Raw genomic sequence first — 72,089 nt, 5'->3', positions numbered from 1 at the left:
CAAGTCGTTGAGAAAAAGATTTCAATTACTGATCAACCCGGTTTAAGGAGTGTTCACTTGATTTTGGTAAGAGTCTTAACTTTGTATTAGAAGAAACCAGACATCTGTTCCATTTGAGCAGAGGTGGAAGGTGGTGAGGCTTTGGCTGGAGCGGCAAAGTAGTTGGCCTACCTGCAGCCCAAATCATGGCCAGGCTTTCACAGACCTGAATGATGAGAGCTGTGTTTTCTTACAGCTTCACAGGCAAGGCCTAATTTTAAATTAACAGCCTGATGTGTTTTGAAAATATTTGTGTGACACAGAATTTTAAAATGTGTTCCCACAATATGGTGAGATTTTCTTTTACTGTGAATAGGGTTTTCTGCTACAAGAAATATTTTAAATGAAAAATATATCCAATGTGTTAAGAGATTGCATATTTACACTTAGTCTGTAAATGTAAACTGTACAGAAAACAAGTGCCATTCAAGGTGGACCAAACAGTGTTCACGATGCCCCATGAACACAGGATTCCCATGGACCCATGACGTGTGAGAATTCATTAAGACTCAGTGAGTACAAAGTAAGAGTGTCACACTGACAGCCCTGTTTTCCTTCTGAATCAGAACTTGATCCAAATGCAGAAAGAAAGTGGTGGTTTTCCTAGAAACACAATGACTATAGAGCCCTATATCCTTTATTATATGTGTTATTTTCTTGTATTAGCCAGCTACATATGCTGAAAGTGATTACATAAAAGAAAGGGAAAGATAGCCCATCCCATACTTGCTCTTTATTTCAGCCCTTCCTTACTCATTAGTAGGCTGAAGGTAGTATTAGTAGAAAGTGCACATATCAAGAAGTGAAATAAAAACAGTTGAGTTAATTTTGCTCACCATTCTCACTGTTCTAGTAAGAACAAAATACATATGCATATATGAGCTGCGAAATACAAAATGTCTAATTTCAGTGATTCTACATATTACTCTTATATTTACCTTTAAAACTGACATAGCACAATATAACAATGAATGGTAGAATTCTTGCCAATAACTTTTCACTTTAATTTTTCTTTACTTAGAATGGCATCAAATAGAAATAAAAGCAACTTGACAAGTCTAGAGAAAGACCATTAGAGAAAGAAAAAAAGCTTTATATTTTAATAATATTAACAAAGCTTTTTACTTGCTTTTTGAACAAGCGGCCCCACAAATTATTTAGCTGGCCCTGTAGGCAGCTATGAGACTGGAGATAGAGGATGAAAAGCCTAAGAAATGGAAATAGGAAAGAGATCACCAAAACTGAAGCATAGCCTGTGAGCGTTTGTTAGGCTAAAAATAAGCCTAAAGTTCAGACATAGGCCACATCTTAGAGGGTCTTAAATATACATCATACCAAGAGATTTCTGCTTGATCTCATAGGAATGTGAAATTTTGAGGAAAGTTAAGTGAGAGAATGTATTAGGAGAAGCGTAATAGTATATGGACTGTTCTAGAAATTAGATGGAGCTGGTTTCAAATCCTAGCTCTACAATCTGGCTTCTCTGTCACTCTGGTCACATAAGGAACAGTCCTATTGGGTCAGTTTTCTTAAGTCATGTGTAGATATTTGTAATACCCACCTCATGAAGAAATTAAGAGGATTATGTGAGGTAAAGTATTTTAAAAAATCTTACTTTAACAAGGACACATAATTAACCTTAAAAAGTAATAGCTATTATCATTTTGATCAGGTTTTTAAAAAAAAGTCAGACTGGGGTTTGAGAGCTGAATTAGAATATAATTTTTAAAATTAAGCCAAACTTTGTGAGAAAATGATCTAAACATAGAATATGGACTGTTGACAGAATAACCCAATTATAAAATGAACAAAATATCTGAATAAACATTTCTCCAAGGAAAACATACAAATAGCTAATAAACACATGAAAAGATGCTCAACATCATTAGCCATCAGGGAAATGAAAATCAAAATCACAGTGAGATACCACTTCATACACACTAAGATGGCTAGAAAAAAAAGTCAGATAATAACAAATGTTGGAGAAGATATGGAAAAAATCATATCTCTCACCTATACTACCGGTGGGAATATAAAAGGATTGCAACCACTTTGGAAAACAGTTGGGCAGTTCCTCAAATGATTAAACATGGAGGTACCTTATGATCCAGCAATTGTACTCCTAGGTATATATCTAAGGGAAACAGTCAATTTTAACAAAATTGTGCATGAACGTTTATAGTGTCACTATTCACAATTGCCAAAAGGTGCAAACAACCCAAATGCCCATCAAAAAACAAATGGTTAAACAAAATAAAGTATATCCATATAATGAAATATTTTTCAGTCATATAAAGAGATGAAGTACTGATAACTGCTACAATTTAGATGAACCTTGAAAATATTACACTGAGTAAAAGAAGCCGATCCCAAAAAAGCACATAGTATATGATCCTATTCATATGAAATGTGGAGAAATGAGAAGTCAGTAGAGACACAAAGTAAATTAGTTGTTACTTAGAGCTTTGAGGAAAGGGGTGAAGGGAGGAGGGATGGCTAAAGTATAAAGGGTTTCCCCTGGAGTTGATGAAAATACAATAAAATTGACTGTGGTAATTATTGCACATATCTGTGAATATACTAAAAACCATTGAATTGTATACTTTAAATGGGTGAATTGTATGTGTGGTGAATTATTTCTTAATAAAGTTGTTAAAACTCTTGAAATCAGGTTATTTAAAATATATTTTCATACCACCAGCAACAAAGGAAATTAAGATAAAATACTAAATATATATATATATAAACAATAACTCTCTACTTAACATCTTTTGATCTCACTCTGTTGGTCACTTCACAAGACAAAGTCCAGAAACCGTGGCATGACTACCACTTGCTGACCCCTCACCATCCATTTACCCACTAACAGATGTACTCTGGTTTGGCTTCAGGTAACCACCCCATTACGACTCAGCTCCTTTTCTTAGGAAGATGCAGGTCCCACATCCAATGGTGGGTCATGACCTTGCTAGGGCAGCCCAAGCCTAAGCCAATAGCTGCATAGTGTCCCATGGCTGCAGGGGTTGGTAAAGAAATAGATATCTAATTCAGTTTGTGTTGGTGAAACACAAGAGAATTTTAATGGGGAATTACAGGAAATAATTTTCCTTTTTCTTCAGAGAAAGTCACTTGGTAAGCCTTTAAACACTGTCCCAGGAACATAGTGATTTTAATAACACACTAAAGAAAGCAAAGTATAGAAAAGCACAGAGAATAAAACTGATTGGAATATACCTGGTTCAGGATTTTTTTTCTAGGTATTTCAGGAAATAAATTTCTTTAAGGATTCACAGCTGTGTGAGTTCACTTTACCTTTACATTCAGCTAAAAGCAAGAATTTAGTCCCAACTTATCTTTGAGGTCCTCTGTATATTCTCAGCCATTAACCTTTAATTCTACTCTTGTAATGATTTGCTGTTCTTAACAAATACTTATCCTTGCACTGTTTTAGGCGCTATTGAATCCTTTTTTTTTTTTTAAACATCCTTATTGGAGTATAATTGCTTTACAATGGTGTATTAGTTTCTGCTTTATAACAAAGTGAATCAGCTATACATATACATATATCCCAATATCTCCTCCCTCTTGCATCTCCCTCCCACCCTCCTAATCCCACCCCTCTAGGTGGTCACAAAGTACAGAGGTGATCTTCCTGTGCTATGTGGCTGCTTCCCATTAGCTAGCTATTTTACATTTGGTAGTGTATATATGTCCATGCTACTCTCTCACTTCATCCCAGCTTACCCCCCTTTCCCCTCCCTGTGTCCTCAAGTCCATTCTCTATGTCTGCGTCTTTATTCCTGTCCTGCTCCTAGGTTCTTCAGAACCATTTTTTTTTTTTTTTTTTTAGATTCCATGTGTATGTGTTATCAGGCACTACTGAATCTTATCCAGCTGGGACCTCCTCATTCCCCAGCTGAAAAGTCACTTACTCTAGAAAAGCTCCAAAAATACCCATAATGATCATCTCAGTGAAGTCTTCCCCTATCCTAGCACTCTGCATAAAAGTGTACTGTCACAAATTTTTCTTCATACTATATATGTGAATATTCATTCACCTCTACTTTGCTGGTAGAGTGGAAGTGGTAACTACAGTAAGAGCAAAGAGCTGTTTTTATGAATCGGCATGAAGTTCTTAGAATAGTACCTAGCTATTTGTAGGAACCAAGAGAACATTTGTTGAATGAATGAATCAGTAACTATAAGTGAAATGAACAGAACTGCAACTGAGGTTTTTATTTCAGGGTAATATTTCAAGAAAAAAGTATTTTAAATTAAGCAAAACAGATAATAATGATTTATTAGTAAAAAAAAAAAAAAGGGGAGGTTCATAAAATTTGTAATGTTTGTGATAGATAAATATAAATATATACTAGTAATTGATAGTTATATATCATATATTTAATTAGAAGATGGGTTGTTTAATATTCAACAGACCATAGAACCACAGTGTATGTTGAAAAACAGACTGATAACCTTTGACAATGAATTCATGCTGGCTTACAGTGTGCTTAATTAATGTTACATTACAATGAATGGACTGAAAAACTATCTAAAATAATCTATTGTGAAGTATCAAAGCTTGATATGGAAATCCTTGAAGACAGTGACCATTTATTTTGTTTTATCCTAGATACTCAATATGTGTTGTGATTAAAATATGCCAAAACACAGTCAGTGTTTCTACTGAAGAAAATTTAAGCCAGCAATGCTACTTAATTATGGAATAATAATGTCATATTGAGCACTAAACTTTTTAATAGGAAAATATGCTAGAAGCAGAAAATATTTAAGAGGCTTGAATTTTTCACTCATTTGTAACAAGGATTTAAAATGCATATGCCTACAAATGTATAGAAATACTTCCTGTTTACCTTACAGCTGTAGTTGGTAAACTGAGGCCTGCTGGCCAAATCTGACCTACCACTTATTTTTGTATAGCCCAGCGCCAATAAATTTTGCAGTTTTAACAGCTGAAAAATCACATATGAATAATAATTTGTGACATAAGAAAATTATATGAAGTTCACAATTTTATTGGGACACAGCCATGCTCATTTTCTTATGTATTGTCTATGGTTATCTCCGTATTTCTATGGCAAAATTGAGTAGTTCATCAGAGACCATGAAGACCACACAGACTAAAATAGTTACTAACCTTTCACAGAAAAAGTTTCCTGACCCCAACTTTAGAGAAACATAAATTACAAGCCATAATTTTCAAAGAACTTCTATAAAAATGTACATTATTTTGGGGTCAACTGTATTTTGACCCTAACATTATTCAAGACTGACAATTAGGACAATTAGAAATCTCATCTGGAAGTACGAATTTTGGAAGAAGTATTATTTTGCGTGGTATGCAAAAGACAGGGTTTTAGTATTAAGAATTTAGGAATTTTGTTGTTTGACTTCAGGGGAGAAAGGGAAAAGGTTGAGTGAGTGGTACAGGAGCTGTTGACAAATCAGGCTGCAAGACTGAGTAATGGACACAGAGCCTCTAACCTCCTTTCCATCTCAAGCTTCCTTCAAGAGTCCAGATTGAAAATCAGGACTATAATTAAATGAGGCAAAGTTGTTTTGTTTTGGGGCAAAGATAGGGTACCAGCAGTATTACACAGACTTGTCTTCTAACAACTATATTTTGAGCTACCTTAGAAAAATATATTTTGCTCTGTTCTCCAGAGCTAAATAAGAGGGTAAAAGTGACAGAGGGGATTAGGTGATAGGTAAACTATTTAAGAACTCTCTAATGATGTGCCTATTTAGATGATATCACCTTCCAGAGTGAATATGTGATTCTCTTATCCCTCATACGTGAAATTTCTGGCTTTAGCTGAGTTTTAAAGTAAGAAATTCCAAGTGCTATACCGTGGAATTTAAGGGGATTTTAAGGGACTGGAAAGATGCAAGAATCTGTTGTGACTAAAATACCTTTCTTTTATTCAAGTCAGGCACCAAATCTGTAAAAGTCAAGTTCAAGGAAGTCCATTTTCACCACCATTGATTTTCCCTGAAGGCAGACTGTTTTTACCTCATTGATTTTGATGTTGATTGAGTCATGTTCATCTGGTTGGTCAGTATTTGGGAGCTTGTTCATTTTTGATGGGTTAATTTGCCTAGGATCACTGATCAGTTACCTTCATCTAGAGCTACTCTTATTCAATGTTTTCTCATGCCACATATTAAGAAACTTAAAGAGCTATTTAATCAAATGGAATTCAGTTCTAAAGAATTTACCTAACTCCAAATAATTAATAGTTTACCATTAATTACAAAATTTGGATCACATATTATTCTTTAACCAGATGACATTGCAAGGCCATATAAAACATACATATATGTTATTCATGTCATAATTCATTTAAAAAACGGACACTTTACTGGGAAGAATGACTTCTACAGAAATATAATTTACACAAGTAACAAAACTGTAACTTACCATTAATGCTTGAAAATGGAAAGCAACTTCTGCAACCAAATAGGACTAACAACATTTAAATAAATCTCCAAATCTGAAACTCATGATTCTGTTATTGTTCAATTATCATCATTCATAAACTAGCTTCTCTGCCTACTGCACATACAACCCATCAAACAGAACCTTTCTGTCTAAACTAAATCTTCTATCTGTGAATATTAATATGCAATTCACAGGAGAGCATCTGGCTTATATCTGAGATAATAATTATCTTTTTGTGACACATTTATGCATTTTCCTTTCATTAATTTTTATCTTGAAAGTTTTCATTGTTCTGGTAATCTAGTTTTAGAACAAACACCTGCTTTTTACAACTCATAGCTGAATCCTTCATGATTTTATGCTTAAAACATCTGACAATTCTATATAAGATTTTTGAACCTTTGTTATTCCAGCTGAAACTATTCCATCTATCTTCCCTTTGTTTCCAACCTTTCATAAAAATATAAATTTGTAAGTGATTTGGAGTGAATGGTGAATCAAAATTTGCTTTTTTCTATATCAGCAATCTCCTCCAATCAGCTTGTTCCATAAAGTGCAAATGATTTAGATTCCTTATAGAAATATTTCTAAAATCTCTATTAGTTCATGACATTTTCCATTGAAATCTTCAACATTGCTGCTGTTTCTGCTATAAGCAAGCGACTCATAACACTGGAAAAACATTATTATTATTATCATCATCATCATCATTTTAGTTTACCATCTACTTTGTATGTCAAGTAGAATCTAAAATGTGAAACTAAATTTTCGTCATAAAAATTATATATTGACCAGTATACTCCTGAGAACCTAACTAGTCTGTTACCTATCATTAGATGTTCAGAGAGACATTTTCACATTTCCAGAACACTCAGAAGTTCAATTATTTCCATACCATCCTTACGTTAGCAAAATTTCTGTTATATTACTTCCTTTACTTACTGAAAAGATTTATGTAAACATCTTCTATGCATATATGTAGACTATTGAAAAGTCCTGGGAAAGGCAGCATCATTAATTTTAGGCAGCTTATAATTCTTTTATGTAGAAAAACACATGCAAATAGAAAAAAATAATGTATGATAATTATAACTAATATCAGATGGCTACATAAATTAATTACCAGATAAGAATTTTAGGCTATTAATATTACTGGTTAGGAGGTTAATTAATGTAGTGTGATGATACATACCATAATAAGAACTTCAGATTTCACTCTAACTGAATTGAGAAAACTATTGAAAGATTTTAAGCAGCTAGGTGCCATGGCTTGACTTGCTATTATAAAAAAAAAAAAAAATTGTTAATTGTTGATTGTTATTTCAATTAAGGCAACTGCATCATTCCAGATTCTCTGTTCAAAAATTCAGAACCATTTTAGACTTCTGTCAAACCCCACATCCAATCTTTCAGGAAATTCTGTTATTTCCTCTTAAAAAATATAGCAAGGACCAAACCACTCCTCATCATATCTTTTGTTACCATTCAGATTCTAACCACCAAAATCTCTTAACCTGAACTGTCTGAATACTCACCTAATTGGTCTCCCTACTTTTTGAAGATGTTATCCTTGAAATTGTATTTGATTGTTAGGTTCTGCTCTTCTAGTTCCCTTCAGAAGGATTGGTGATATTCACATACTATTTTACTACCACTGTCTTGGCCCAAAGAGAATGCATTCTTATATTTTCTTCATTCTCCTCTAATTAAGCTTTCATCTCCACTATTGGAATAGATCCTGGTCAAAGTAAACAGTTCTATTTTGCCAAATAAAATGCTCAACTCTTAGACCTTTTCCGATTTGGCCAACAGTGCATTTGACATGGCTGATCACCGCCTCCTTCCTAAAATACTTTTTAGGTCTATTTCCTTGCTTTATAGGCTGCCTCTTCTAAGACTCCTTTGCTTGTTCTTCTTTATTTTTCTGGGTTCTGAAAGTTTTTGAGCTCTGGAAATCAATTTGAGAGTTGGCATTTTCTTAGCCTACTACTTCCCAAGTAAACGCATCCAATCTTACGGCTTTAAATAGCTTTATTATTCTGACAACGCTAAATCTTCAGCTTTAGTTTTACCCCTTAACCTGACTATTTTATACTCAATTTACTTCCAAAAGGACCTCCTGATCTTCTGTCAACAAATCAGCTCCCACAGTCTACCACATCTCAATAAATATCATCTCCATTCTTGCACTTATTCATGCAGATTAAAGGTCATCCTTAACTACTTTATTTTTCTTCCCACTCAACATACATTCCATTAACATATTTTTCTCATTCTGTATCCTTATTATAGCCAAAATTTGATCATTTCTCACCACCTGCATGTCCAACCCAACCCCTGGGTAAAATTTAAGATACTTTTATACTCTAGAGTACCCCATCAGTGTAAATATAATGGTTCCTTTATAAGTTAAGCTATGTAATACCACTCTTCTGCTTAAAACACTCTGGTATTTTTTTAGTTTACTCAGTGAAAAACTCAAAGACTTAGCATGAATTATACATCCCTAGATGAACTGGTTCCCGCCTGCCTCCTTGACTTCATTTTCTACCACATGTTCCCTCGCTCATTATGTTTCAGCCATATTGGCCTCCTAGTGTCCTTAGATGTGGCAAATATGCTTCCATTTCTAGACCTCTGTACTTGTACTACCGTCACCTTTTAGAACATTCTTCCCCCCTAAAGTCTTCACAGCTTACTCTCCTACTTTCTTCAGGCTTCTACTAAAATGTTAACGTAAAGAGGTCTTCACTGGAAACTATAAAAATGAATACTACCCCTAATCTGGAACTCTTTAATATCCCTGACCCTGCCTTAATTTTTTTTTTTCAATCCTTAGCACCAGTTAAATGTCAGACATTGGTGTTTCTTTTCTTACTCCTCAATTAATGCGCATGATCTATTGAGACTGGTACTTTTCTGTTTTGCCTACTGCAATATTCCCATTGCCTAGAACATATCCTACTCAATGGTAGATGTTTAATAAACATTTGTTGATGAATATATCTCAACACTTATATAATATTTAATAAATTCTATCTTTTTCACAGATTTTATTCAGGTCTAGTTTTAGTAAAATATTAAGCCATCACTGACTTTTCTAACTCAAGTAGAGATAGGAAGGGAGAGGGGCACCACCTCTACCTTCTCCAAATTCACCTAAGAGGAGATAAAGAATTGAGATCAACTAACACAAGACAAATACTCTATCTATCTATCTATCTATCTATCTATCTATCTATCTAAAGGAGAAAGACCACTTCCATGTCATGGCAAAGGTTTCATAACATTATGCAACATTCATCTTCTGTTTCTACTCAGATAAAGCATCTGACAGTGTTGTATTTCAAATGCAACTTTATTTTGCAACAGCATAGATTTATTGGTGGGAAAATTCTATTCCTCAAAAATGATATAATACCTTAAAAGTATTTCCACAGGCCCTCTTTTGAAATGTTATTTCATTTTGTGTGTCTTCAAGTGGGAGTTTAGTGTTCCAGATAGAAACATAAAATCCAACATAAATAGACACCAATAGCCTTTATTTATTTTACTATAAAACTCATACAACTGGAGTTTGCACAATTATCATTACAAGCTGTCAGCTTTCACAACAGTGTATACTCTCATGGTTTTAGGGAAGCAATGGCTTTAAGTTGAATGGTTTCATAAACATTATATATATATATATATATATATATATATATATATATATATATATACACACACACACACACACACGTATGTGTAAACACTTACAAAATATATGTAGAAGAGCAATAAATCATACACTTGAAATTATAAGTATAATCTTGAGGGTCTTTCATATATTCATGATAATTGGGAATCTGAGTTTGGGTTTTGAATCTTTCTCATTGAAATATTAGTCATTTATTTTAATATAATAGATACTACACTTAGTATGATTTTTATGTATTCACATTATCTATGAAGTAGAGAGAATCGTTTGAATCCTTTAAATAACTAGTAACTATCCGGTGGTTTAAGCAGAGAATAATTATTTTGAATTGTAAACATCTAAGCTTCTATCAGTTTGTTTGTTTAATTGGTTGAGGATTTCAAGAAGGTCTGATTGAACCCAACTGGATTGCATGTATGGAGGAATTCTAACCTGAGGTCAGGAATACTTTGCCTGGATTCCTGTCTCACTGGGCAATAGGAGTAATAAGAAAATTTAGTGTTTATTTAATATTTGTTCATCGATACAGAATTTACGATTTTCAATGTGGGATTCCATTGGAATTAACTTTTATTGAAACTATGGTTTCTTAAATAATCTGCATAAAATCTGAACTAATTCTCAGAGAAACCTTGCAAGGCAGTTAAGTATTACTGTCTCATTTAAGATGAGAAGACACAGAACTTAAGAAATATGTTCAATATTGGTGAGTTCGTAAATGAGGAGCAATGATTTTTTTTTTTAAATCTATCTTGAAGTCCAGGGATCCTTAAGTTTAACACTGGAAATCATTACAGCATATCCGCTTGGATTTTGCATAGAGTCAGGTGGTAGGCAGAGAAACATCTTAAATGGTAACGTATATCAAATACTGTAACCATTAAAGCAGGAAAAGAAATAGCACTTAGCTCTTACTCTGCCATTTGTTATTCCATCCTAAAGAACTTGGCACTGCATCAGGTGTGCATGCTCTTTACTGAAAAGAATCCAGAGTGACCCTACATATACACAGTACACATTCTGTGTATCCACACATGGTGACCCTAGCAAACCTTGATGAATCAGTCTTATTTAGATTTCTTTATAATCAACATTTTTCAGCATCTTCCTATCAGTGACTAAGGTGTTTCCATTGTCAAAATGCACACCCACATGCAAAGCCCTAGGCAGACATTCAAAATATTTTCCTAGCAGTTTGGGGAAGGTGTTGTATCACTGCTGTGGACCCTCAGCCTCACTCTTGGTGGGACACTGACTCACTCATCTGTATTTCTAATATCTTGTTTAACTGAAAAAGCATTGACTTGATATATCATTTGGTAGAGAAGGATGTGCAATTAGTAAGTTTTATTTATACCTGAAAAATAACTTCCTTTCTTTCTGGAGGTTTTTACAAAGTTCAAATAAATGGTAATCAAATATAATATAATATAATATAGAGCATTTGTATTTATTTTTCTGTTTGGGTTTCTAATTAGCTTAAAACACCTAGAAGTGGGCATGCATATGGTGCCTGATCTCACCTTACTTAAAGAGACACTCATATTTCCCACTCCAGAAGCCAGGAGGAAAGTCTTTCCTCTGAATTTTTTCTTTTCTTTCCTTTCCCACTGGAAACCATTGCATCAATAACAGAAAGAGGAGAAAGGTCATTTTGACAGAGCTGTTAAGTTTACTTTTATAGTTCACATCCATGCCTTATTTTGTCTTTGTCATTAATTCAATCTGGATGACTTGGGTGCATTTGAAGGGAAACCATCTTCAATCTCTGGATTAAACAAAAGAATAAATGTCAGGTACTCCTCCACAGGGCCATTATTTTCCCCTTGCGACTATCACCTGAATATCTCTCTCCTTTAAAACAATTTAATTTAGAAGTTCTCATAGTCATTATATATCCTCCACCATGGACTCTGAGAGGCAGAAATGACTGTGGAAGGTCACTTGACTCCTTTTCATGTATTCATTCCATGTAAGAAAGTGGAGAATTTTCTCTACACCTTAGCCTTGTGCTACAATTGTGTGGTTGTTTTAACTTCAGTGCAATCAGATGCTGTACTCTAATGATACACACCTGCATTTATTAAATATGAAAACTGGTGATATACAAAATGATCTCTTGTTTTGCACAAGTAAGCAAGAATTACTATCAAAAGAAATGGATGTACTTAAAGAAGAAAAAAATGGTCAGGATGTTCGAATGAGCCTGAACATAAAACATTTTATGTGAATGTCTGTTTCTTTGTATTACTCTGTATTACTCTGGCAATTTTCCCTCAAGTCACAAAAAAGTAGCCAAGAACACAAAAGTGTTTGTTTTCTTTACCTAAAAAAATGGCACACATTCAGTGCTGTGTCATTTTTGTCATTATATGTACAAAATATTAGTCTTCAGGAAATTACAAGAAAATTTTGAAAGCCTCTAAAAATTGGCTATTATTTATGATAATATAACAAAAGTTTAAAAATTGTAGTCACTAGATTGCCATTTGCTACTAGGTAGTTTTAGTCTAACAACTCAAGCCCTCTTTTGGTAACACAAAAATTGTCTGATTAATACTAAATTAGACAATAAGTTCACCTGGGGCAGTAAGTAGACTACACATTCCTGAAAAGCAATATCTACGTTGTCAAGAACAATTCTGTCTGTACTAGTACACTTTGTGTTCAATCTCATATCAGAGGTAATTCTCAATTTATTTTACTTGCATCCCCAGTTTACTACTTACATACTCTCATCTCCACTGATATTGTTATATTCATCCACAGAGTTTATGGGGCTCTCATGGATCTGTCTTGAAAAATCTTAGCAAGACAATATATTCTAGCAATTAATTGGCTGTGTAGGTGTGTCTGCATACATTGTGTGTGTGCGTCTGTGTGTGTCTGAGAGAGAAAGAAAGGAAGATGGAGAAAGAGTGTGTGCATAGTCAGAGTTTTTTATTCATCAGAATTTTTAAATATGCTGTCAAGTTAATTCTTAAATCTGGGGAATTTAACATTTGAAGATTGAATTGATTTACTACTGATAATATTTCCATTGTCTTGTTTTATTTTCTTTGCTATTACAGATGTATTTTAAAAAGATTTGATATTTCTACCAATGTTTTCTGCAAGCATAATGTTATTGTTCATTTTGCAAAAAGACCCAACCTGTTGTGTTACAATAGCACCACATGGTGACCAACTCCTTCTCATGAACAACCCCAGGCCTTGCAGGCTTTGGAATGTGAGCCAAGTTCTAGGTCAATGATCTCCTGTTGCTTTATTCTGATCTTGCTTGTACGATTCCATTTCTGACTGGGCAAGTGTCATTCAACAACAACAGCAAAGTCCTTGCCTAGAGGATTTAATACAGATGAACCTAGTTGTATGTGTCTTTTTTAAAAGAGCTAGCAGACTTTTGACCTATTGTCATTTAGATTCTGATTTTCACATTAGCTTAGAGTGGCTTATGTTATAGTTACACCAGTGGAGTCTCATGTATGTTGAAAATTCATAATTTAAAAGCTTGATGATATAAATACATTTAAATAGATAATATGCTCTAAGTTTTTAATGTACTCACATAGGGCAGAAAAGTGGAAATGAAAATGTAAAAGACCACTAGATAAAATATCAGAAATGAAATATATTTGGAAGCATAACACCAGAGTAAGAATAACATATGCAGCAAAGAAAAGTAGATGTGTTAAAGTAAAATTAGAATTGTGCCTCCTGGTCATTATGTCAAAATGATTATAAAGACTGTGAATATTTATTTCAACTGGATCTATATAAGTTGACTATTTTGAAAATTTGCTCCTATGTAAGATTTTTCTTATTTTCTATACGGAAACAGAGAAAATGATAAGTACCAAATAAATCCAGATTGGTAAGATGTTTTTTGTCTGTACATAAGACAGTAAACTTGAGAAAAAACAAAACAAAACAAAAAACAAACGAACAACCAAAAAACCCTGGGTGATGAAGGTAACTTATTTGTGTACCCAGTTTTCAGAATTATTTATTTCCTATCAAGATATTATATGACTCCTTCATTGATGTTTCATATAAAAAATTTTAAAAGTACCTTTAGTTCAACTAAAAATAAATGCTAAAAAGTTTTAGATAAGCTGCTTATTTTCATAAACTACAAAGAATATAGATAATGAAAACGGAAAGATATTTTATATAGAAGAACATACTGATAACACTGATCAAAATTATTCCTTATGAAAACCACTTGGTACAGATATTATTTCAAAAGCATCTACATAATTAGAAATGGCTGAAAACGTACTCATTTATTGCAAAGTGTAGGTTGAAATCAACACATGTGAGTCCTTTAGCAACAAAGATCAAAATTTGATTTTGAGGAAAATGGGGTCTCTGAGGACAGTATTTACGAAAATGGGTCATGATAAAGATCCAGGACATTGCTGATTTTTCTGTTTTATTTTTCATGCAACAATATGAATAGCAATGATAACAAGTGACAGCTGCAGAGTGCTTTATTATTTACTAAGTGCATCACATTCAATGTCACATCTGACTATGTCAAACACTTTTAGATATATCATCTTATCTATCCCCATTTTAAAAATGAGGAAAAGGAGGCCCATATAGCCAGTAGCTTATTGACAGCAGGGCATTCCAATAGTATGCCCCATGCTCTGTGTAGATACTACTTTATATCCTGTATCATATTCCCTTTTTGCTGATAAACACTATCATAGTTATTATTCCAATTTTAAAATATTTCAGATGGTAATACTGAGCAAAGTGAAAAGAAGACAGTGACAGCAATTAAGTGGAATATACATTGTCAAACATATTTTTTACAAAAGATTTTTAAAAAAGCAAGGTAACTATTTTTATATAATGTATTCTGTGATAACTAAAAAAGTTAAAATAGAGTAGGTTGCTACTAAAATTTGGAAGATAGGTGGCTGATTATTTAATTTATTCCATCTTTTCAGAATAGACAAATACTTTATGTTTTGGGGTTATTATAGTAACAATTGTAAAATTGGGGCAAACAAAATCATTCAAAACATTAAATGTGTCTTTTTAATATCTATACCTCTTATGTACTGATTGCTACTGATAATTTTTTTCATTAAAATTTGAAAGAGAAAAGAGAACACTGTCATACATTTTAATCAGGAGTAGTTTGGGAGTTTTCAAAGACTAAGAAAGTGCCAGGAATCCACTTTGGCAATCATTTCCCAATGTGAGAGGATTAGTGAAGAATAGAATAGCTGAACTACATCAAGAGTGAATTTGCAGTTGATAATATCCTTGCAGTCCTGTCCTATTTTAGAAGACTTTTGTAGCTGAAAAGCAAATTTGGAAATCTTCTCAAGGTTAGAACATTTAAATCTAAAACCTATTCAAAGACTACAACATATTTTACTAACTTTTTGATGAAAATTACATTCTGAACTTAATTTGTTCAAACTTGGATTTTAAAATTAAAAAGAAAATATGGTCAAAATTTAAAAAGTAAAAAAAAGAAGAAAAATGTATTACCAACTACTCTTCAATCCTGTATTTCTACTAATCTTAAAACTATCTCTTTCCGCATAAGCAATGAACCAAGCCAAATATTTCAGAGCTTCTCTGTTGAGGCTATGAGTGATGAACATTAAGAGTAATAGCATTCAGAGAAGGTTCCCAGATTTCATTACAGACTGTCCAAATTTTCAACATATCTTTCTTCTCTTGGTCTTCAGTCTAGGTATACAAATATAATGAACACTAATCTCAAAATTCAAAAGAAAAACTATTTCACAATCACTTTAAACTTATGTTTTTATAGCAAGAATTCAAGGAGGCAGAAAGTTCAGAGATTAGATGGGCGGGTTACTTAATACTTCTGGGCCATAATTTCCTTAACTGTGATAAAGGAACAAATGAAAACATCTATGCCAAAGAAATTCATCTTTCCTTCCTTCTTTCTTTCCTTCCTTCCTTCTTTCCTTCCCCTCTCTCTCCCTCTCTCTCTGCCTCCCTCTCTTTTTCCTTTCTGACCTTTTTTATCATTTTATTTTCTTTGTGATTCATGTGATAATATATACGAAAGAGCTTACTATAATGCATGTAAACAATATGATGTATTCATGAAATTGCTGTCAACTCTACATATGATTGAAAATGAACCAATTTTTAGACCATTTCATTGGGTTACTGTCTTAATGAATTTTGTATATAAAGGTCTATATCAAACATATATCTTGCAAGTATTTTCTTCCAGTCTATGGTTTGTCTTTTCATTTTTTTAATCCTGCCTTTAAGACTAAAATCAGTGTTGTATAGATAAATGTCTCATTCTCAGCTACATGGACATGGCATTCTTTTTTTTTTTGTAGCCTATATTGTTGTTCCTGGAATAAATACTGCCACCATGGCCAACTGCAAGCTACTGGGATAAAAATTGGCTCACAATACTCCTAAAATTTGATGGTTCTTACAAGCCTATATAAATTGGCTCTAGCACACCACTACCTAATCCACAATTAAGTAATTAATACTGAACCTAGCAATATTTTAATATTTTAGAGGGTAATGTGATGTCTTTTGATTCAGATTTTTAAAATAGGCTACTTAAATAACCAATAATGAATTAAATATTTTCGAGCATATTTTACAAATGAAAGCAGATTCAATTATTTGAATAAACCTCCTTCAGGCAATAATATAATCAGAAGTGTTTCAAACTTTGGTTGTCATCAAACTTTTAGAAATTGTTATCCAGTTTCAAGAGCAATGAACTAGAGCACACACATCAGTGGATTTCAGTATATGCAGAAGTGTGCATCCATCCCAACTATCTAAATTTAGAACAGCATCATCACCCGAAAATAAATCCCAAATATATTATCAGTCATTATTCATTTCATTGCCTCCAAGCCCTGGCATCTAATAATCTACTTTGCATCTCTGGAATTGCCTACTCTAGACATTTCATATAAGTGGAATCATATAGTATGTGACTACTTTCTTTCACTTTGCATAATGTTTCAATGTTCATAAACATTGTTGTATGTATCCATATTCCATTCCTTTTTATTGCCAAAAATATTCCATTGTATGGAAATAGACATATTGTTTATCAAAACAAAATGTCCATTAACTCATTAGTTAATGGACAAATGTGTTGTCTTCACCTTTTGGTGATTGTAAATAGTACTGTTATGAAAATGCATGTATAAATTTTTGTTTTGAATACATGTTTTCAATTATTTTTGGTATATACCAAGGAGCAGAATAGCTTTGTTATACGGTAACTCTATGATTAACTTATTGAGAAATGCCAAACAGTAATCCAAAGTGGCTGTATTATTCAACAATCCTACTATCAGTGTATAAAGATTCAATTATGCTACATTCTTGACAACACTTGTATTATGTTTTTTTTCTGCTATTTTTTTTTCTTAAACATCTTTATTGGAGTATAATTGCTTTACAATGCTGTGTTAGTTTCTGCTATATAACAAAATGAATCAGCTATACGTATACATATATCCCCATATACCCTCTCTCTGGCGTCTCCCTCCCACCCTAACTACCCCAACCCTTTAGGTGGTCACAAAGCACCCAACTGATCTCCCTGTGCTATACAGATGCTTCCCACTAGCTATTTTACATTTGGTAGTGTATGTATGTCAATGCTACTCTCTCACTTTCTCCCAGCTTACCCTTCCCCCTCCCCATGTCCTCAAGTCCATTCTCTACATTTGCATCTTTATTCCTGTCCTACCCCTAGGTTCGTCAGAACAATTTTTTTTTTTTTTAGATTCCATGTATATGTATTAACATACAGTATTTGTTTTTCTCTTTCTGACTTACTTCACTCTGTATGACAGACTCTAGGTCCATCCACCTCGCTACAAACAACTGAATTTCGTTTCTTTTTATGGCTGAGTAATATCCCATTGTATATATGTGCCACATCTTCTTTATCCATACATCTGTCAATGGACACTTAGGTTCCTTCCAAGTCCTGGCTATTGTAAATAGTGCTGCAATGAACATAGTGGTACATGTCTCTTTTTGAATTATGGTTTTCTCAGGGTATATGCCCAGTAGTGGGATTGCTGGGTCATATGGTAGTTCTATTTTTAGTTTTTTAAGGAACCTCCATACTGTTCTCCATAGTGGCTGTATCAATTTACATTCCCATCAACAGTGCAAGAGGGTTCCCTTTTCTCCACACCCTCTCCAGCATTTATTGTTTGTAGATTTTTGGATGATGGCCATTCTGACTGGTGTGAGGTACCACCAGATACCTCATTGTAGTTTTCATTTGCATTTCCCTAATGATCAGTGATGTTGAGCATCCTTTCATGTGTTTATTGGCAATCTGTATATCTTCTTTGCAGAAATGTCTATTCAGGTCTTCTGCCCATTTTTGGATTGGGTTGTTTATTTTTTTGATATTGAGCTGCATTAGCTGCTTGTATATTTTAGAGATTAATCCTTTGTCAGTTGTTTCATTTGCAAATATTTTCTCCCACTGTGAGGGTTGTCTTTTCTTCTTGTTTATGGTTTCCTTTGCTGTGCAAAAGCTTTTAAGTTTCATTAGGTCCCACTTATTTATTTTTTTCCCATTTCTCTAGGAGGTAGGTCAAAAAGGATCTTGCTGTGGTTTATGTCACAGAGAGTTCTGCCTATGTTTTCCTCTAAGAGTTTTATACTGTCTGGCCTCACATTTAGATCTTTAATCCCTTTTGAGTTTCTTTTTGTGTATGGTGTTAGGAATGTTCTAATTTCATTCTTTTACATGTAGCTGTCCAGTTTTCCCAGCACCACTTATTGAAGAGGCTCTCTCTTACCCACTGTATACTCTTGCCTCCTTTATCAAAGATAAGGTGACCATACGTGTGTGGGTTTATCTCTGGGCTTTCTGTCCTGTTCCATTGATCTATATTTCTGTTTTTTGTGCCAGTACCATACTGTCTTGATTACTGTAGCTTTTAGTACAGTCTGAAGTCAGGGAGCCTGATTCCTCCAGGTCCATTTATCTCTCTCAAGATTGCTTTGGCTCTTCGGTGCCTTTTGTGTTTCCATACAAATTCTGAAATTGTTTGTTCTATTTCTGTGAAAAATGCCATTGGTAGTTTGATAGGGATTGCACTGAATCTGTAGATTGCTTTGAGTAGTATAGTCATTTTCACAATGTTGATTCTTCCAATCCAAGAACATGGTAAATCTCTCCAACTGTTTGTATCATCTTTAATTTCTTTCATCAGTGTCTTATAGTTTTCTGCATACAGGGCTTTTGTCTCCTTAGGTAGGTTTATCCCCAGGTATTTTATTCTTTTTGTTGCAGTGGTAAATGGGAGTGTGTCCTTAATTTCTCTTTCAAATTTTTCGTCATTACTGTTTAGGAACGCAAGAGATTTCTGTGCATTACTTTTGTATCCTGCTACTTTACCAAATTCATTGATTAGCTCTAGTAGTTTTCTGGTAGCATCTTTAGAATTCTCTCTATATAGTGTCATGTCACCTGCAAACAGTGACAGTTTTACTTCTTTTCCAATTGGATTCCTTTTATTTCTTTTTCTTCTCTGATAGCTGTGGCTAAAACTTCCAAAATCATGTTGAATAATATTGGTGAGAGTGGGCAACCTTGTCTTGTTCCTGATCTTAGAGGAAATGGTTTCAGTTTTTCACCACTGAGAATGATGTTGGCTGTGGGTTTGTCATACATGGCCTTTATTATGTTGAGGTATGTTCCCTCTATGCCTACTTTCTGGAGAGTTTTTATCATAAATGGGTGTTGAAGTGTGTAGAGAGCTTTATCTGCTTCTATCGAGATGATCATATGGTTTTTATCCTTCAGTTTGTTAATATGGTATATCACATTGATTGATTTGCATGTATTGAAGAATCCTTGCATTCCTGGGATAAACCCAACTTGATCATGGTGTATGATCCTTTTAATGTGCTGTTGGATTCTGTTAGCTAGTATTTTCTTGAGTAATTTTGCATCTATGTTCATCAGCTGTAGTTTTCTTTCTTTGTGACATCTTTGTCTGGTTTTGGTATCAGGGTGATGGTGGCCTTGTAAAATGAGTTTGGGAGTTTTCCTCCCTCTTCCATATTTTAGAAGAGTTTGAGAAGGATCGGTGTTAGCTCTAAATGGTTGATAGAATTCTCCTGTGAAGTCACCTGGTCCTGGGTTTTTTTTGTTGTTGGAAGATCTTTAATCACAGTTTCAATTTCAGTGCTTGTGATTGGTCTATTCATAGTTTATATTTGTTCCTGGTTCAGTCTCAGAAGGTTGTGCTTTTCTAAGAATTTGTCCATTTATTCCAGGTTGTCCATTTTATTGGCATATAGTTGCTTGTAGTAATCTCTCATGATCCTTTGTATTTCTGCAGTGTCAGTTATTACTTCTCCTTTTTCATTTCTAATTCTGTTGATTTGAGCCTTCTCCCGTTTTTTTCTTGAGGAATCTGGTTAATCGTTTAAGTTTGCTTATCTTCTCAAATAACCAGCTTTTAGTTTTATTGATCTTTGCTATTGTTTCCTTTGTTTCTTTTTCATTTATTTCTGATCTGATCTTTATGATTTCTTTCCTTCTGCTAACTTTGGGGTTTTATTGTTCTTTCTCTAATTGCTTTAGGTGTAAGGTTAGGTTGTTTATTTGAAATTTTTCTTGATTCTTGAGGTAGGATTGTATTGCTATAAACTTCCCTCTTAGAACTGCTTTTGCTGCATCCCACAGGTATTGGGTCATCGTGTATTCATTGTCATTTGATTCTAGGTAATTTTGGATTTCCTCTTTGATTTCTTCCATGATCTCTTGGTTATTTAGTAGTGTATTATTTATCCTCCATGCATTTGTATAATTTATAGATTTTTTCCAGCAATTGACATCTTGTCTCATAGCATTGTGGTCAAAAAAGATACTTGATATGATTTCAATTTTCTTAAATTTACCAAGGCTTCATTTGTGACCCAAGATATGATCTATCCTGGAGAATGTTCGAAGAGCACTTGAGAAGAAAGTGTATTCTGTTGTTTTTGGAATGAATGTCCTATAAATATCACTTAAGTCCATCTTGTTTAATGTGTCATTTAAAGCTTGTGTTTCCTTATTTATTTTCACTTTGGATAATCTGTCCATTGGTGGAAGTGAGGTTTTAAAATCCCCTAGTTTTATTGTGTTACTGTCAATTTCTCCTTTTATGGCTGTTAGCATTTGCCTTATGTATTGAGGTGCTCCTATGTTGGGTGCATAAATATTTACAATTATTATATCTTCTTCTTGGATTGATCCCTTGATCATTATGTAGTGTCCTTCTTTTTCTCTTGTAATGATCTTTATTTTAACGTCTATTTTGTCTGATATGAGTATTGCTATTCCAGTTTTCTTTTGATTTCCATTTGCATGGAATATCATTTTCCATCTCCTCACTTTCAGTCTATATGTGTCCCTAGGTCTGAAGTGGGTCTCTTGTAGATAGCATATATACGGGTCTTGTTTTTGTATCCATTCAGCCAGCCTATATCTTTCGGTTGGAGCATTTAATCCATTTACATTTAAGGTAATTATTGATATGTATGTTCCTATTACTGTGTTCTTAATTGTTTTGGGTTTGTTTTTGTAGGTCTCTTCCTTTTCTGTGTTTCCTGCCTAGAGAAGTTCCTTCAGCATTTGTTGTAAAGCTGGTCTGGTGGTGTTCAATTCTCTTAACTTTCGCTTGTCTCTGAAGGTTTTAATTTCTCTGTCAAATCTGAATGAGATCCTTGCTAGGTAGAGTAATCTTGGTTGTAGGTTTTTCCCTTTCATCATTTTAAATATGTCCTGCCACTCCCTTCTGGCTTGCAGACTTTCTGCTAAAAGAAAAGCTATTAACCTTATGGGGATTTCCTTGTATGTTGTTGTTTTTCCCTTGCTGGTTTTAATATTTTTTATTTGTATTTAATTTTTCATAGTTTGATTAATATCTGTCTTGGCGTGTTTCTCCCTGGATTTATTCTGTATGGGACTCTCTGCGCTTCCTGGACTTGACTGACTGTTTCCTTTCCCATGTTAGGGAAGTTTTCAACTATAATGCCTTCAAATATTTTTCAGACCCTTTCTTTTCACTTCTTCTTTTGGGATCCCTATAATTTGAATGTTGGTGAGTTCAATGTTTTCCCAGAGGTTTCTGAGACTGTCCTCAATTCTTTTCATTATTTTTTCTTTATTCTGCTCTGCAGTAGTTATTTTCACTATTTTATCTTCCAGGTCACTTATCCGTTCTTCTGCCTCAGTTATTCTGCTTTTGATTCCTTCTAGAGAATTTTTAATTTCATTTATTGTGTTCTTCATCATTTTTTGTTTGCTCTTTAGTTCTTCTAGGTCCTTGTTAAACGTTTCTTGTATTTTCTCCATTCTATTCCCAAGATTTTAGATCATCTTTAGCATCATTACTCTGAATTATTTTTCAGGTGGTCTCCCTATTTCCTCTTCATTTGTTTGGTCTGGTGGGTTTACCTTGTTCCGTCATCTGCTGCGTATTCTCTGTCTTCTCATTTTGTTTAACTTACTGTGTTTGGGGTCTCCTTTTCGCAGGCTGCAGGTTCATAGTTCCCATTGTTTTTGGTGTCTGCCCCCAGTAGGTGAGGCTGGTTCATTCAGTTGTGTAGGCTTCCTGGTGGAGGGAACTGGTGCCTGTGTTCTGGTGGGGGTGGGCTGGATTGTGTCTTTCTGGTGGGCAGAGCCACGTCCATTGGTGTGTTTTGGGGTGTGTGTGAACTTACTATGATTTTAGGCAGCCTCTCTGCTAGTGGGTGGGGTTGTGTTCCTGTCTTGCTAGTTGTTTGGCATGGGGCTTCCAGCACTGGACTTTGCTGGCTGTTGGGTGGAGCTATGTCTAGCATTGAGACGGAGATCTCTGGGAGAGCTCTTGCCAATTGATATTACATGGGGCCAGGAGGTCTCTGGTGGTTCAGTGTCCTGAACTTGGCTCTCCCACCTCAGAGGCTCATGCCTTACACCAGGCTGGACCACCAATACCCTGCCAGCCACATGGCTCAGAAGGAAAGGGAGAAAAAAAGAAAGAAAAAATAAATAAATAAAATAATTATAAAAAAGAAAAAAAAATATTAAAATAAAAAAATAATGAAAAAGAAGAGAGCAACCAAACCAATAAACAAATCCACCAATGATAACAAGTGTTAAACAGAAAACTAAGATAAACATAAAAATCAGAAACAAATCAATTGTAGACAGGAAACCCTAAGTCTATATTTGTTCCCAAAGTCCACTGACACCATTTTGGGATGATTCATTGTCTATTCATGTATTCCACAGATGCAGGGTATATCAAGTTGATTGTGGGGATTTAATCCGCTGCTGCTGAGGCTGCTGGGAGAAATTTCCATTTCTTTGCTTTGTTCCCACAGCTCCTGGTGTTCAATTTTGGTTTTGGTCCCACCTCTGTGTGTAGGTCGCCCTCAGGCATTTGTTCCCCATCCAGACAGGAGGGGCTTAAAGCAGAGGCTGATTAGGGAGCTCTTGCTCATTCAGGCCAGGTTGTGGGGGGGGGGAGGAGGGGTATGGTAGTTATAATTGGAATGAGGGGCAAGCCTGCGGTGGCAGAGGCCATTGTGATGTTGCAACAGCCTGTGACACACCATGTGTCCTCCTAGGGAAGTTGTCCCTGGATCACAGGACCCTGGCCATGGTGGGCTGCACAGGCTCCCGGGGAGTGGGGGGTGGATAGTGACCTGTGCTTACACACAGGATTCTTGGTGGCTGCAGCAGCAGGGTTAGCATTTCATGAATGTCTCTTGGGTCCGAGCTGATAGCTGCGGCTCACGCCTATCTCTGAAGCTCATTTTGGCGGTACTCTGAATCCCCTCTCCTCGCTCACCCGGAAACAATGGTCTCTTGCCTCTTAGGCAGGTCCAGACTTTCTCCCGGACTCCCTCCTGGCTAGCTGTGGCACACTAGCCCCCTTCAGGCTGTGTTCACACAGCCAACCCCAATCCTCTCCTTGGGATCTGACTTCCAAAGCCCAAGCCTCAGCTCCCAGCCCCCACCTGTCCCAGCTTGCGGGTGAGCAGACAAGCCTCTCGGGCTGGTGAGTGCTGGTTGGCAGCAATCCTCTGTGTGGGAATCTCTCCACTTTGCCCTCTGCACCCCTGTTGCTGTGCTCTCCTCCATGACTCCAAAGCTTCCCCCTGCCCACCCCGGTCTCCACCAGTGAAGGGGCTTCCTAGTGTGTGGAAACCTTTCTTCCTTCACAGCTCCCTCCCAGAGGTACAGGTCCTGTCCCTACTCTTTTGTCTCCTTTTTTTCTTTTTTTCTTTTGCCCAACAGGTATGTGGGTATTTTCTTGCCTTTTGGAAAGTCTGAGGTCTTCTGCCAGTGTTCATTAGGTGTTCTGTAGGTGTTGTTCCACATGTAGATATATTTTTGGTGTATTTGTGGGGAGGAAGTTGATCTCCACGTCTTATTCCTCTGCCATCTTGAAGGTCCCCTCTTGTATTGTCTTTTTAATGTTAACTATCATGGAGGGAGCCCACAATCAAAATCATTTTGGTTTTGATTTGCATTTTTCTAATGAATAATGATGCTGAGCATCTTTTTATGTACTTCTCAGGCACCTTTATATCATCTTTAGAACGATATTTATTTAAATCCTTTGCCCATGTTTTCAATTGGATTATTTGACTTTTAAAATTTGAGTTGTAAATGTTATTTATATATTGTAAGCGCAAACCCATTATCATATATATGATTGCAAATATTTTCTCCCATTCTGTGGGTTGACTTTTCATTTTCTTAAAGGAGTTCTTCAAAGTGTACAAGTTTTTAATTTTAATAAAGTCCAGCTTATCTATTTTTCTTTGATTGCTTGTGCAGTTGGTGCCATTCCTAAACAAACATTGCTAAATCCAAGGCAACAAAGATTTTTTCCTATGTTTTCTTCTAAAAGTTTTATAATTATAAATCTTACATTTAGAACTATGATTCATTTTAATCAATTTTCGTGTGTGCTGTGAAATAAGGGCCCAGCTTTATTCTTTCTCATGCAGATTTCCAGTTTTCCATTTGTTGAAAATGCTATTCTTTTTCCATGGAGTTGTCTTGCCACTTCTTTTGAAAATGAATTGAATATGAGGGTAAAGGTTAATTTGTGGACTCCAGATTCTATTCCATTGATCTAAATATTTATCTTTATTTCAGTATCATATTGCCTTGATTACTATAGCTTTTAGTAGGTTTTGAAGTTAGGATGTGTAAGTGCTCCAAGTTCGTTATTTTTCAATATCATTTTGATTATTTTGGTGCACTTGCATTTTCATACGAATTTTAAATCAGCTTACCAGTTCTGAAAAAAAAATGTTGACTGGCATTTTGATAGATATTAGATCAAATCAGTAGATCAATTTGGAGAATACTATGAACATGAGATGTCTTCCATTTATTTGAGTCTTATTTCCCTTCAATGATATTTTAATATCTTACAGTTTTCATTGTACAAATATTGAAGTCCTTTTGTTTAAGTTTATTCCTAAATTTTTTTTGATGCCATTGTATGGACTTTTCTTCTTTTTCGCATTATTTATTGCTAATGAATAGATACACAATTGATTTTTGTATATTGATCTTGTATTTTGCAAACTTGCTGAATTTGTTTATTATCCATAAGAGTTTCTTGGTGCATTCCTAAGGATTTTCTATATATAATATCATGCTATCTATGAACAGAGATAATTTTGCTTCATCTTTTCCAATCTGGATGCTTTTCATTTCTTTCTCTTTCATGCCTTTCTGATGGATTGACTCTTTTATACTTTTAAATTTCCTTTGTCTCTTGTAACTCTCTTTGCCTTAAGTGTTTTTCATCTGATATTAGTACTGCAATTACATCTCTCCTTAGGTTACCGTTACATAGTATATTTTTTACATGTTTCAAACTATTTGTGTTTTTGAATATAATGTATGTCCACTGTAGACACCATATACTTTGATCATGGCTTTTCATTTGTTCTGTCAATCTCTGCCTTTTGATTGGAGTGTTTAGACTATTTACATTTAATGTAATTAATGATGAATTAGAATTCACATTTGTCATTTTTCTAGTGTTTACTTTTTAAAAAAATTTTATTGGAGTATAGTTGCTTTACAATGTTGTGTTAGTTTCAGGTGTATAGCAAAGTGAATCAGTTATACATATACATATATCCACTTCTAGTTATTTACTTTAAACTTTCACAACCTCTATTTGTATATTTTTTCCTTCATTTCTTCCATTACTACATTCTTTTTAGTTAAATAACGTTTTTTAGTGTGACATTCACATTCAATGCCCTTATTGTTTCTTAGTGTTTCTCCTGAAGATTTCAATGACTTCCTTAACTTAAAACAATATTTCTGATTAATACCAATTTATTTTCAATAGTATATAGAAATTTTCTCCACTATAGCTCCATCCATTCCCTTCCACCTCCTTTGTGCTATAATGGTTATACAAATTATGTCATTGCATATTGTAAGCCCACCAGCACAGTTTTATAATTATTATCTTATGTAATTTTCTTTTAAATTAGATTGGAAAAGAGAAGACCTGCAACCAAATATATAGCTTTCCTATATTTACATTTACTTATGTAATTATCTTTACCAGTCTCTTTATTTCTTTTGTGCATTTGAGTTATTGCCTAGTGTCCTCATTTCAGGCTGAAGTACATCCTTTAGTATTCTCATAGAGCAGGTCACCTAGATATAATTTCTCTCAGTTTTTGTTTATCTAGGAAAGTATTTATTTCTCCTTCTTTATGGAAAGATATTTTTTTGAGTTATAGGAATCTTTGTTGACAATTTTTCTTTCAGCACTTTATTTTTATATTTAAGCTGCCTGTCTATGCCCATGTTGAGGTATATAGGGTTCCCAGAGAAAGAGGACAGGTGTGAGGGCTGCTGCTACTGCAGGCCATGGGGAGGCACAACATCAGGGAGCATGAGAATGGGAGCAGATGAGTAGGTGGGCATGGCACAGTGCCAACATGGCCAATATGGGTTGGGCAGGAGACTGGGAGTTTCAAGTGGAGATGAGGGCAGCAAAGGCCATATAGGCCCACAGGGCCTACTCAGCACTTTAAATATGTCATCCCACTGTATGTCATCCCTCCATAGATTTTAATGAGAAGTTAGCTGTTAATTTTATTGAGGAGCACTTGTATAGAAATAATATTCTCTTGCTGCTTTCACAACTGTCTCTTTGAGTTTTGATAGGTTAGCTGTGATGTGTCTGGGTGTAAATCTTTTTTAGTTTATCCTACTTGGAATTCACTGAACATTTTAGATGTGTAGATTAATATTTTTCATCACATTTGGGAAGTTTTCAGACATTATTTCTACAAATATTCTTTCTGCCTCTTTCTCTCCTCCCTGTCCTGGTAATGTCATTATATACATGTTTGTATGCTTAATGGTGTCCCATAGGTCTGCAACTCTCCTCATTTTACTTTTTTTATTTTCCTTTCTGTTCTTTGGATTGTATAATATCAATTGATTAACTGACAGTTTGCTGCTTCTTTCTTCTGCGAGTTTAAATCTGTTGATCAGCTCTTAGAGTGATTTTTCATTTTATTTATTGTAATTTTTAATTCTAGAATTCCTCTTTTCTACAATTTTAATCTATTTGTATTCTCTATTTTGTGAGATATTATTCTCATATTTTCCTTTAATTATGTAAAGATGATTTCCTTTAGTTCTGTGAATATATTTATAATAGTTGATTTAAAGTCTTTGTCTAGTAAGTCCAATGTCTGGACTTTCTCAGGGACAGTTACTACTGACTGCTTTTTTTCCTGGGTATAAAAAATACTTATTTTCCTGTTTCTTTGGCTCTCTCATTTTTGCCTCATTTTTTTGGTCAAAAAATGAACATTTTAAATAATATAATGTGGCCAACTCTGAGAATCAGGTCTCCCCCTCCAACGTTTATTGTTTTTACTATTTGTTTAGTAACTGTTCTGTTCTAGTTCTATAAAGCCTATGTTCTTTCCCATATGTGTTGACTGAAGTCTTGCCTTGGTTTGCTTTAAATTTTCTTAAATCCCTTAATGCAACAAATATCTGTCTTTGCCCAGGGTCTCTGTGCATTTGTGTTATGGCATGACTTCAGTGCTCCAGTAGTTTACAATTTTGCTTAGCTTTCACTTCCTGCTTGCATACTGCCTCAAGGTCAGCCATTGTTGAGACATTAGGGCCTCTTTAGGACTTCCCTGGCCATGTGCACAGCCATGTGCACATGGATGTGGCCTTCTATATTCCCAGGCACATGCCAGAGCTTTTTCAAAATTCCTCTATAGACATCTCATTACACATCTTTTTCTTTTAAGTTTTTTGGTAAACCTCTTATTTGCCCCAACTGGTATTGCTGCCCTAGGCAGTTTCCAAGTGCAAACAATTTCCACTGATTTTTTTTTACTTTTATTTTTTGATAATGATTTTGTGGATCATCTCTTCTTATAAAAAGTCATGTCAAATAAGGCTCCAAGGAGCTGCCACAAAAGGTCAAGTAGTGAAAACCTCTGAATTTTGCATGTTTGGAGCAGTTCCAATAACAGTTTGTACCCTCCACTGGCTGTTAGGCTACTGTTATTCACAACCACTACTGTGAAGCTGCCAGTTTTCAAGGATACATGTTCCTAGAAAGAGGGTTATGGGAACAGGGCAAGTTAAAACACTATAAAGCTCACTGTTCTTTTCAATATTCAGATGTGTTCCTTGAATAAACACTTCTTGGACATTTGTAAGCCTTTGGCTAATTTTCTGAGTTCTAAAAAAGTTGATTTTGACATATATGTCAGTGATCATGTTGTTTTAACAGAACAACAGACTTTGGAAGTCCTTACTCTATTATTCTGAAAGTGCTTCTCTACATTAATGTTTTTGGTTGCTAGTCTAATTTTTAATTTTCTACTTTATTAAATAAATGAGATCTTATATAAAAAAAAAAAACCCACAAGATTTGTTAGAGTATAGGGGCCTAAAGATTCAGAAACACACATCACCTACTAGTGATAAATGCCACTTTCAGAGTCCTTAGTACTACTATATGTATTTACATTAAAAAAGTAAATTTTATTGTTGGCCATGTCCTGCGGCATGCAGTATCTTAGTTCCCTGACCAGGGATCAAACCCATGCCCCCTGCATTGGGAGTGCAGAGCCTTTACCAATGGACCACCAGGGAAGTCCCTAATATAATTTTTATAATGCTTTCAAGTTAACTCTTCTACACATGATAAAAACAATTCATATAATAATACATGACCTTTATCAAAAAACAATGTATCATAGGCATTGTTCTAAGTGTCGTACTTCCAATACATTCAACAATATTTCATTCCAGACATGCAGACATTGCACATAGACGGTGTCTGCTCTCACGTAGCATACATTCTTGTGAGGATAATAAAATAAATAAGTATATATATGAGCAATACATATTGGAATATATCAATATATCAATAGTAAATAATATTTTGAAAAGGAACGAAAGTATCCTGAGATATTGAGTGGTGGAACAGGTACCAATTTAGAATGTTGTCAGGGATGATCTCTTTGAATGAGTATCATTTGAAGTGAGATGCGAAGAACAAGGTAGAGATAGACATGCATATATCACAGACAGAACATTTTGCTCCAACAAAGCAGCAAATAAAAATTTCCTAAGCCAAAAGCAAGTCTGCTATATTCACAAAATAGAAAGATGGGCTTTCTGGCTGGTGCATAGTGAAAGAAAATAAGACTAGAAGTTAAGAGGGCAGAAAGATGGGTAATGACAAATCGTGCAGCGTCATAAAAAGTAATTTTATTTTTATTTTAGATACAATAGGAAAACACAGGGAATTTTAATCAGGGGAGTGATCTTACCTGATTTACTTTTTGTACAGATGTTCCTGGCTGCTTTGTAGTAAAGAGAGTAAAGGAATTTGAAATGGAAAAGGGAGTGAAGCTAGAAGGCTACTGCAATATCCAGTATAACCAATTTCTCTCTGATGGTTGTAGTAATGAAGAAACTGGGTGTATTGACTAGAACAAAAGGATAAAATGTGGATGCAAAACAGATAGAACCTTTTGACATATTGAATGGTGAGAAGAGGAAAGCATCCAATGTGATTTATAGGTTTTCACCTGAGCAGCTAAATTTATACTGTTGGCAGTTTTAGATACAGGATAAATAGAGTAAGAATTGGTTTGGCAGGTAAAAATCAAGTTTTCTGTTTTGGCCATATTAAATTTGAGGTACCTAATGTAGTACTGGCTACTTATCTTGTAGATCTCAGTGTAAAAGAAAATGTGGGGCCCTTGCTCATAAATTACAAACTTCAAAATGGTGACCATGGAGCATCCAAGTAGGGAGCCTACCTAAGTACAAGGCTCTGTATAACTGCACATCTAAGATAAATCCATTCCTGCCTTTAGACAGTCAAGAAGATACTCCCATCAGGCAGTTAGTTGTATGTATATGCTTTAGCTATGCAGGATCTATTGGGGAAAGCCACTCAATTCAAGGTGACCTACTTCAAGGTAGAGGTAAAATATTGAGGTTATCGACCTGTAACACTGTTGAAGTTTAAGTGTAAGGATGAAGGAAGATTTTGGAAAGGTGAGAGTTTTTTTATAGGAGTAGGAATATTTTATCCAACGTAATTGGAGGGAAGGGAAAAAGTGAACAAGGATATTGTGAGATTGATAGATTTGAAAATGGAAAGTTGAGGGAGTTTATATAATAATACCTCTCTTTCTGGAGGAAAAATGAAAATCAATTCATTGGCTGAAAGTGTATGTGTGCTCAAGTGTATTTGTATGTGTGAGTGGTGTGTGTGTGAATCAGGTGGATAGAGACTTAATGACCTAGAAGGTGTGAAATGATCATTTTGGGGGGTGAAAGTGCAAACCAGAGAAATTTAATGGGCATTTAGGATACTGTTGGAAGCCTACTTGAGATGTATGGCAATTATCTTTAAATGAGACCAGCCAACACACTGGTAAGTTTTTGTTTAGCTTATTGCAGCTGTACAAGTGCAGACATCAAGTAATAAATCTAGGGGGTATAAGAAACGAAGATCAGGGTAAGGGGTTTGAGCCTGATGCAAGGAAGTGTTCATTGTGAAAGATCACAGAAATATAGCTGAATGTGCAGTGAGGGTAGTGGTAATGATTAATGAAAATGCAATCACTTTAGTGATGTGGAAAGAATATGGTAAGGGTAAAGAATTTGGGGGTTAGAGGTTTCTAAAGGAGGAGGAAGGAGAAACAATTTGGAAATGGCATTGTAGACAAGGAAGAAACGTATCACCACATTGCCATGACTTAATGACAGATGGTGCAATCGAGAAGGCTCATTGGAAAGGTTTGCAAGGACACAGAGGAGGACCTGAAAATTGGGTCTAATTAGTGTTATGTTCAGAGTCCCAAGGCCTTGATGATGATGATGACGATTAATCTAGGAGGTTGGGAATTCTGGTGGTATCTGTCATAAACAGAAATATGACATAGGGAATAACTTCTTGGATCTATTATAGGGATACTGGGTGTAAGTTAAAACCAAAAGTCTTGGAGTGACTGGTAACAGACATCTCTTGAAGTATGTAGTGAAAGCCAAGGCAATGACTAAATCACAGCACTACTTTACTAGATTGACCTGCGATGCTTAAACAGGTAAAAGAGGCATGGGACACAAGAATCTCTGCAGGCCTGTAGCTTTAAATCTATGCTATCATTTAAACATTCATACAGCTTTATGAGGTAAATGCTTAACCATTCCTTTTTTACACAAAAAGAAACTGTGGCTTAAAATAAATTAGAAAATCTTGCCCCAAAGTACTCAAAAATCGGTGGCAACATTTACCACCAATTGACCTCATGCTTTTGACTCCCGAAACTTTAACCATCATACAAACTGTCTCTCTTCTGATCTCACCCTTGACCTGTAGTATAATACTGGTAAGTAGATAAAGTATATTTGACTATTATGCCCCATTTTCCAGACAGGAAAACTGACTCAGTTTAGGATACGTGAATTTCCTAGACATACAGCTAATAAGTGACCCAGACAGGACTTGCCCAGACCTGTAAAATGGGACTTTAAGATTCTAAATAAACAATATCTCATACAAAGACCTCTTATTAAAATGTGCTTGTTTTTCTGGATTGAATATATGAACTTAAATCTCTAATTCAAAGCAAGAAGTAGGAAACTGTCTACTTGTGGAATACTTTTGTCTCACAATATAATAAGGAGAAAGGGATTAAATGAAAAGCTCCCATAGATTTGAGAGAGTTCATCTGAGTGTAAAAGTACTGCAGTGACTGAATGTGTTTTATATATTGTAGCATTTTAAGATCTTGGGAGTATTACAAGTAAATGATTTAACTACTTTCAGCTGTCCTGTAAGTTGTTCATAATCACTGATTTTGCTTTTCAGACGAGCATAATAAAGTTCTCAATATAGCTCTTTCAATGGCAACAGCAGTGCTGACTCTTCAGTATGAGACGACTCAGTCACGCAGGATATCTTCACATCCAAGCGAAGCAAAAATTTTAAAAAAGAATGAAAAACCATGCAGCGGCAGCCTGGTGTGTCTTTGGTTTCGTTTTTGTTAGACAAAGGTGCTGAGTCTTTGAAAAGTTTGATATTTTTAATCAAATTTTTCATGATATCTATGACTTCTGAATGCAGTAATTCTGGTAAAATGACTGTTTTTCAATTTGGCAGTTTCTTTTTACAGGTCTGATTTACAAACCAACTCTGATATTGTCAGATTATAATGCTGTGTGCCAACTGAAAAAATATTAACACTATCAACAGAACTTCACCAATGAACTAAGATACTCTTGTTTGTGAGAACATCTGTGTCTCATTTTGATCACTAAGTAACCTCTATTAGGAAACTAGAGAAGATAACAAGGCAATGTATAGCGACAGAAGGACTTGGGCTAAGAGTAGATCATCTGACATGGTCAGTGAACATCTGTTTGACCTTAGTGAAGTTGTCCCACCTTTCGGGGTTTAGCTTTTAACATAGACCAAATACTTCCATTTTATAAATAGAAATGTGTTAAAGATATCATGAGAAGATTTTTTAAAAGCTTTTTATAAAAATATTTTGAATTAATGTTTTTATAAAATTCAAGTTTTTAAGTATCACATTATTTTTAGTTTTTTTTTTTTTCTTTTTTTGTATATTGCCTTTTCATTTTATTGATGGTTTCCTTTGCTGTGCAGAACATTTTTAGTTTGATATAGTCTCGCTTGCTTATTTTTGCTTTTGCTACCTTTGCTTCTGGTGTCAAATCCAAAGAATCATTGCCAACACCAATGTCAAGGAGCTTATTCCAGATGTTTTCTTCCAGGAATTTTATGATTTCAGGTCTTATGTTCAAGTCTTTAATCCATTTTGAGGGTTTTGTTTTGTTTTGTTTGTATGGTGTAAGGTAAGTATCCAATTTCATTCTTTTGCATGTGGCTGCCATGTTTTTCTAACACCATTTATTGAAGAGACTATTCTTTCCCCATTGTATGTTCTTGGTTCTGTGTCTGTTTTTATGCCAATACTGTACTATTTTGATTACTACAGCTTTGTAATATAGTTTGAAAACCAGGAAGTAAGATGCCTCCAGCTTTGTTCTTCTGTCTCAAGATTGTTTTGGCTACTCGGGGGTCTTTTGTAGTTCCATACAAATTTTAGGATTGTTTGATCTATTTCTGTGAAAATGTCATTGGAATTTTTATAGGGAGTTCATTGAATCTGTAGATCATTTTGAATGTATGGGCATCTACATTTTAACAATATTAATTATTGCGATTTATGAACAAGGGATATCTTTCCATTTATTTGTGTCTTCTTTAATTTCTTTCAATAATGTCTTACAATTTTCAGTGTATAGGTCTTTCACCTCCTTGATTAAATTTATTTCTAGGTATTTTATTTTTTCTGATGCAATTGTAAATGGAATTGTTTTCTTAATTTCTCCTTCCGATAGTTTGCTGTTAGTGTATACAAACACTTATTTTGTACATTGATTGTGCAGTCTATAAATTTAATGAATCTGTAAGTTCTAGCAACTTTTTGGTGGAGTCTTTAAGGTTTTCTATATATAATACCATGTCATCTGCAAATAGAAGCAGTTTTACTTCTTCATTTCTAATTTGAATGCCTTTCATTTCTTTTTCTTTACTAATTGCTCTGGCTAGGACTTTCAGTATTATGTTGAATTAAAGTGACGAGTAGGCTTCTTGTCTTTTTCTTGAAAAAGAGGAAAACATTTCAGGTTTTACTCACTGAATATGATGTTAGCTGTGGACTTGTCATATGTAGCCTTTGTTATGTTGAGGTATGCTCCCTCTATACACAGTGTGTTGAGAATTTTTATTATGAAGAGATTTGAATTTTGTCAAATGCCTTTTCTGCATTTATTGATAAGATCATATGATTTTTTTAAAATTAATTAATTAATTAATTTATTTTTTTATTTATGGCTGTGTTGGGTCTTCGTTTCTGTGCGAGGGCTTTCTCTAGTTGCGGCAAGTGGGGGCCACTCTCCATCGCGGTGCGTGGGCCTCTCACTCTCGCGGCCTCTCTTGTTGCGGACAGAGCACAGGCTCCAGACGCGCAGGCTCAGCAATTGTGGCTCACGGGCCTAGTCGCTCTGTGGCATGTGGGATCTTCCCAGACCAGGGCTCGAACCCGTGTCCCCTGCATTGGCAGGCAGATTCTCAACCACTGCGCCACCAGGGAAGCCCCCATATGATTTTTATCTTTCATTTTGTTAATACAGTGTATCAGATTGATTGATTAGCAAATGTTGAACCATCCTTGTATCCCAGGAATAAATCCCTTTGACCATGGTGTATGATCCTTTCAATGTGCCACTGAATTTGGTTTGTTAAAATATTGTTGCAGATTTATGCAGCTATATTCATCAAGGATATTGGTTTGTAATTTTCTTTTCTTTTCTTTTCTTATAGTGTCCTTGTCTGGATTTGGTGTCAGGGTAATGTTGGCCTTGTAAAATGAATTTGGAAGTGTTTCCTCCTCTTCCATTTTTTGGAAGAATTTGAAAAGGAAGTGTTAATTCTTCTTCAAATGTTTGGTAGAATTTACCAGTGAAGACATCTGCTCCTGGGTTTTTCTTTGTTGGAAGTTTTTTGATTACTAATTCAGTCTCTTTACTCGTAACGAGTCTCTTCTGATTTTCTATGTCTTCATGATGCAGCCTTAGTAGGTTGCATGTTTTTAGAAATTTATTTTTTACTACTAGGTTGTCCAATTTGTTGGTATATAATTGTCCATCATGGTCTTTTATAATCTTTTATATTTGTGTTATATAAGTCATAGTATCTGCTCTTTCATTTCTGATTTATTTATTTTAGTCCTCTCTCTTCTTTTTCTTGGTAAGTCTAGCTAAAGTTTTGTTTCTTTTGTCTATCTTTTCAAAAGGCTAGTCCTTAGTTTTGTTGATCTTTTCTATTGTGTTTTTAGTCTATATTTAGTATATTTCTGCTCTGATCTTTGTTATTTCCTTTTTTTCTACTAACTTTGCATTAGTTTTTCCCAAATTTTTAATGTAAACGAAATTATACAAATCCCATCTTTAAGTTCCATCCAAGTAATTCTTCCCACTTTGCACAAATCTAAAATCCTTAACTTGGTCAGGAAGTTGCTGAATGATATGTCATCTGTCAAACTCAGATATAATCTATAGATTATATCTATTATAGATATAATCTCAGTCATATATTATGTTCTCTCTTTTTTTTTTTTGGTCTCCTTTTAGTTACTTGGCTATGTATATATTTTTCCACCTTCATGGTATTTATATATGTAATTTTCTTTGCACAGAATGCTCCATCTGAGCAACTCTTTATAAAATTAATTGTTCTTTTTTTTTTTTCGCCCGAGAGGGCTTTCTCTGACACTTCAATCCAAATTAGGCTCCCCAACAACAATCTCAACTTAACTTTCATAGCATTCTAAAAAATAAATGAAATATTATTTATTACCTTTATGAGGAGATCCATCATGTTTGTTTTATTGACTTCTATATACCCATAATGTAGCACAGTACCTGGCATATAGTGGGAAGACCATAAATATTTACTCAGTGGGTGGATATATTCATGTATTAAATATCTGCACTGAATGAATAATTGAATTAATGGATCTATACTAGGTATAGTCTCTACTTTCAAAAAACTTAAAATGATTTATATTGATAAAACATAATAACAAATATTGATATCTTAAATATTTAGAATGAGAATAAAATCTTATATATAAAAGTTTTCAATAAAATGTGAGTCTTTGAAGATTCTAATATAATCAAAATTTTACTTCAGACATATCTGAACCTAGTGGCTCTAGTAGGTTAACCTATACCCAAAAAAGATCTTAATACAACTAATTGATTCATGAATACAAGGATTCTACTCACTACTTATATTTATTTATTAAAAAAAAAAATTTTTACTGAAGTATACTGGATTTACAATGTTGTGTTAGTTTCAGGTGTACAGCAAAGTGATTCAGTTATAAATATATATATATATATATTCTTTTTCAGGTTTTCTCTTATAGATTATTATAAAATATTGAGTATAGTTCTCTGTGCTATATAGTATGTCCTTGTTGGTCACTACTTATATTTAAATCATTATGATTTCCAAAATTAAAGCCCACAAAAATTAGCCCACTGAATGAAATACTTTAAATGTGTGGAGAATGGTCTACCACCAAGTACTAACTTGTTCCTGAATGTATAATGTTTGCATCTTCAAATATTATTTGAACTTTAAAGTATGTTTATTGGTTTGAAGTCAGTAGGTCATATGTAACATGGCCAAAATTATATACAAAAAATCGGATTCAAGTACTCTGTTATTATCAACAAATAGTATAATCTCCTTGAAGCAGAAATAGCATCTTTTTTTTTAAAATTACAGACTACTATTCTTAGCACTTAGTACAACAAACAAAAAAATACAATCTGTGTTGAGTTCTTACTATGTACAAATTTTATGGCACTTAATTTCAATTATTTCTCCTGACATATACTGAAGAAGGTAATACTATAATATTCTTTTTACAGATAAGAATACTGAAGCTAGAGAGATTAAATAACAATTCCAAGAACACAAGGCTAAGGTGACTATTGTGAAGAGACTATAACACATGGTTTATTATTCAAAAGAAATGAAAGGAAAGAAAAAGGAGTGAAATCAGGAACTCCTGACTATTAATTCACTTTTAACCTTTCCACACTACTGAATTAATGTATGTTTCTATATGGTGGTTATTATTATAAATTTAGGTCTAATATTATTATAGTTAAAACATATGCTGTCTTTAAAATAATGATAGTATAAAATGTTTGTATTTGTTTATATTGGAAAAATGCAAATTATACAAATAATAAATTTACAGTGTTTTAAAGAAAATCTTCCAACTCCAACTTGCCGGACCACTGAAATGCATGTGGCAGTCTTACCTAGCAAACTTAGATAGACTAAGTACAATATTACATATATGATCATGCTTAATAATACATATAAGGTATACCTCGCTAAAGAAGCTATTATAAGAACTAGTCAAGAAAAATTACTCTCACATTATATCACAAAACTAATTAAAAAAAATCAATTCTAAGATATAACAGACTATTTTCTGATTAACTGTTATTACATCACAGCATATGAAAACGAAGCAGGATGTAGAGAATGTTTATTCTTGTTAACTAAATTAAGAAAAACAGTGATCAAATCTGATGGATTTAAAAATAAGATGTATCATGTTGGGTAAAATAAAGTTTTATTTGTTAAAATACTAATGTTTTGACAATATTTTTTGCTGTTTCAAAGAAAATGGACAGTTCTGTAAACACTGTCACATCAGCAGGAATTTAAAAAATATTTGCTTTAGAGATTATCTTGCTCACAAATTTGATGCATAATGGTTAACACAACAGAAAAAATACTGTCAAAATTTTGTCAAATTTGAAAAAAATCCATTGGACCAGGAATCAATTGAATTTCATTTAAACACCAGATTTCATAAAATTGCCCTTGTAGTGCATTTTTTAAAAAAAACTAGCAATAAGGATTTGCAGAAGTGCTAGCACATAATCTAAAACTTTTAACATATTATTTGAGTTGCCTATGTCCTTTCACTGTCCTCTCTCTGTCTCTCTCTTTATACAGAGATTCCACTAAAATCAAATGCAATGGATTATATACACTTTTTCTCTGTGGGCATCATCTGTTTAGTAAGCTAACTCATCTGATCTTATTTGGTGGACGTGTTTATATGTGTGTGGTATGTGTTTTCTCTCTCTCTTCACCTCATCCTTCCCCACTTTCCTTCCTCCCACTTTTCTTTCTTTCTTTTATTTTAGATGTTTCTAACTACAGAAAACTTTCAATTTTTGCCTTTAGGTTTCAGTCTCTGTACCCAGTAGTTAATCTAACAGAGACAACACTTGAAGATCGTTTCTATTCACAACAGTGAGGAAATGTGGCCCTTCTCTTTATTAACTTGCTCACTGATAATATCATACTTATGTACAATACCAAATATCAACATTTAAAAATAACTCAAAAGTCTGCATTCCATATTTTTTTTCTAAGTTGATATTCAAAAATTCAATACATAGATTTTTATCTGCAGTGTCAGAATTGTGGGGTATACCATTTATCAAATGGAAAAAGTAAGGGAGTAGCACTCTGAGCTTTCTTGAGTCCCTCTTTATAGTTCTTGCATCGACTCACTGGTGACCTTCAGCAAATGGAGCTCAGCTGATCTGACTGTAAAACGAGGACAGGCTCACTGACCTGTCTTCCAGTGGTGTTATAAGACTCAATAAATCAGAGCCTACAAAAAGTTCTTTAAGGTTCTCAGATGAATTGTGCTACATCAGGGTGAAATGTCAGAGTAGAAAAACTGCTTGTACCTTTTATATGTCAGTTATTACCAAATGGGCACTACAAAACAGTATCACCTCACACCTTCATAAAATTATACTCAATTTCTGAAAGAATGCTTAGTTCAGCCAATTTAAAATAGGATGTTTAACAGATTGTCTTAACCTCAGAAAACTATTCCTTATCTCAAGCATTCAATAAAACTATTTTTGCCTTGTTATCTCTGATAACTAACATAAATAAGTCATTTTAAAACAAATTATGGATTAATAAATGCATTTTATGCATTTGCATATTATACTGTCTTTGCTTGCTTTACAGATATGCTATTTAGAGTTGATTAACAACTATAGAACCTTTGCCAACTCAATATATAAGAAGATGGTGGTATATTTTTAATCCTCTATATCCAGAGTTGAAAATTAATTTTACTTTGATTTTTTTTTTTAAACATCTACTGATTAAACTTAAGCAGCTAAACATCTTAGGCATTTAACTTCAATGTTGTGTCCTCCCCTATCAGAGCAAAATTGGGCATTTTCTTATACACAATAGAGGAAAAAAAGCAATTACTATCAATCAGTGACTAAGCAACAGATTGGAGTATTTAAAAAGACTCATTCATACACAGATTTGCAGCAGTGTTCAGCTCCTCTGATTAGATTCCATAGATTTTAAATTGTAGCTAATTAGGCTGTCATCGGTTCATTAATGGCTCTACTGATTCAGCACTCCCTCACCTGCATGCATATTAAAGCTCATTAGCTCCCTTGTCTAAAATACCACCTGCATTAATTGCTGCCAATGCACCAGGACTCTTCAGAAGGCTCTTCTGACAAGGATTCTACCTGCTTGGAGTGCCCCGTGCCCCTGGAAAGCTCTTCAGACGAGCTCACATATAAAGTTCATGGTGCTGCACACGTGGTGAGACTGCAGCTGTTGTAAGGGCAGTCAAGCCTGTTTTACGCTTAGCAGCAGGATATAAATAATTAGTGATGCCTCTGCTATAGGGCTTAACACAGGCCACTGTATTCCATTCTAAGTGTCTACTAAACCATCCCTCTCTACAAAATAAGCTCCCAAGTCATCTTTCTTTTGATTCTTGATTCTTTAAGCAGCTTCCACGAAATGCTAAGAGTAAGCCAGAGGAGAAAGCTTAGTCTATAGCTTTCTTTTACTACATGGTCACTGTCCCTTGTGAATGCAACATGAGTCACTGAGTAGGACATTTAAAACACTCTCAGTTCATAGCTGCCTCAATAAGTAACCGACATCAACTAATCAATTATATCCTCATGTGTTTTAAAATAGCTTTTGTATCTAAAGTCAAAATATTTATTTATTTTTTTATTTATTTTTTAATCTTTTTTATTCCCTTACAGTGACATATTTGTGGCAAAAGGATGTTGAATTCAGAGTTACCATTAGAAATGCTCAAGAGAATTTCAACTACTCATGTTAAGAAAGGAGTCTTATTAAGGAAGAGCTGGCAAAAACGGTGATGGTTTTGAAGTTGGCTAGTGGTAAAACTAATTCTTATTTTCCAGCTCTTTTGCATTCTTTAACTCTTTCTCCTTAGTGCTAAATCTTTTAATAGTAGGCTGCTACCAACTGCTAGTTATGGTTCAGAAAGTATTTCTGTGTCTTCCAAATGTATTATTGTAGTGATCTTTTGATTTGGGAGTTTGAGTTGTGGATTCAAAGTGTCAAATTAGAAGAAATTCATGATGTCATGTGTACTGAAAACTATTTGTTCACACATTGTTTCCAGCTTTTGATAGTTTCAAGTGAGAGGGAATATCTGAACTCTGTTAATTCATCATAGGAAGAAGAAGACCACCAATAAACAATGTTTGAAAAAAATAAGTGAATGAGAAATTAAGTACCTAATAATTTGAGTTCTTTTTTAAAAAATGACAAACTCATACAAAGTGAAAAGCAGCTGGTTATTTTTTGGTAGCTTTTATATCAACAACACTGACTCTCCTTATAATAAAAGCAGCTGGTAGGTGCAAACACAAATCGTTTTTTAAATTTTGCTTTCTTCTCATAATATATAATGCTTTTAAGGCCAGATTTGTCAGTGACCACTGATTGAATAGAGATGGGATATTTACTACCTTCTTGTGTCAGAAGATAAGGGTAAGCCATATTAAGGAAGAAGTACCAAAAGCTTGTTCTGCAAATGCCCATTTTCACTCAAAAATTTTTTGATATATTTGTAATTTAAAATTTCTCTTAAGAACTTTAGGATTTTATAGATTAAAAAAAAATTTTTTAATCTATAAAGAATGTTATTTTCCATAAGGCATATATGATATTGACAAATGTTTATTATGAAAAATAAAATAGACTTGTTACCCTGTTATGACCTGTCTAGTGGAAAGTAGATGGAGAGAGGGAAAGGTCACTAAAGAATATTTTTTCTTTAAACTGTTACTACACATGCATTACTCTGTGTTTTCTAACCTTTTCCATCAACCAATATCTACTACAATCAGAAAAACATCACCTGTGATGCCCAGGACATGTGCAGACCATAAAGCTCCAATCAGCCAAAATATAAATGAATACAGTGAATCCAAGATATAGATGAACGATTTTTAAGACCTAGATTCTAGACTGGCATTCCAGATGAGAGTTATAGCAGCTCATAACAATCTTTCAACAGGCAACAAATTACAATGCTCATAGATCTAGGAAAGCAACTATTGTCACTTCATTTCATGCTTTGCTGTCCTACCTGGAATAATACAAGGTGGTGTCTAATACCAGCATCACAAATATCTTGTCCAGAATTAGAGTACAAAACCTCTTTCAGTTTCCAAATTCAGGGACAAGTCACAGTTGCTTCACTGTTTGTGACTTATCTCACCACCTTTATTTCAATTAGAAACATTTAATGAGTACATACTCTGTGCCAGACACTGCCTTAGGTTCTGGAGATGATGTTGGAAGTAATATTATACTTGCATTATAAATTCATTATAATTTATATTAAAAATTAGTAATATAAATTAACTACATTCACATTTATATATTATATAAAATGTTATATGCATATTATGTTATTATTATTACTAATTATGTTGTTATTATTTGATTGAACCATATGAAACTGATTTGAAAAAAATGTAGTTTCATATACTTCAACCATATAAAAAGGCCAATAAGCACATGGCCTGAGGAGAAAAGTGATGTCTGACCATGCTTATCATATAGTTTGATGAGTATAGTGAGAAATAATATTAAATATATAAATGCCACAAAGAAAAGAAAAGGGTTAATTTTTTGGAGAATAGGATCAGGGAAGGCTCTACAGAAGTACAGGAGCTGAGTTTTTTATGGATAAATAGGAGTTCATGACAATGAGAGACAGAAGACATATACAAGGCACAAGGTCATGACATCATAAGCTTTGTTCGGGTAAGTACATAAATTTGGTACTACAAAAATATAAGTAGGAAAGAGGTATGTAGGCAGGAGACAGATCTTTAAGACTTTTGAATACAATTTTGTGTTCATCAGTCTAGAACCCCATTCCTCAACCCAAAATATGTCTATGATGTGTAAAATACCCATGGCAGATATTTGTACTCTTCAAAGATTATTGAATGCCCTAGTCAGGTAACCCAAGCCACAGATACAAACAACCATTGATGACAGCTTCCTTTTTCCCCTTCCTGTTAATACTGATATGTCTACAATTTCAGTGGGATTTTTATATGTTATGATATCATTTTACTTTCTACTTACTGAAAGACTGACTTTAGTCTATGATTATATTGGACGCAAAACTGATAAATCAGAAGGAACTAATTTATTCATAGGAACAATGCTGCAAACAATGGCTAAAGTTTCTGAGTTGTGCCATAAAAAAGTAATTAACCCATAATTATTCACTGATTGAATATGTATTTGTTGAGCATTTGCTGTGTGCAGACAGAGTTCTAGATTTGTCCCTAGAGTAGACTGTCAAATTATTTCCTGCCTAGGACAATAAACACTTGGAAACTCTAATGAACTAGCTCCTTCAGCAATACCAAAGGAAGGGCTTTCCTGACAGAAGGTTTTGGGCGGAGCACAAATATATTACACATTTTCATCTGTCACATGATCTGAAGAGAGAAAGTCTATGTAAATTAATATTAATACTATCTGCACCCAAAACTTATTATCCCTAGTACCAAGAAAATGTAACTTTGGAGGCCATCCACAGTATTAACATAGTCAGATTTGGGATATTCTAAATATCCCAAAAGTATTTCTCCCGTAATGTGATAAGGCTCAGGTACTGCCTGCATACGCCATGAGTGTGCATGAAAAAGAGGAATGCTGAGATTAAGAAACGCTGAGATTATTAGAGATGCTGGCAAACCTGTTTTTCCTCCCCTTAGAGAAAGGCATTGTCTTTGTTATCTTTGAATACAATCAAATATCTCCAGAAAGGGCACACAGACATCTTCACCTTTATTACCCTGAAGGACCTCAGGGAACAGGAGGGCTCCCTGTTTATCATCATGGAATATAAATAAATTTGATCCAAAGAGTCTTTGTCTCTACCTTTCCAGAAATGCCTTATTAAGCAATTCTTGATAAGATAATTCTGAAGCAGATGGGTTGGTAATTCCAAAATGTGTATAAAGGTGAGAGATCCATGAAGAATTGTCTCCTAATACCTAATAAGGTCTTAGAAATAATATTTTATATGGTTGTGACTGTGCATTATCCAAGACTCTGGGAATTTTCTGTTTTCTTTTAATATTACCAAATATATATCCAAACATCCAGTCTTCTTAGTCAAATGCTATGCATTCACCTATCTTCTTGATCTTGCTTAATCTATCAAGTTGCAGTAGGCTTTTTTATATATATATTTTTTCCTAAGGCCAAATGACAACTATTTCACTTACTCTTTTCTAATTCTCACCTCATCCCCACACCAATCCTAAACTCAAGGGTGATTGTTCTCTCCTATGAAATACTAGAACATAATTCACATGGCACTTATCCATGTCTACATTATATATAATTATAGGCATGCACAGGTCACTCCACATTGACCACAAACTGCCAAGATTTTTGCATACTATTTTCCAACTTTGGTGATGTATAGATATAGATGGGGATAAAGATCCAACAGAAAATATATCTAAATGATACAACACAATTATAATGTTATGATGAAGAGTACACATTCAAGAGTCAAACAGAAACCTAAAATCCTGGCATTATGACTTATCTGTTTTGTGTAAGGTTCTTAAGTTTATTCACATAAAATTATGATAGTATTCTCATGTTATTTTTAGGGTAAACTGAATTTGAATGTATATCTCTTTTCAAATTCCTAATGTATTCATGCTTTCTCTCTTATTTTCTTTTTTTTTTTCACACACACACACTGTATTTTATTTTTACAAGAGATAAATAGACTGACACGAAGCATTGTACATGGATGACCACAACAAAAGCAACAATGATTGCAATTACCAAACCTGAAACACACTCTCTCTTATTTTCTTCTCCAATTTCAACAAGGATCTGTCTCCTTTGCATATTTCTTTAAATTATTTTTGTTTTCTCTTTTACTAAGTTCTGTTTTTATCTTTATTATGCCTTTACATCTATCTTCTTTGGGTTTATTCTGTGTCTTATTTTTTAATAACATCATAACTGGGACACAGCTCATAAATTAACATCAAATATTATTTTCTAATGTAAGCATTAAACTATATTCACTTTAATTGCATTTCAAAAGTTTTACATGCAGTATTTGAATTGTCACTCAAGTCTACTGAATTGTTTATTTCTATTATAAATTCTTAATTGACACATGAGTTATTCAGAAGTATGTTTTTCAAATTTTCTAAATAAATGGAAATTTATGGGAGCTTTGTAAGTTTACTTTTTTTTTTCTTTTTTGGTTATTTTCTTTTGCCACTTTTGTTAGTGTTAAAATTTTTCATGTAATTAGAGATCTACACATTAACATTTCTACACATTTTTTTACACATTTTTGTGGCATTGAGGATGTAAAAAGACATTTTAGATATTCTTCTTACTTCCTGAGAATTGGAAGTGCAATAAAAATTGTTTTAATAAAGATACATTAATTTTGCAGTGAACAGGGCCTTTACTGTGTTTACTCTATTATACTTTAGAACACAGAAGTCTCATTAATGATTTGTGAAATTTTCTAATTTGATAAGCAAAATATCTTGTTGAGTTTATATTTTTAATAAAATTGAGGTTAAACATTTGTGTAGAGATATGTATGTGTGCGTGTACTAAGTTTATTTGCTTTATGTTGTAACATTAGTATAATCTTCCCTTTTACTTCTTCTTTTAAAATGCTTGATAAATTCTCCAGTAAAGGTATTTAAGCCTGGGGGGTTTTTTTACAGAAAGATTTTTAATTACTAATTTAATGGCTTTACCTGTTGTTGGTATATTCAGATTTCTTTTTCTTCCTGAGTCAATTTGTATCTTTATGGGATTTGTATATTTGATTTATCTAATTTGTTGCCATAAAGTTATTCATAATATTCTCTCTTAATTATTTAAAATCATTTAGGCAATTAGTGATGTCCCTTGTTTTGTTCCTAATTTTGGTAATAGTTTGTCATATTTGTTTTCCTTATAATCAGCTTAACTAAAAGTTTATTACTTTTTTTTTTCTTTTCAAAGAACTAACTTTTGGTTTATTTTTTGTTTTTTATGTCATTGATTTTCACTCTGATTTTTATTATTTCTTTAGTTCTACATACTTTGTGCTTCTTTTTTTGCCAACTGGAGGTGGAAACTTTGGTTTGATTTTAAATTCTATCTCCTTTCTAATACAGGCACTTAAAGCTATAAATTTCCCTCTGAGTGCTACCTTATCTGCATCCTACCAATTTTGATAAATTGTCTTTCTGCTGGGGTATCATTCTGTGCATTCCTAGAAACCTGTGAGTTAGCATACTTATTCATTGCCTTTGAAAATTCTCAAATTGATCTGACAATTATTTATACCCTGGTATTAAGTTTATACTTTACATAATACCCTCCCCAAAATTAAAAAAAAAAACCAAAAAACAGAAATGAACATGACAGATATTGTAAGCCTCATTTTCACCTTCAGTGTAAAAAAAGTTTATAAAAAGGTCCTATTTAAAAGGGAATGTGACATTCTAGTTTTGATAAAAGCATGATCTTCAAGGAAGAAAAGGTGAAAGGATAGAGGAATACAAGATAATACTGATGAATGCAGACGTTTGCCACATAAGCTGGTTTCCCAACAGATCATAATACTAATCCATCAGTATATTTCCCTTTTAAACCACTCTAATTATTAACATAGCAAAGTTCATCTGTACTGCTCTTATATTTCAGAGAATAAATCCAAGTTTCAATATTACTTTTGATCTTCAGAAAAAGGTTAGATTTCGCTTGACCCTCTTATATATGATTTGAATCTTCTGAAAAGCAAATTTACCTCTTTTGCATTCTCCAAGAAAGATTTCATAGTATATCTGGCAGGAGGAGAGAAAAGGTAATCATTCTGAAAGACACCCAGAACATTCTCCATAACAAAGACATACTCTCCAGTGCAAAATCTTCATCAGAATCTTGTCTCAGAGGTGTGGATAAGGGCAATACTCTCACTCCAGCCTCCTATAGTCCTCCTGCTTCACCCAAGGGTAGGGGATAATTATACAAGAAGAAACACTTATGAAGGTCACAAGCCAATCACACGGGCCCACCAAAACACTGAGATTTAACTGGAAGATTACAGAATGCTACCTGCCCCCACCAACATGTACATACACCTTATCACCACACCACCAGAGAGCCAGTATTACAACAGTGGAAACAGCTAAAAGAATTGCAAAATGCAGACTCTCTCTGAGGAGGAATACTTAGGGAGGGCCAAAGTAAATACAGGAGGACAAAATCAGGGATACTAGAGAAATATGAAACCTCTGGCACCTATAGTAATGGAAACATTTTTAAAAGCAAAACCACTAGACAGATTAACAGAAATTCTCACAGTAGAGGCCTATGTACCTCAGTTCCTATTATGCAATACAAGTTTCAGCTTTCAAAAAAATTACAAGGTGTGTTAAAAAGAAAAAAAAGCTCCACAGTTTGAAGAGAAGAATTAAGCATAAGAACCAGACTCAAATATGACACAGATGTTGAAATTATCATACAGGTAATTAAAAATAACTATGATTAATATGTTAAGGGCTATAATGGAAAAAGCAGAGAACATCTAAGAACAGAGAGGTAATTTAAACACAAAGACTGAAACTATAAGAAAGAATCAAGCCTAACTCAAAGTAACAGAGACTAGAATGAGGGTTACCAAAGGCTGGGGTGTGGGGAAAAGGGGAGATTCAAAAATAGGAAAGAATCAAAAGGAAATGTTAGGAATCAAAAACACTGCAACAGAAATAATAACTTCATCAACCTTCTAATGCCACAAAATTTCTTTTAAAAGTCATCTTTATGTTACTTATTATTCCTAAGTGTAATATAGCTAAAACTTTCTGATTTACAACATAATGGTTCTAAATTCCCCAAGTTCACACTCTTGCAGCTATGATTCTGGTCTAAGTCATAATCATATCTTATTTTTATTCATTCACACATATTTCTTGAGCCCTCTCAATGTTCCAGGCAATAGGTTATACACTGACAATATAACAATGAACAAGACAGCTTTTCCTCATGGAGAATTTGATGTGTACTCTAGATGATCAAGTCATTTCCAATAGAGGTATGGTTAACAATTGTGAAAAAATATACATGCATACTGGATTTGATCAATGGAGTGAATGGATAATGGATGGTGGGAGACATGTTTTTCATTGTTGGAATGGGAAGTTACAAACAGGCAAAGAGAGAAAACTAGAATGATCCATATGGTGATGGACTAAAGTTGGAGACATCAGTACAAACTCATGTTTAGCTTAAAATAAAATATATATAAAACAGATACGGTATGAATAAATATAAATATGTAATATACATTATATATATATATATACACACACACACAGAGACTATAAATATTTCTAGATATCCATACACACACTAGTTAGGATATGCACATATATTTCCTTTCTTTGTCAGCTCAGAGAGCCTAGAAACAATGATACTCCAAGAGCAATGAGCATACCTAGTGCCTAGATCTTGGTTTATAATAAAATCTCTAATAACAGAAACCAAATCTCCTTGAAGAAATGGCTGATTCTATGACTGGGGCAGGAAATGTATGAATCTAGGCTATGTTTTAGTGTCAGAAAGTAAGGAACTGCTCAAGAAAAATACAAAGATGGAAGTATGTCAAAGGGACACAGGAGTCAAGTGAAAGAGTTCCCAAAGGTCAAAGCTGAACAATTTGAGCAAAAAATAAAGATCAGTTTACAACTCAAATTATAAAATAAATATCCATGAGTCTATGTTGATTAAAATAATGATTATGATAAATAAGTTGAGGAAGAATAGACACATCCTCATACAGAAAAATATCCAAGTGATTTATGTAGATATTCCACCCTGTGGAAGGTAAAGCATAACTCTCCACCCCTTAAGCATCTGCTACAATAGTCCTTTCTTTCCAAAGATTAATCTATGGAAAGAAGGGAAAAGAATAACTTTACAGTGGAGAAACCTGACAAACACTATCTCAGCCAGAAGATTAAGATTAACATCAATAGAGATAAATAATGTTGAGAGTATGTACCCTTCATATGATGTGATGAGGATGGCACTTTGCCTTTACGGTTTTTCTTTCAAAAACCAATAATTCCTGTTTATTCATGAGAAAAACATTAGACAAATCTCAGTTGAAGCACATTCTACAAAATATCTGATTAGTTCTCCTCAAGCTATCAAAGTCATCAAAACAAGGAAAAGTGTGAGAAAATTTCATTGGCGTAGGGGAGCCTAAGGAGACATGAAAACTAAATGTGATATGCTATGCTGAAAGGGATCTTGGAACATAAAAAGGACATTACGTAAAATTAAAGACATATGAATAAATTATGGATTTTAGTTAATAACAATGGATCAAATAGCTTCATTATTTGTGACAAATATACCAGCCTAATGTAGACATTAATAATAGAGGAAACTGGGTGAGAGAGATATTAGAATTCTCTGTATTATCTTCACAACTTTTTTTTTTTTTTTTAATTTATTTATTTATGACTGTGTTGAGTCTCCGTTTCTGTGCGAGGGCTTTCTCTAGTTGCGGCAAGTGGGGACCACTCTTCATCGCGGTGCGCGGGCCTCTCACCATCGTGGCCTCTCTTGTTGTGAAGCACAGGCTCCAGACGCGCAGGCTCAGTAATTGTGGCTCACGGGCCCAGTTGCTCCGTGGCATGTGGGATCTTCCCAGACCAGGGCTCGAACCCGTGTCCCCTGCATTGGCAGGCAGATTCTCAACCACTGCGCCACCAGGGAAGCCCCACAACTTTTTAATAAATCTAAATCTATTCTAAAATAAAAAATTCTATAAGCAAAGGCATCACCGATACTTACAACTTAGTAAAACTCCATGTAAAGTGAAGTAATTTCATTTTCATTGTGATTAACTGCTCCTCAACTTTGGGAATTATTGTTAATTTAACATCCTGAATGGAAAGATAACGTTGTTTATTAAAAATCCTGAAATATAGTGTTTTCTGTACAACCAAAAAGATAAAAAGGAGAAGAAAAATGGGGAGCCATTATGAAGCATGTTTATAAGGAAGTATCTATAGTCCACATGGCTTGGTAAAATAATCAGTATTCCTTTTCTCATTTAAAACTTGGATTTGCATTGGGTTTCAGAGAAAAGTTTCATCTGTTCAAGTAACTGTTTTTAGTTCAGAACAATGATTAAAGAGATATGATTTTGTCCACTTTCTGATCACTAATTTCTTTTACATATTCCATTGAAGCATCCCATTATGCAAGGTAAGTAGAGACTATCAGCCAAAGAATGTCACCCTTCTAGCACCAGCCAAGTGTGATATAATAAAAAGGAAGAAACTGAAGAGGGAATTATTGCAACATAAAAGCCTTAAGCAAATATAAACTGAAGACATAATTAGGAACACTCATGAGAATATTAGTACTTTTGAATACTTATACATCTTATTCTTGCAAAAATTGTCTGAAACTCAGTTGTAAAATGACACTGACAGAATGAATGAGAATGATTCAGCAGCCTGTTATGGGAGAGATTAATAGCTTCTGTTCTCAAACAAGTTAATCTCTCTGTAAAAATACAGTGCCTTTAGGTTACCTTAGAAGAAAAAGAATTAAATACTTAAACGATAGATCTTTGTGTGTCTGTGACTCATCATCTGCACTAATTTTCTATCAATGTTCTCTTTCAGAGGGTAAAAATCTTTGTGCATGGCATATACTATGTAGAAATCTACATAATTTATGTTAAAGTAGTAAATTGGTTAATATTATGGTTACATTTACAGTTATGGCTATGGTTACAGTTAAAGTAATTGTAGACTAGCAGACACTCAAAGTCAAGGGCCTAGCTGACTGTGAAGCATACAGAAGGTACCCAATACATTCTCACTTAATTTTCCTTAACAATCATTCAATAATAAAGCTATCGGAACTGAATTTTCCATTAAGACATGTATATAAAGGAACGTCAAACAACAGATTTAAAACACTTTTTTTGTCTTTATTTTTCCTGGATAGAGCTGCAACAGAAATAAAAGACAAACTCTTTGCCATGATGTTTGGATGGGGCACTATGCCCTTCTATTGAAAAAGATTTAATGAGCTAATGAGCTTTACCTAAGTCATTCAACCATAATCCGGAAATAAGCAATCAGATCATATTTATTCTGAGGGGGTCCAATCAAAATAATCAAAATGAGACAGGTCAGAATTCAACAGGATGGTTCCTAATAGGAGCAACCTTTCATATAATAGTTAAAAGTCATATATACTGGAAATTGGAATTGCCTGTAAATTTCTTTAATGCTTATAAGGACCACATTTCTGATAACCAAAGATCACATTATCAGCACCAATAACATTCAAAGCACAATTTCTATTTGGAGCTGTGCTATTAGGGATTAAAGATCATTTGCATTTTTACTGCCACTTAGGGAAAGAACAAAAGCAGAAAAGAATTAACTTTTATAGAGCACCCAATATGTGCTAGGCCTTATGCTAAAGGCATTACATATATAATCATATTTATTCCTTATGAGAGTAATGACATAAATCAACCGCATTTGATAATGAGGAACAGGGTAAATGTGGTAAAAATTACACTTTACAGCTACAGAACTGGCATGTAGTAAATAGTAAAATTGGAAATAGTAAAGCTGAAATGTAAATGCAGGCCATTTTGGCATTCAAGCAGGTATATTACATAACAGACATACATTAATTAACATCCACTAGTTTTAACTAGAGTTGAAAGCACATTCGTCGGAATCAGTGGGTGATTGAAATTTCCTAAACATTAAAAATTAGCTTGGATGAAATCTATCAACAACTGCAATAGCTCGTATAGCCCTAAAATTGCACAAGTCTCCTTCTAAGCTTCATTCTGGGCTTGCCCTCCATTAGTGTGCAGAGCTGGCAATCCAGATTATGTTCTGTTGGATGGAACATCCACCACAGCACTTTTACTGACGTGCTACGTACATTTGCTTAAAGATCCCATTCTGATCTCTCACATTCTGTATTTTTCTCAAAGCAAAATGGAGCAAGTTGGATCACTGAATCAACCACTCTCATAAAGAAAATATATACTCCTATAAACATTTTTTTCTGGATCCTAAGAGGAATACACCCATACAAATGTATAATATGCATACATATATATATATATATATATATATATATATATATATATATATATGCAGGTATGTATGTGTGTATGTAGGTACATATATGTGTACCTATAAGATTATCTTTTACTTTGTATTGTGTAGACCTTTTTGTTAACTGATATTAGAGAAGACTTCTTACATGAATTTAAAAGACATCTAGAGAAACATGAAAGTCCACCTCACCTTACGATTTATCCTCAAATGATTTTTCTTTTGTCTTTATCACATATTCTTAAAAAGAGAAAGTTGGAAAAGAGGAAGCTATCTTAACTTCTCACTGACCTACCTCTTAGCTGAAGGGCTAATGAACAAATAAATAAAAGACTGCAAAACACACTATTTAAGTAATATACCTCCAAATTGCAGCTCTTTTATTCTTCAAGTGGCAAAGTCATTTCTAGAGACCTAGACATATCGTGAGCACTGTTTCTCAGGATCTGTATTAGGGATTTGATTTCAATTCAACAAGCATTCCTGAATCCTTGTTTTTTTTGTTTTTTTTTGTTTTTAAACCAGGAACACACTGCACAATACCAGAAAATAACAGTTGAATGTGAATTCTAACTAGATTAAAAGGATTACAAAGATTTGGATAAAGGAAAGATAAGGCTGTGCAACCCTGATTCATTGTACGTAAAGAAAGAGAATATATTAAGGACAGAGCTAGATCCATGGGCCACTGATTTCAGCACCAATAGCTCACTCTTTTTAGTCAATAATCACCAGAGAATTATTGCTGATTCAGAAGAAGTGGATTGCCATGAGAGATGTGATGTGTGTAGAGGGAGGAGATGCTGGGCACCTATCACCACATCTGCCTTCACCATACATCTGCCTTTCATAATCCTATTATTTCTCTTTTTCAGCAAGAGCAAATGAACACATAAGTAAAAATGACTGAATATATAGCAAAGCCCAAGTAATTAAAATGGTGCATTTATATCCATATACATAAAATGTATCTGCTATTTTTTTAACTTTTATAAAAATTGCAGGAATTAATTACTTTCATAGTAATTAAAGATGTTTATAGTGATTAAAGATTATATTTTGGTAGATTTAAAAATTGATCAACCATGTCTTCAAGAAAAAGAGATTTTCCTTCATATATCTCTTGGGCATATCATAAACCAACAAATTAGGTAATCAAATCTTTCAATTTGGAACTCAATTTCATGACACGTCACAGGAATAACACATATCTTAATTTTGACAGATAAACCATTTTTTCTATAGCTTCTGTTTCCTCATTAAAATTGTTGGAAAATATATTGGTCATTGTCTTAATTTCCTCAATAAATTAAGTCTATTACACAAATCTTCCTCAGGTTATGATGGTGTTACAGCCTGATAAACCCATCATAAATTGAAAATATCATAAGAGAAAATGAATTTAATACCACTAAACTAGGGAACATCATAGCTTAGCCTACTCTATCTTAAATGTGCTAAAAACACAATAGCCTACAGTTGGACAAATCATCTAAGACAAAGCCTATTTAATAATAAAGTGTTAAATACCTCATGTAATTTACTGAATACTGTACAAAAGTGAAAAACTGAACGGCTGTGTAGGTACAGAATGATTGTAAGCGTATCAGTTGTTTATTCTCATGATTAGGTGCGGGTGGTTGAGTGGAAACTGCAGCTCACTGCCACTGCGCCACATCACAAAGAGAATATAGTATCATATATCACTAGCCCGGGGAAAAGTCAAAATTCAAAGTCGAAGTATAGTTTCTAGTGAATGCATATGACTTTCGCATCGTTGTAGAATCAAAAAATCACTAAGTCGACCCATCATGAATCTGGGACCAACTGTATTGTACTCCATCCCACTCTCGCATCTCCCTGGAGGGAGTCCTTTGTGTGTGTCCTAGTCACTCCTCTGATCTCCTGATCTCATTCTTTCCCCTTTTAGCCTTTAATCTCAATAATAACCCCTCAGATTCTTAGATTTAGCTGTCTATTAATCTTTTATGTAGTAATTATGAGATTTTCTTCTCAACGTTGAATGTTACAATGGCCTTATCAATGCTTTTTAAAAAAATAAATTTATGTATTTATTTTTGGTTGCATTGGGTTTTCCTTGCTGTGAGTGGGGGCTACTCTTCGTTGCGGTGCACAGGCTGCTCATCACGGTGGCTTCTCTTGTTGCGGAGCACGGGCTCTAGGTGCGTGGGGTACAGTAGTTGTGCCTCGCGGGCTCTAGAGCACAGGCTCAGTACTTGTGGTGCACAGGCTTAGTTGCTCCGCGGCATATGAGATATTCCCGAACCAGGGCTTGAACCCACGTCCCCTGCATTGACAGGCAGATTCTTTTTTTTTTTTTTTTTTTTAACATCTTCATTAGAGTATAATTGCTTTACAATGTTGTATCAGTTTCTGCTGTATAACAAAGTGAATCAGATATACGTATACATATATGCCCGTATGCCCTCCCTCTTGCATCTCCCTCCCACCCTCCCTATTGCACCCCTACAGGTGGTCACAAAGCACCTAGCTGATCTCCCTGTGTTATGGGGCTGCTTCCCACTAGCTATTTTACATTTGGTAGTGTATATATGTCTATGCAATTTTCTCACTTCATCCCAACTTACACTTCCCCCTCCCTGTCTCCTCAAGTCCATCCTTGATGTTTGTCCTGCCCCTAAGTTCATCAGAACTTGTTTTTTTTTTTTTTTAGATTCCATATATATGTGTTAGCATACGATATTTGTTTTTCTCCTTCGGACTTACTTCACTCTGTATGACAGACTCTAGGTCCATCCACCTCACTACAAATAACTCAAGTTCGTTTCTTTTTATGGCTGAGTATTATTCCATTGTATATATGTGCCACATCTTCTTTATCCATTCATCCGATGATGGACACTTAGGTTGCTTCCATGTCCTGGCTATTGTAAATAGTGCTGCAATGAACACTGAGGTACATGTCTCTTTTGGAATTATGGTCTTCTCAGGGTCTATGCCAAGTAGTGGGATTGCTGGGTCATATGGTAGTTCTATTTTTAGTTTTTTAAGGAACCTCCATACTGTTCTCCATAGTTGCTCTATCAATTTACATTCCCACCAACAGTGCAAGAGGGTTCCCTTTTCTCGACACCCTCTCAAGCATTTACTGTTTGTAGGTATTCTGATGATGGCCATTCTAACTGGTGTGAGGTGATACCTTATTGTAGCTTTGATTTGCATTCCTCTAATGATTAATGATGTTGAGCATCCTTTCATGTGTTTGTCGGAAATCTGTATATCTCCTTTGGAGAAATGTCTATTTAGGTCTTCTGCCCATTTTGGATTGGGTTGTTTGTTTTTTGATATTGAGCTGCATGAGCTGCTTGTATATTTTGGAGATTAACCTTTTGTCAGTTGCTTCGTTTGCAAAAATATTTTTTTAACATCTTTATTGGAGTATAATTGCTTTACAATGGTGTGTTAGTTTCTGCTTTATAACAAAGCGAATCAGCTATACATATACATATATCCCCATATCTCCTCCCTATCCCACCCCTCTAGGTGATCACAAAGCACCAAGCTGATCTCCCTGTGCTGTGTGGCTGCTTCCCACTAGTTATCTATTTTACATTTGGTAGTATACATAAGTCCATGCCACAATCTCACTTCGTCCCAGCTTACCCTACCCCTCCCTTTGTCCTCAAGTCCATTCTCTACACCTGCATCTTTATTCCTGTCCTGCCCCAGGTTCTCCAGAACCTTCTTTTTTTAGATTCCATATATATGTGTTAGCATACAGCATTTGTTTTTCTCTTTCTGACTTACTTCACTGTGTATGACAGACTCTAAGTCCATCCACCTCACTACAAGTAACTCAATATCGTCTCTGTTTATGGCTGAGTAATATTCCATTGTATATACGTGCCACATCTTCTTTATCCATTCATCTGTCGATGGACACTTAGGTTGCTTCCATGTCCTGGCTATTGCAAATAGAACTGTGATGAACATTGTGGTACATGACTCTTTTTGAATTATGGTTTTCTCAGGGTATATGCCCAGTAGTGGGATTGCTGGGTCATATGGTAGTTCTATTTTTAGTTTGTTAAGGAACCTCCATACTGTTCTCCATAGTGGCTGTATCAATTTACATTCCCACCAACAATGTAGGAGGGTTTCTTTTTCTCCACACCCTCTCCAGCATTTGTTTGTTGATTTTTTGATGATGGCCATACTGACTGGTGGGAGGTGATACCTCATTATAGTTTTCATTTGCATTTCCCTAATGATTAGTGATGTTGAGCATCCTTTCGTGTGTTTGTTGGCAATCTGTATATCTTCTTTGGAGATATGTCTATTTAGGTCATCGGCCCATTTTTGGATTGGGTTGTTTGTTTTTTTGATATTGGGCTGCATGAGCTGCTTGTATATTTTGGAGACTAATCCTTTCTCAGTTGCTTCATTTGCAAATATTGTCTCCCATTATGATGGTTGTCTTTTTTCTTGTTTATGCTTTCCTTTGCTGTGAAAAAGCTTTTAAGTTTCATTAGGTCCCATTTGTTTATATTTGTTTTTATTTCCATTTCTCTAGGAGGTGGGTCAAAAAGGATCTTGCTGTGACCTCTGTCATAGAGTGTTCTGTCTATGTTTTCCTCTAAGAGTTTTATAATGTCTGGCCTTACATTTAGGTCTTTAATCCATTTTGAGTTTATTTTTGTGTATGGTGTTAGGGAGTGTTCTAATTTCTTTCTTTTACATGTAGCTGTCCAGTTTCCCCAGCACCATTTATTGAAGAGGCTGTCTTTTCCCCATGGTATACTCTTGCCTCCTTTATCAAAGATAAGGTGACCACATATGCATGGGTTTATCTCGGCACTTTCTATCCTGTTTCATTGATCTATATTTCTGGTTTTGTGCCAGTACCATCCTGTCTTGATTACTGTAGCTTTGTAGTATTGTCTGAAGTCAGGAAGCCTGAATCCTACACCTCTGTTATTCTTTCTCATGATTGCTTTGACTATTCAGGGTATTTTGTGTTTCCATACAAATTGTGCAATTTTTTGTTCTAGTTCTGTGAAAAATGCTATTGGTAGTTTGATAGGGATTGCATTGAATCTGTAGATTGCTTCGGGTAGTAGAGTCACTTTCACAATGTTGATTCTTCCAATCCAAGAACATGGCATATCTCTCCATCTGTTTGTATCATCTTTAATTTCTTTCATCAGTGTCTTATAATTTTCAGCAACAGGTTTTTTGTCTCCTTACGTAGGTTTATTCCTAGGTATTTTATTGTTTTTGTTGCAGTGGTAAATGGGAGTGTTTCCTTAATTTCTCTTTCAGATTTTTCATCCTTAGTGTATAGGAATGCAAGAGATGTCTATGAAATAATTTTGTATCCTGTTACTTTACCAGATTCATTGATTAGCTCTGGCAGTTTTCTGGTAGCATCTTTAGGATTCTCTAGGTGTAATATCATGTCATTTGCAAACAGTGACAGCTTTACTTCTTCTTTTCTGATTTGGATTCTGTTTATTTCTTTTTCTTCTCTGATTGCTGTGGCAAAAACTTCCAAAACTATGTTGAATAACAGTGGTGACAGTGAACAACCTTGTGTTGTTCCTGATCTTAGAGGAAATGATTTCAGTTTTTCACCATTGACAATGATGTTGGCTGTGGATTTCTCATATATGGCCTTTATTATGTTCAGGTAAGTTCCCTCTATGCCTGCTTTCTGAAGGGTTTTGATCATAAACGGATGTTGAATTTTGTTGAAAGTTTTTTCTCCATATATTGAGATGATCATATGTTTTTTCTCCTTCAATTTGTTAATATGGTTTATCACATTGATTGATATGTGTATGTTGAAGAATCCTTGCATTCCTGGGATAAACCCCATTTGATCATGGTGTAAGATCCTTTTAATGTGCTGTTGGATTCTGTTTCCTAGTATTTTGTTGAGGATTTTGCATCTATGTTCATCAGTGATACTGGCCTGCAGTTTTCTGTTTTTGTGACATCTTTGTCTGGTTTTGGTATCAGGGTGATGGTAGCCTCGTAGAATGAGTTTAGGAGTGTTCCTCCTTCCGCTATATTTTGGAAGAGTTTGAGAAGGATCGGTGTTAGCTCTTCTCTAAATGTTTGATAGAATTCGCCTGTGAAGCCAACTAGTCCTGGGCTTTTGTTCGTTGGAAGATTTTTAATTTCAGTTTCAACTTCAGTGCTTGTGATTGGTCTGTTTATATTTTCTATTTCTTCCTGGTTCAGTCTCGGAAGGTTGTGCTTTTCTAAGAATTTGTCCATTTCTTCGAGGTTGTCCATTTTATTGGCATATGATTGCTTGTAGTCATCTCTCATGATCCTTTGTATTTCTGCAGGGTCAGTTTTTACTTCTCTTTTTTCATTTCTAATTCTGTTGATTTGTCTTCTCCCTTTTTTTCTTGATGAGTCTGGCTAATTATTTATCAATTTTGTTTATCTTCTCAAAGAACCAGCTTTTAGTTTTATTGATCTTTGCTACTGTTTCCTTCATTTCTTTTTCATTTATTTCTGATCTGATCTTTATGATTTCTTTTGTTCTGCTAACTTTCGGATTCTTTTGTTCTTCTTTCTTTAGGTGTAAGGTTAGGTTGCTTTAGGTGTAAGCTTAGGTTGTTTGAGTTTTTTCTTGATTCTCGAGGTTGGATTGTATTCCTATAAACTTCCCTCTTAGAACTGCTTTTGCTGCATCGCATAGGTTTTGGGTCGTCGGGTTTTCACCGTCATTTGTTTCTAGGTATTTTTTGATTTCCTCTTTGATTTCTTCAGTGATTTCTTGGTTATTTAGTAGTTTATTAGTTATTTGTTTAGCCTCCATGTGTTTGTATTTTCTACAGTTATTTTCCTGTAATTGATATCTAGTCTCATAGCGTTGTGGTTCAGAAAAGACACCTGATGCAATTTCAATTTTGTTAAATTCACCAAGGCTTGCTTTGTATCCCAAGATATAATCTATCCTTGAGAATGTTCCATGAGCACTTGAAAAGAAAGTGTATTCTGTTGTTTTTGGTTGGAATGTCCTATGCATATCAATTAAGTCCATCTTGTTTTATTTGTCATTTAAAGCTTGTGTTTCCTTATTTTCCTTTTGGATGATCTGTCCATTGGTGAAAGTGGGGTGTTAAAGTCCCCTATTATGATTGTGTTACTGTCGATTTCCTCTTTTATGGCTGTTAGCATTTGCCTCATGTGTTGAGGTGCTCCTACGTTGGGTATGTAAATATTTACAATTGTTATATCTTCTTCTTGGATTGATCCCTTGATCATTATGTAGTGTCCTTCTTTGTCTCTTGTAATAGTCTTCATTTTAAAGTCTATTTTGTCTGATATGAGAATTGCTACTCCAGCTTTCTTTTGATTTCCATTTGCATTGAATAACTTTTTCCATTCCCTCACTTACAGTCTGTGTGTGTCCCTAGGTCTGAAGTGGGCGTCTTGTAGACAGCACATATACAGGTCTTGTTTTTGTATCCATTCAGCCAGTCTATGTCTTTTGGTTGGAGCATTTAATCCATTTACATTTAAGGTAGTTATCGATATGTATGTTCCTATTACCATTTTCTTAATTGTTTTGGGTTTGTTATTGTAGGTCTCTTCCTTCTCTTGTGTTTCCTGTGTAGAGAAATTCCTTTAGCATTTGTTGTAAAGCTGGTTTAGTGGTGCTGAATTCTCTTAGCCTTTGCGTCTCTGTAAAGGTTTTAATTTCTCCATCAAATCTGAATGAGATCCTTGCTGGGTAGAGTAATCTTGGTTGTAGGTTTTTCCCTTTCATCACTATAAATATGGCCTGCCACTCCTTTGTGGCTTGCCGAGTTTCTGCTGAAAGATCAGCTGTTAACCTTATGGGGATTCCCTTCTATGTTATTTGTTGATTTTTCCTTGCTGCTTTTAATATTTTTCTTTGTACTTAATTTTTGATAGTTTGATTAATATGTGTCTTGGCAGGTTTCTCCTTAGATTTATCCTGTGTGGGACTCTCTGCGCTTTCTGGACATGATTGAGTATTTCCTTTCCCATTCTAAGGAAATTTTCAACTATAATCTCTTCAAATATTTTCTCAGACCCTTTGTTTTTCTCTTCTTCTTCTTGAAGGGACCCCTATAATTCGAATGTTGGTACATTTAATGTTGTCCCAGATGTCTCTGAGACTGTCCTCAATTCTTTTCATTCTTTTTTCTTTATTCTGCTCTGTGGTAGTTATTTCCACTATTTTATCTTCCAGGTCACTTATCTGTTCTTCTGCCCCAGTTATTCTGATATTGATTCGTTCTAGAGAATTTTTAATTTCATTTACTGTGTTATCATTCTTTGTTTGCTCTTTAGTTCTTCTAGGTCCTTGTTAAACGTTTCTTGTATTTTCTTCATTCTATTTCCAAGACTGGATCATTTTTACTATCATTACTCTGAATTCTTTTTCAGGTACGCTGCCTATTTCCTCTTCATGTGTTTGGTCTGGTGGTTTTTTTTTACCTTGCTCCTTCATCTGCTGCATATTTGTCTTCTCGTTTTGTTTAACTTACTGTGTTTGGGGTCTCCTTTCCACAGGCTACAGGTTCATAGTTCCCTTTGTTTTTGGTGTCTGCCCCCAGTAGGTAAGGTTGGTTCAGTGGGTTGTGTAGGTTTTCTGGTAGAGGGCACTGGTGCCTGTGTTCTGGTGGGTGGGGCTGGATCTTGCCTTTCTGGTAGGCAGGGCCACATCCAGTGGTGTGTTTGGGGTATCTGTGAACTTAGTATGATTTTAGGTAGCCTCTCTGCTAATGGGCTGGATTGCATTCCTCTCTTGCTAGTTGTTTGGCATGGGGTGTCCAGCACTGGAGGTTGCTGGCTGTTGAGTGGAGCTGGGTCTTAGCATTGAGTCGGAGATCTATGGGAGAGCTCTTGCCGAATGATATTACATGGGGCCGGGAGGTCTCTGGTGGTCCAATGTCCTGAACTCAGCTCTCCCACCTCAGAGGCTCCAGCATGACACCAGGCTGGAGCATCATGACCCTGTCAGCCACACGGCCAGATACATGGGTAGTTTCTTGCCTTTTGGGAAGTCGGAGGTGTTCTGCCAGTGTTCAGTAGGTGTTCTGTAAGAGTTGTTCCACTTGTAGATGTATATTTGATGTATTTGTGGGGAGGAAGGTGATCTCCACGTCTTACTCCTCCTCCATCTTGAAGCACCCTTCAGCAGGCAAATTCTTAACCACTGCCTCACCAGGGAAGTCCTTCAATGATACTTTTCTACTTCCCCCATCCCAAAAGACCCATTATTCCTCCTCTTCTTGACTCCAATTGTTAGTCATCTTCCCCACCATAGCACAAACACATATGTGCACACATACACTCACAATTATTTTCATCTTCATTAATCTAACACTCCAGATTTCAAATTTGGTCCTTATTTTTGTATGTTCTGTAGATTCTTTCTCTGAAGAATTTAGTCTATTCTTAAGGCTTCCACATGTATCCTAATACCTGACAACTTCATTCACAAATATCTGTCTAAGTCTACATGTCTTATATTTATTAAAACTGGACCCCTTCTCTGTACCCCTCCCAATCAAATTCTGTCAGGAGCATTCCTTATCTCAGTTAATGTTGACATCATCTACTAGTCTCGTAAGGTGGGCAGGAGCAACTGCCCCAGAGACACTGTGAAATAAAAAGTTTCCCTGAGGCTATTTCTCTTTTGGAATGTAGGTATGTGGAGTGCAGAAGTGAATCATTGATAATGTAGGGAAAGAGAAATTCAGAAACTTTTCCTACTTGGTAACTTTACCCTTGCTTTGACTTTGTATTTAAAGGTAATAATAAACAACTATTAGCCTCTATTACATGTCAGGCATCCTACTGACTGTGTTACATTGATATATTTCTATTTAATCTTGATGGTGAATTTGCAAGTTGGATACTCTCATTTCCTGGGTAAGGAAACTGAACCAAGTAAAGCTAAGTATCTTGTCTGGATGTCATACAGGCACTTTCCAAGTGCAAGTCCATTTGTCTCTAAAGACTGTTTTTTTATCTCTATAATCTGTCACCTGTAACCTCCAAGAGCAATTATTTGGGGACCCAAAGACTTCAAATGCTTGAAACTGGCAACTTGGTCTTATTTAGTTTAAGGAAATTGAGCTGTAGGAGGCACCAGTTAAAAGCAGTCTTTTTCTTACCTTGATACCAAGACTTAGCTGCTGAATCATGAACACTATTCTACAGAAAATCATATCATAATGAGATTCCATTTATAAACCTTTATGCTTAAAGCATCATTTTAATGGCTGTTATTCATAAAGAAAAAGTATACCTGCATTGTTGGAATCTGAAATCCAACCACTGGTCCTTGAAAAGGTAGGAATTGCTTCCAAGTAGATTTGGGTTATTGTTTTATACAGGTGAAGCTTTGGTCTGTTCAGTGGGTAAGAGCATTTTTTAAGAAGGCTACAGCTTTGGTCACCAAGAAAAGCAGCTTTGCACAAATAAATTCTTGTCTTATAAATACATGTGTGTGTTTTTCTATGCCAAAATAATTTCTTAAATACTTTGCACCAGTCCTTGTACACTGAGCAGTGCAAAATATTTGTGAGACTGCTACATCATAAACAACTAAAATATTAAATATGGAAATATGTTCTTTCTCTCTTTAGAGCCTCAACACAATGCAAGGTTATTCTTCCCATTTTAGAGATAAGAAAAGTCAAGTTCAGGTAGTTAAAATAATATTCTCAAGGTAAAAAATAGCAGCTCTTAAATAGAAAAGTCAGGATGTGAATATGACCAAAAATACACATTGTAATATTGGTGACTCAGTAATGTCAGCTTTGTATGCAAAGGACAGTATGATATTACTGTCACTCTATAGTGTCATATCACGGGTTACAGCAATAAAATTACTTTATAGCAGTATTTTATTATTGCTCATATATCAGAGTTTAGGGCTTAAAGTATATGGAAACACCAGAGGACGTTAACGGATAAAAAGCTTCTGAATATAATGCAAGCTATCTCTAGGTACGCAGCAATTAAAATTGGTCTTTGACTTGTTCCTGCTCAGTGACCACTCAAAATGAAGAACTCATAATAATATTCCAGATAGTTGTTCACATCAGAAAAAAAAGTTCAAACCCACTAAACTTTAGCCCTATTAATATTCTAAAAATAACACAAATAGAATCTTTTAGTCAAGAAGCCATTGCAGACTAAATTTAAAGTTAATACAGTTCTTACTCAATAGAGTTGAATTAAATATTATAGTCCCTTTCCTTTCATGTTTAATCATTTATGTTTTTAGTTAAAAATACATAGAAGATTACGAAGATTATGTTATTTGACGTATGTGGGCATTTTTTAATTTTGAGAATTTAGGGAGAGAGACTAAATACCTTTGCATACTGAGATGTATTTATATTTTTCTGCCCTTCAAACATGTTTTCAATTTTAATACTTAAATGTGACCAGCAGTTAGTCCACAATTTAATCACGGATGATCAAGAGAATCAAGTTTAAAAATCAGATACTGTGCATGTGGTAGCTTCTTCTACCTTCAGTTTGCAATGCTTCTACAATAAACACACAGTAGTTTGACATGATTGTTGCAGGCCTCCAACTAAGAGTCGCTAACTTAACAAGAAGCTAGCAAATTCTTTAAAAAAGAAGGATTGTGTTTGGATATACCCTGCTGTGTTAAATAATTTAACTGCAGTAATTAGCAGTAGGTTTTTCAATCTTCCCATGAGAGGTAGAAGAAAGGAGCCTCTAGGGAAGAGAATAGAAAGAAAGCAAAAACTAGAGGGGAGCTGTAACAATTGAGCAGATGACATGCTGCGTGATCAATGGCCACAATTGTCATAAATATGTTTCATAGGAAGATATCAGAACTTTATACAGTGCGACACTTGAAATTAAATCCATAAGGTATTCATGAATTAGAAATTAATGTCTCAGCTGTGGGAGTTTTAACTTTAAAAAAAGATAAGTACAGTAGGCACACATTGATTTAATGCTAAACATTAGAATATACTTGTTTATTAGATGATTTCAATATAGTCACTGACTCTTTTCCAAATCATGGGTTTCAGCTATTGGAAATTTAAAATATAACATCCAGAGCATTTTCTTTTTTAAAGATATACATCACAAATCTGTACTTTAAGACACTAAAAAGAATTTAAACAGCAATTTTAAGAAACAATTTTTATATTAAATTGTAAGTATTTTGGCCTTAAATGTAAATGATTGTAAATGAGTAAAAGGGTAATAAAGTTAAATTATTAAATATGTTTTTTGAAATATACCTAAAGTAGATTCGTTTTTTTAAGATAAATATGTATTTTTTAACATCTTTATTGGAGTATAATTGCTTTAAAATGGTGCATTAGTTTCTGCTGTATAATAAAGTGAATCAGCTATATGTATGCATACATCCCCATATCCCTTCCCTCTTGCGTCTCCCTCCCACCCTCCCTATCCCACCCTTCTAGGTGGTCACAAAACACCGAGCTGATCTCCCTGTGCTATGTGGCTGCTTCCTACTAGCTATGTATTTCACATTTGGTAGCGTATATGTGTCCATGACACTCTCTCACTTCGTTCCAGATTACCATTCCGCCTCCCCGTGTCCTCAAGTCGATTTGCTATGTCTGCGTCTTTATTCCTGTCCTGCCCCTAGGTTCTTCAGAACCTTTTTTTTTTTTTTTTTTTGAGATTCCATATATATGTGTTAGCATACAGTATTTGTTTTTCTCTTTCTGACATACTTCACTCTGTATGACAGACTCTAGGTCCATCCACCTCACTACAAATAACTCAGTTTTGTTTCTTTTTATGGCTGAGTAATATTCCATTGCATATATGAGCCACATCTTCTTTATCCATTCATCTGCCGATTTACACCTAGGTTGCTTCCATGTCCTAGCTCTTGTAAATAGAGCTGCAATGAACATTGTGGTACATGACTCTTTTTGAATTATCATTTTCTCAGGGTATACGCCAGGTAGTGGGACTGCTGGGTTGTATGGTAGTTCTATTTTTAGTTTCCTAATGAACCTCCATACTGTTCTCCATAGTGGCTGTATCAATTTATATTCCCACCAACAGTGCAAGAGGGTTTCCTTTTCTCAACACCCTCTACAGTATTTATTGTTTGTAGATATTTTGATGATGGCCATTCTGACTGGTGTGATGTGATACCTCATTGTAGTTTTGATTTGCATTTCTCTAATGATTACAGATGATGAGCATCCTTTCATGTGTTTGTTGGCAATCTGTATATCTTCTTTGGTGAAATGTCTATTTAGGTCTTCTGCCCATTTTTGGATTGGGGTGTTTGTTTTTTTGAAATTGGGCTGCATGAGCTGCTTGTAAATTTGGGGGATTAATCCTTTGTCAGTTGTTTCATTTGCAAATATTTTCTCCCATTCTGAGGGTTGTCTTTTCATCTTGTTTATGGTTTCCTTTGCTGTGCAAAAGCTTTTAAGTTTCATTAGGTCCCATTTGTTTATTTTTGTTTTTATTTCCATTTCTCTAGGAGGTGGGTCAAAAAGGATCTTGCTGTGATTTATGTCATAGAGGGTTCTGCCTATGTTTTCCTCTAATAGTTTTATAGTGTCTGGCCTTACATTTAGGTCTTTAATCCATTTTGAGTTTTTGTGTATGGTGTTAGGGCGTGTTCTAATTTCATTCTTTTACATGTAGCTGTCCAGTTTTCCTAGCACCACTTATTGAAGAAGCTGTCTTTCTTCCATTTTATATTCTTGCCTCCTTTATCAAAAATAAGGTGACCATGTGTGCATGGGTTTATCATTGGGCTTTCTATCCTGTTTCATTGATCTATATTTCTGTTTTTGTGCCAGTACCATACTGTCTTGATTACTGTAGCTCTGTAGTATCGTCAGAAGTCTGGGAGCCCTACCTTCTTCTTGGATTGATCCCTTGATCATTATGTAGTCTCCTTTTCTCTTGTAGCAGTCTTTATTTTAAAGTCTATTTTGTCTGATATGAGAATTGCTACTCCAGCTTTCTTTTGATTTCCATTTGCGTTGAATAACTTTTTCCGTTCCCTCACTTACAGTCTATGTGTGTCCCTAGGTCTGAAGTGGGCGTCTTGTAGACAGCATATATACAGGTCTTGTTTTTGTATCCATTCAGCCAGTCTGTGTCTTTTGGTTGGAGCATTTAATCCATTTACATTTAAGGTAGTTATCAATATGTATGTTCCTATTACCGTTTCCTTAATTCTTTTGGGTTTGTTGTTGTAGGTCTTTTCCTTCTCTTGTGTTTCCCGCCTAGAGAAATTCCTTTAGCATTTGCTGTAAAGCTGGTTTAGTGGTGCTGAATTCTCTTAGTCTTTGCTTGTCTGTGAAGGTTTTAATTTCCCCATCAAATCTGAATAAGATCCTCGCTGGGTAATCTTGGTTGTAGGTTTTTCCCTTTCATCACTTTAAATATGGCCTGCCACTCCTTTGTGGCTTGCCGAGTTTCTGCTGAAAGATCTGCTGTTAACCATATGAGGATTCCCTTCTATGTTATTTGTTGTTTTTCCCTTGCTCCTTTTAATATTTTTTCTTTGTATTTAAATTTTGATAGTTTGATTAATATGTGTCTTGGTGTGTTTCTCCTTGGATTTACCCTGTATGGGACTCTCTGTGCTTCCTGGAGTGATTGACTATCTCCTTTCCCATATTAGGGACGTTTTCAACTATAATCTATTTAAATATTTTCTCAGCCCCTTTCTTTTTCTCTTCTTCTTCTGGGACCCCTATAATTCGAATTTTGGTGCATTTAATGTTGTCCCAGAGTTCTCTAAGACTGTCCTCAATTATTTTCATTCTTTTTTCTTTATTCTGCTCTGTGGTAGTTATTTGCACTATTTTATCTTCCAGGTCACTTATCTGTTCTTCTGCCTCATTTATTCTGCTACCGATTCATTTTGGAGAATTTTTAATTTCATTTGCTGTGTTGTTCATCATTGCTTTTTGCTCTTTAGTTCTTCTAGGTCTTTGTTAAATGTTTCTTGTATTTTCTCCATTCTATTTCCAAGATTTTGGATCATCTTTACTATCATTACTCTGAATCCTTTTTCAGGTAGACTGCCTATTTCCTCTTCACTTGTTTGGTTTGGTGGGTTTTTGCCTTGCTCCTAATCTGTTGTGTGTTTCTGTGTCTCTCATTTTACTTAACTTACTGTGTTTGGGGTCTCCTTTTCGCAGGCTGCACATAGTTCCTATTGTTTTTGGTGTCTGCCCTCAGTGGCTAAGGTTGGTTCAGTGGGTGTGTAGGCTTCCTGGTGGAAGGGACTGGTGCCTGTGTTTTGGTGGATGAGGCTGGATCTTGTCTTTCTGGTGGGCAGGACCGCCTCCAGTCATGTGTTTTGGGGTGTCTGTGACCTTATTATGATTTTAGGCAGCCTCTCTGCTAATGGGTGGGGTTGTGTTCCTGTCTTCCTAGTTGTTTGGCATAGGGTGTCCAGCACTGTAGCTTGCTGTTTGTTGAGTGGAGCTGGGTCTTCGCATTGAGATGGTGATCTATGAGAGAGCTTTCGCCATTTCATATTATGTGGAGCCAGGAGGTCTCTTGTGGACCAATGTCCTGAATTTGGCTCTCCCGCCTCAGAGACACAGGCCTGACACTCAGCCAGAGCATCAAGACCCTGTCAGCCACACAGCTCAGAAGAAAAGGGAGAAAGAAAAGAAAAGAAAAAGAAACGGAAAGGAAAGGAAAATGAAAAAAATAAAGATATTAAAATAAAAAATAAAAAAAAGACAAATTTTAAAAAAATTAAAAATTAAGAAAAAAAAAAGAGAGAAAGACGAGAGCAACCAAACCAAAAAAGAAATCCACCAATGATAAGTAGCGCTAAAAACTATACTAAAACAACAAAACAAACAACCAAAAAAAAAAAACAAGAAGCAAAACGGACAGAGAGAACCCTAGACAAATTGTAAAAGCAAAGCTATACAGACAAAATCACAGAAAGAAGCATAAACATACACACTCACAAAAAAAGGGAAAAAAATTATATCTATATATTAAAAAAAAAAGGAAGAGAGCAACCAAATCAATAAACAAATCTACCAATAATAAACTCTAAATACTAAACTAAGAAAAACATAAAACCAGTAACAAATTAGATGCAGAAAGCAAACCCCAAATCTATAGTTACTCGCAAAGTCCACCACCTCAATTTTGGGTTGATTCGTTGTCTGTTCAGGTATTCCAGAGATGCAGGGTACATTAGGTTGATTGTGGAGATTTAATCCGCTGCCCTGAGGCTGCTGGGAGAAATTTCCCTTTCTGTTCTTTGTTTGCACAGCTCCTGGGGTTCAGCTTTGGATTGGCCCAGCCTCTGCGTGTAGGTCTCCTGAGGGCACCTGTCCTTCGCTCAGACAGGACGGGGTTAAAGGAGCGGCTGGTTAGGGGGCTCTGGCTCACTCAGGCTGGAAAGAGGGGTATGGAACGCGGGGCAAGCCCGCAGCGGCAGAGGCTGGCGTGGCATTGCAACAGCCTGAAGTACACAGTGTGTTCTCCCGGGGAAGTTGTCCCTGGATCACGGGACCCTGGCAGCGGCAGGCTGCCCAGGCTTCTGGGAGGGGAGGTGTGGATAGTGACCTGTGCTTGTACACAGGCTTCTTGGTGGCTTCAGCAGCAGCCTTAGCATTTCATGCCCATCTCTGGTGTCTGCGCTGATAACCACAGTTCACGCCCATCTCTGAAGCTTGTTTAGGCGGTGCTCTGAATCCCCTCTCCTTGCACACCTGAAAACAATGGTCTCTCACCTCTTCGGCAGTTCCAGACTTTTTCCTGGACTCCCTCCCAGCTAGCTGTGGCGCACTAGCCCCATTCAGACTGTGTTCACGCAGCCAACCCCAGTCCTCTCCCTGGGATCTGACCTTCTAAGCCAGAGCCTCAGCTCCCAGCCCTCACCCACCCCGGCGGGTGAGCACGCAAGCCTCTCAGGCTGGTAAGTGCTGGTCGGCACCAATCCTCCGTGCGGGAATCTCTCCACTTTGCCCTCTGCACCTCTGTTGCTGTGCTCTCCTCCATGGCTCCGAAGCTTCCCCCACGCCCACCTCCAGTCTCCACCAGTGAAGGGGCTTCCTAGTGTGTAGAAACTTTCACTCCTTCACAGCTCCCTCCCAGAGGGGCAGGTCCCATCCCTATTCTTTTGTCTCTGTTTTTTCTTTTTTCTTTTGCCCTACCCAGGTATGTGGGGAGTTTCTTGCCTTTTGGGACGTCTGAGGTCTTCTGCCAGCGTTCAGTAGGTGTTCTGTAGGAACTGTTCCACATGTAGATGTATTTGTGATGTATTTGTGGGGAGGAAGGTGATCTCCATGTCTTACTCCTCCGCCATCTTGAAGGTCTCCCCACCTTAAGTACATTCTTAAAATGAATGAGATATTTAAGAAATTCCTCCAAATTGTTAAGACTCTGTACCTGGTTTTTTGCAAGACTAACTGTTAACCTAAATAATCTTTAGTCTGACAGGTAATTGAAATCAGAAAATAAAAGATTATCTATAGTCTGTCATTTATCTAGCCATTCATCCACTTCTGTCTATAAAATCTATTTAAAAAGAGAGTTTAATCTTTGAATTATTATCAGTATAATTACTAGTCCTCAGATTGTTATACCTGGAGCAAACGTATGTGATAAAAGATAATGAAATTTGTTTTAATTTAAAGAACTTATCCATATATACAAGTAGGTTGAGCTTCATCTCTCAGCAGCACCTATTTTTAGAACATGAGTGAAGTAATAGCCATCACCCATTTAATCCCAAATGGTGAGTTTGTTTCTCAACAAAAGGGAAGGTTTTTATAATTGTTTTTTAAGAAGCGAAGTAACTTCTGGAAACCTTCTTGTCAGCACTAGAACTGTTAATGCATAAATCCTTCTCAATTTTTGAGCAGGATATTTCATTCTTCTCTAATTCTGCTTAGGATCCACTTTGGTAATACTTTCTGCCTTAGATTAATTACCCTGATCTAATTCATTTTGTGGAGGACAGCTGTGGTATGTGGGTTGCCCACTGATGTATTGTGTTAAATGACGCCCATCTGTCATTGCCGCATATCAGCATGGATTCAGTGTCATCCACTTCATTGGTTCTGCTGAGATATGAAGTACAGCTACAATGTTTACTACTGTTGTTAATTTAATATCTACGCCTTTAATAACCTGACTGCTGTCACTCGCTGAACAATGATACATGATGGCCAGCAAAGAACCAGATAGAAAGCATTAACTAGACAGCACAACAGATCCTCTGGCACAGTTAATTAGAACACTACTGGGCAAAGTTGTTATTGGGGGCCCTGTACAACATTCCCTTGGGAAAGCTTTATTGAGAAATAAAGTTAAAAGAATCCATGATAATAGCAATTTTGACAAATCTAATCAATATGTTTTCTTAAAAAACAATTATTTTTTAATTATCATTTTATCTTTCAAAGAGTTAATCATGGACCCTTTATTTCTTCACATTGTTTTGTTCTTATTTTACCTCCACTCCCCAAGCTTTCAATAAATATGTTTCCTTGGGTTTGACTGATGTAAATGTAATACACCAAATCTAATGGGTTGGGGTTGAGGTTTTCCTTCTTGGCCAAACTAACCTGAATCCAAAATTTGGGGGAAAGATCCAAGGATTCCAGAGTGTATATATATATATATAATGTATAATATTTTATTCTGTTTTCAAAAAAAAGTAACTAAATATTAATATATGTACATGATTGCTTCTATAACATGGTAAAATGAAAACTAAAAATATGCAGTATGCATGTTTAAGTCCTAAATATACTAAAAGATGACCCTATAAAATATTTTAAATTATATAAAAAATTGATAGAATGAAAGAATAAACATACCAAATTTTTATTTTAATACTTCTAAAATACTTAAAAAATAAAATATTAGCCAAAGAACATGTAATTTGACTTTTCTATTTCCTTTTAGCTCTAGTTTTTCATATTTTTCTAAGTTAATCTGACTTACTGATTTACATTAATATTCATACTTGAACCATTCAAAAAATCTCTATCTCGTCTCCAAATTTTTTCTCTACTTTTTTTTTTTTTTAAGTTAAAGTGCTCAGCACCACTAGTCACCAGGGAAATGCAAACAAAAACACGAGATACCATCTCACACCTGTTAGGATGTTTAAGTGGTGACCTAAATAGGAAGGAAATCCAAAAAAGAGGGGATATACGTATTTGTGTAGCTGATTCATTTTGCTGTACAGTAGAAACTAAAAGAACATTGTAAAGCAACTATACTCAATAAAAATTAATTAAAAAGAAAAAGAAAAGAGATAACAAATGCTGGTGAGGATGTGGACAAATAGAAACTTTGCATACCATTGGCTGGAATGTAAATTCGTGAGGCTATTATAGAAAACATAGGAGGTTCCTCAAAAAATTAAAAATACAACTACCATATAATCCCACATACTCACTTCTGAGTATAGATCCAAAGGAAATGAAATCAGTATCTCAAGGAGATATCTGCATTCCTACGTTCATTGCAGCATTATTCACAACAGCCAAGATATAAAAAGAAACCTCAAGGTCCTTCAGTAGATGAATGGATTAAAAAATGTGAGAGATATGTACATATATAATGGAATTTTATTCAGCCTTAAAAAAGAAGGAAATCCTGCTATTTGTGACACCATGTATGAATCTGGAGGACATTGTTACACTAAGCGAAATAAGCCAGACAAAGAAAGAAAAATCTTGCGTGATCTCACTTATTTGTGGAATCTAAAAAAGTTAAACTCATAGAAACACTGTAGAATGGTGGTTACCAGGGGCTAGAGGGTGGAGGAAACAGGGAGATATTGGTCAAAGTGTAAATTTTCAGAGAGAAGATGAATAAATTCTGGAGATCTAAAGTACAGGATGATAACTCTAGTTAATAATGTTTTGTATAATTGGAATTAGCTAAGGAGAGTAGATCTAAGTGTTCTTAAAACACTAACACACACAAAAAAGAGTAACTGTGTAGTGATGAATATGTTAATTAGTTGAATTGTGGTAATCATTTTACAATGTGTACGTACATCATCACCACCTTTGACACCTTAAATATATACAATATTTATCTGTCAATCATACCTCAAGAAAGTTGGGAAA

This window comes from Balaenoptera ricei, chromosome 9 (genome assembly GCF_028023285.1).
Source record: "Balaenoptera ricei isolate mBalRic1 chromosome 9, mBalRic1.hap2, whole genome shotgun sequence".
Lineage (NCBI taxonomy): Eukaryota > Metazoa > Chordata > Mammalia > Artiodactyla > Balaenopteridae > Balaenoptera > Balaenoptera ricei.
This window is presented reverse-complemented; position numbering follows the sequence as displayed.